At 40.9% G+C, this 72,089-nt stretch overlaps 2 protein-coding genes across 24 annotated transcripts in view; both read right to left on the bottom strand.

Annotated features, from left to right (window-relative positions):
• Positions 1–32,256, bottom strand: part of LSM11 (LSM11, U7 small nuclear RNA associated) — a 110,327-nt gene extending 78,071 nt beyond the window's left edge. For 4 of the 7 annotated variants that reach the window (XR_014056695.1, XR_014056697.1, XM_081500523.1 and 1 more), the window contains exons 1-4: positions 31,797–32,256; positions 26,911–27,050; positions 24,864–24,947; positions 24,195–24,403 (exon numbers count right to left, since the gene is read on the bottom strand). Coding sequence is in view for 5 of the 7 variants with exons in the window: in XM_081500523.1 (XP_081356649.1) it covers positions 24,195–24,403; positions 24,864–24,947; positions 26,911–27,050; positions 31,797–32,241 (878 nt within the window). In the remaining 2 variants the exon portion in view is untranslated. Of the gene's footprint in view, positions 1–7,275; positions 7,923–17,410; positions 17,821–18,303; positions 18,360–19,235; positions 24,404–24,863; positions 24,948–26,910; positions 27,051–31,796 lie in introns of those variants that run through there. The other 3 variants (XM_081500525.1, XM_081500524.1, XM_081500522.1) reach the window with 3 other exon arrangements.
• Positions 32,257–34,365: 2,109 nt separating this feature from the next.
• Positions 34,366–43,869, bottom strand: THG1L (tRNA-histidine guanylyltransferase 1 like). Of its 17 annotated transcripts, none has more exons than XM_081500482.1 (6): positions 43,644–43,869; positions 40,145–40,321; positions 39,063–39,232; positions 38,164–38,252; positions 36,873–36,980; positions 34,366–35,832 (listed from the first exon to the last, which is right to left on the bottom strand). In XM_081500482.1, the coding sequence occupies exons 2-6, from the start codon at positions 40,264–40,266 to the stop codon at positions 35,671–35,673; spliced, it is 651 nt and encodes a 216-aa protein (XP_081356608.1). In that variant the 5' UTR covers positions 40,267–40,321; positions 43,644–43,869; the 3' UTR covers positions 34,366–35,670. The 17 variants fall into 17 exon arrangements, with proteins under 17 accessions (XP_081356608.1, XP_081356612.1, XP_081356606.1 ...); XM_081500486.1 differs by having other exon boundaries at positions 39,063–39,228; XM_081500480.1 differs by lacking the exon at positions 43,644–43,869 and adding an exon at positions 40,848–41,366.
• Between the last annotated feature and the right edge of the window lie 28,220 nt (positions 43,870–72,089).

The raw sequence follows: 72,089 nt of genomic DNA, 5'->3' as shown, positions 1-72,089 counted from the left end.
TCCTCTCTGCTTTGTTTATTTCCATCATTCTATCTTCTACCTCACTTATCCTCTCTTCTGCCTCCGTTATTCTACTGTTGGTTCCCTCCAGAGTGTCTTTTATCTCCTTTATTTCATTATTCATTCTATATTGACTCCTTTTTATTTCTTCTAAGTCCTTGATAAACATTTCTTGCATTTTCTCAATCCTTGTCTCCAGGCTATTTATCTGTAACTCCATTTTGCTTTCAAGATTTTGGATCATTTTTATTATCATTATTCTAAATTCTTTTTCAGATAGACTCCCTATCTCCTCCTCTTTTGTTTGGTTTTGTGGGCATTTCTTATTTTCCTTTACTTGCTGAGTATTTCTCTGCCTTTTCATCTTGTTTAGATTGCTGTGTTAGGCGTGGCCCTTCTGTATTCTGGTAGTATGAAGTTCCTCTTTATTGTGGAGGTTCCTCACTGTGGGTGGGGTTGGACAGGTGGTTTGTCAAGGCTTCCTGGTTGGGGGAGCTTGTGTCGGTGTTCTGGTGGGTGGAGCTGGATTTCTGCTCTCTGGAGTGCAATGGAGTGACCAGTATTAATTTTTGAGATGTCTATGGATTTGGTGTGCCTCTGGGCAGCCTGTATATTGATGCTCAGGGCTATGTTCCTGCGTTGCTGAAGAATTTGCGTGGTATGTCTTGCTCTGGAAGTTATTGGCTCTTGGGTGGAGCTTGGTTTCAGTGTATGTGTGGAGGCTATTGGATGGTCTCTTATTATTTAATGTTTCCCCTGGCTTTCAGTCTTATTCTTGCAGTAGCCTCAAGACTTCTCCATCCATACAGCATCAATAATAAAACTTTTAGGTTAATGGTGAAAAGATTCTCCACAGTGAGGGATACCCAGAAAGGTTCGCTGAGTTACATGGAGAGATGAGGTGAGGGGCGGGGTTGAGGTGACCAGGAGGGGAAGAGGGAAATTCAAATGAGGAGAGAGCAATCTAGCCAGTAAGCACTTCCCTCTGTGCTTTCCACAGTCTGGAACCCTCAGAGTGGTTCACAGAGATACATAGAGAGGGGGGAGGAAGGTAATAGAGGTGAGCATGAGTAGAAAGGGAGGAATCAAGAGGGGAGAGAGAGATCTGGGCAGTATCCTCTTCCTGAAGTGTTCTCCGGTACCCAGAACACCCTCAGAGATTCACAGAATTGGGTTGAGAAGAGAAGGAGGAGGGTGGGAGATAGAGGTTCCCTGGGGGAGAAGAAAGAGCATCAATAGGGGGAGAGAGTAATCAGGCTAGTGATCACACTCCTGAGTAAAAATGGGTCCTAAAGATTGGGTTCTTAAATGTACAAAACTGATATCAAATATGTAAAACAAAGATTAAAAATCAAGAGTAGAGGTTAGACTCTTATAAAACTTACAATATAAAAAAAAGAAGAAAAAAAGGAAACAGTGTAAAAAGAAAAAAAACAGTAAAACAGTAGAAAAAGAAACAGTAAAAAAAGTAAAACAGGAAAAAAACAGTAAAAAAAGAAAACACAAAAGGTATAAGATATATGTATGCAGTTTGCTTCAAAAATGGGGTTTTTTTTTTTTGCAAGTTAATAGTGGGTTATGAAAATGAAAGTTAAAGGTGTAATAGAGGACTTGAAAAAGGAAAGAAGAGAAAAAAAATTTTTTTTAATTAAAAAAAAAAATAGTAAAAAAATATATATCCCAGACTTTCTCTGGCGCTATTGTGAGCAGTGTGGGGACTGCTCAGTTTCAGACAGATCCTTGTTCTTGCTTATACTTTTCAAGATCTATAGGTCCCTTTCAATGCAGTCGGTATTAACTACAGGGATTTTAATCTGTTGGCCTGTCACTTCCAAGACTCTTCCCTCTGTTTATTTGGCTTCTGTTTGGAGGTCTCTTCAGTATCTAATTTCCGCCCTGCAACAAAGGGGTGGAGGTGGTCTCTTTAGGTTCACTTGTTCAATCGTGCTGTGCGGAGGGAGGAACACTGCAAACCTGGCGTGTGTGTGGTGAGCTCGCAGTGTCTCCATGATCTTAGTTTTTTGAATGTTGATTTTAAGCCAGTTTTTCACTCTCCTCTTTCACCTTCATCAAGAGGCTCTTTAGTTCCTCTTTGCTTTCTGTCATAAGGGTGATGTCATCTGCATATCTGAGGTTACTGATATTTCTCCCAGCAACCTTGATTCCAGCTTGTGCTTCATCCAGTCCAGAATTTCGCATGATGTACTCTGCATATAAGTAAAATAAACAGGGTGAAGATATGCAGCTTTGATGTAATTCAGAACTCCTTTCTGAATTTTGAACCAGTCTGTTGTTCCATGTCCGGTTCTAACTGTTGCTTCTTGACCTGCATACAGGTTTCACAGGAGGCAGGTAAGGTGGTCTGGTATTCTCATCTCTTGAAGAATTTTCAACAGTTTGTTGTGATCCACACAGTCAAAGGCTTTGGCATAGTCAATGAAGCAGAAATAGATGTTTTTCTGGAATTCTCTTGCTTTTTCTATGATCTAACAGATGTTGGCAATTTGATCTCTGGTTCCTCTGCCTTTTCTAAATCCAGCTGGAACATCTTGAAGTTCTTGGTTCACATACTGTTGAATCCTTGCTTGGAGAATTTTGAGCATTACTTTACTAGCGTGTGAGATGAGTGCAATTGTGTGGTAGTTTGAGCATTCTTTGGCATTGCCTTTCTTTGGGATTGGGATGAAAACTGACCTTTTCCAGTCCTGTGGCTACTGCTGAGTTTTCCAAATTTGCTGGCATATTGAGTGCAGCACTGCAACAGCATTATCTTTTAAGATTTGAAATAGCTCAACTGGAATTCCATCACCTCCACTAGCTTTGTTCATAGTGATGCTTCCTAAGGCCCACTTGATCAAGGTGTCTGGCTCCAGGTGAGTGATCACACCATTGTGGTTATCTAGGTCTTTAGATCTTTTTTGTATAGTTCTTCTGTGTATTCGTGCCACCTCTTTTCAATATATTCTGCTTCTGTTAGATCCATACCATTTCTGTCCTTTATTGTGCCCATCTTTGCATGAAATGTTCCCTCAGTATCTCTAATTTTCTTGAAGAGATCTCTAGTCTTTCCCACTCTATTGTTTTCCTCTATTTCTTTGCATTGTTCACTTAGGAAAGCTTTCTTATCTCTCCGTGCTATTCTTTGGATCTCTGCATGCAGATGGGTATATCTTTCCTTTTCTCCTCTGCCTTTTGCTTGTCTTCTTTTTTCAGCTATTTGTAAAGCCTCCTCAGCTAACCCATTTTGCCTTTTTTGCATTTCTTTTTCTTAGGGATGGTTTTGGTCATTTCCTCCTGTACAATGTTATGAAATTCTGTCCATAGTTCTTCAGGCACTCTGTACTACCAGGGAAGCCTCAAAGTTAATTTTCAAATAGCTTAGGGCAATACTTCCCAACATGTGGGTATTTTGGATTTTCTGTTTGTTTAGGTTGGCTTGGTGATTTTGGGTAGCACGTGGATATTCTTTCTTCTTTGGGGGGAAGGGACATTTTTAAAGGTTTTTCCCCCAGCTTTATTGAGGTAACAAAAGGTAACAGAGGTTTATTGAGGTATAATTGACAAAACTGTAAGATATTTAACATGTTCATTTTAACGATTTGATTGATACACGTTTACATTGTGAAAGGATTCCCCCACCTACTTCATTAACACATCCATCACCTCATATACTTTTTTTTTTTATGAGATCATGTAAGTTTTACTATCTAAGCAACTTCAGTTATACGATACAATGTTACAAACTGAAGTCACCATGTTTTACTTCAGATCTTCAGAACTTATTCATCTTATAGGCAAAAGTCTGTACTCTTTTACCAATCTCTCCCTATTTCTCTCACCTCTCAACCACTTTTCTACTTTTTGTTTGTATGAGTTTGATTTTTTTATTCCACTACAAGTGATAATGTACAGTATTTGTCTTCCTCTGTCTGACTTATTTCACTTAGCATAATGCCCTTATGCTCCATCCATGCTTTCACAAATGGCAAGATTTCCATCTTTGTTATGGCTGAATAATATTCTGTTGTACATATATTCCATATCTTTATCCACTCATTCATTGATAGACACTTAGGTTGTTTCCATATCTTGGCTATTGTAAATAATATTGCAGTGTACTTGGGAGTGCAGATATCTCTTTTATATCCTGTTTTCATTTCCTTTGGATATAAACCAGAAGTAGAATTCTGTACAGTAGTTCTACTCTTAATTTTCTGAGGAACTCCATACTCCTCCGTAGTCGCTATACCAATTTACATTCCCATCAACAGTGCACGAGGGTTCCCTTTTCTCCATATCCTCAACAACACTTGTTGTCTCATGTCTTTTTGGTAATAGTCATTCTCATAGGTGTGAGGTGATATTTCATTGTGGTTTTGAAAAGTTTAATAATTACCTGCTTTTTTTTTCTTTTTTAATTTCTCACTATTTATGGCAAGCGAAGTTGACTTTCCATTTATGATAGTGATATAAAAAATCTTTTTGAATTTAAGTGAAAATGAGAAAATTTAAACACAACTATTCCTAAAATAACAATACCATGGTACTTTGACAAGGTAAAAATTGTGATGGTGATATGAGTGGGGCAGAACTTGAGGAGACACTGGCATATGAAATAACTGCACATCTCTTTTCAAAGCTTTGATCACTGATCCCAAGAGAAACTCCAGGGAAGGTCAAAGGCCAGAGTGTTCTATTTAATGCATTTTCCATCCAGATTCTTATGCAAGAAATGTCCAAAATGCTCTTAAGTTGCTCCTAGCAGTGGATCTCTTCCCCATCAACATAAGGCACATTTCTTCAAGAACTCTTATTCATTTACCTCAAGTTACCTCAATTGTTCAGAGCAGTGATCTTCAAAGGTAGGTTCACACAGACCCAGGTTAATGCCAGAGGATCCGTGAGGCATGACAAGAATGGAGTATCTATTTGTATTTATGATGTCTAAAATATAGAAAAATACATTTACTAATGACTAATATGTAGACTGACAATAGAGCAGATGTCTATTTTATAATTGTACATATTTTGGGGTAGGACACTAAACACCATTTATGAATAGGATGTTCAACCCAAAAAGTGTGATTACTACCAAATGTGATAAAGAGGTTGTTAAGACTAGGACTTGCACTACTGGTGTGTTTGTGAACTCTTTGCTCTAGGCATGCTTGCTCTCTCCTCTATCTATCCCTGAGTGCAAGAGGGTAGAAAACCCTGAAGACACCACTCTCGAATAAACATGTGTGTCCAAGAGGCAGCCCTCACATGGGAAGGATCATAGGCTGTTTCTTACAGTCCTTGAAAAGTGAAAGTGAAAGTCACTCAGTCATGTCTGGCTTTTTGCCACCCCATGGACTATATACAGTCCATGGAATTCTTCAGGCCAGAATACTGGAGTGGGTAGCCTTTCCCTTCTCCAGGGGATCTTCCCAACCCAGGGATCGAACCCAGGTCTCCCACATTGCAGGCGGATTCTTTACCAGCTGAGCCACAAGGGAAACCCAAGAACTGGAGTGGGTAGCCTATCCCTTCTCCAGGGGATCTTTCCCAACCTAGGAATTGAACTGGGGTCTCCTGCATTGCAGGCAGATTCTTTACAGAGTTATCAGGGAAGCCCTGATACAGTCCTTTGGAGATTTCAAAACCCAACCATCTTGCTTCAGGTCCAAATTTAAAAAAAGAAAGAAGACCTAAGGCACAAATGGACTGGGTTCCCAAATCTTCCTAGTATTCATCAATAACTCGGAGTTAATCTTTCTGTAAAATAGTTTATAGTAATCCATTTTCTTAGAAAAGATCTATTAATAGTCAATGTGGCAGAAATAGACATTTGTGATGACATACAGATTATAGTGCTGTTATAATACTAGTGATTAAATGGAACAAAAATTTTAAAAATTATTTTGAACTGTGTGAGAGGTAGAGAAAGCAATGAGAATATAAAATAGAAACTTTTGTGAAGACTTCTGAAAAGACCTTCTAGTCTCCTTCAAGGACAAGAAAGAGATACAGAACTGGTTTTTTCTTGTCCAAGTTCACTGCAAAATTCACAGCACTTTTCTTCCTTGATACTGAGTATCACTAGTATACTCCTTTCACTTACATTCATGATTAGCATCCATTTTTGGGTTGGAAAAGAGGGAAAGAACAAAGTCTCATTTGACTCCAACAGAACTTCACCCATCAAAGTGATTATTCACTAATATAGGGGTCTGCTTATGTTAAACTTTTCCTTATCTTACTCAAAAATTATGTTCTCAACATACCTCTAAGAGATAAATTGAGCTGGTGCTGGGAGTCAGGTACATATTGGTCCTCATGGATATATATATATTTAAAAAAAGGCCCAGTGGTTCACAAGCTAAGATCCCACTTCGCTAGAACACTGTTTAAGTTTATAATGGACGGAGATTATGGGGGTTCTTTCTGAGGTCTTCCTTTAGGGCCCCAGGCAAGATGATACTTCCTCCATGTATTTAAGCTGCACCCACATCATTGTTTGGGCCATGTTGCTCTTCCCAAAGAATTTAGCATCCATAGAACAATGTGGAAATTTATGAATATTTTAAAGTTTCATCAACATATCATGAAGGTGCTAAAACAGGCTGGAAATACATAAAACATAGCTGTAACCATTTGCAGAGCATGACAGTGTCAGGAAGACATTAGGGAAGAGAAATATCTCTCTCTGTAGTTTTCACCTACCAACATACACACTAACAATAAAATGCACACAAGTTCATATTGGGGTCTGACTGCAAAAAAGAGACTGAACCTGCAAAAAGAATGGCGATGCTAATGACGGCAGCATAATAATGCCATGTCCCATTGTCCTTAACAACTGGTGAAACTGGGAGTGGGAGTTGGTGGGGGAGGGGAGGAAACAAACTCTGAGTTGGCCAAGACCCTCCCGTCCATTTGCCAGAGAGGCCTTCCCTGACGAATTGGTCACAAGAAGCTGCCTCAGTCACTGGCATTACTATCTCCCATCTTCTGGTTGGCCTTTTCCCTAGCACTTTGCATTGGCTAAAGTGGCTGTTTATACTTTGTTTCCTTGTGCTGTATGATATTTGTTTCTCTTCCCTAATAGAATGTGAGTACCATGAGAGCAAGGAACTTGTCTATCTCGTTCATCCCAAGATCTCCAGTGCTGAGAACAGCACCTGGCCCCAGGAGGTGCTCAGCAAATAAATGTTGACTCAACAAACACCCTGAAAGAGCCAACAGATGATACAGGCAATCAACAGTGTTTATAAAGTAGATAGAAAGGACTTAGTACACGATGGTTATTATGGTTTTATTATTATATTGTTGTTAGCCGGAAAAAGACCCTGATGCTGGGAAAGATTGAAGGCAAAAGGAGAAGGAGGGGGCAGAGGATGAGATGGTTAGATGGCATCATCGACTCAGTGGTCATGAATTTGGACAAACTTTGGGAGATAGTGGAGGACAGAGGAGCCTGGCGTGATACAGTCCATGGGGTCACAAACAGTCGGATACAACTTAGTGACTAAACAGCAACAAGCCAAAAAGATCACCTAGTCTCTAGGTGCCAGCATTGTTTCCCAGACCAGTCAAAGGAACTGGTTCCTCTTGCCTCACCCTGATCCTAGAAATAAAACTCAATTCCAAACCTCCAAGCTGCTTCCTACCTATCCTCAGCCATAGCCCCAACATCTCTGTGCCTTTGACAAGCAGGCTTAGTGCTATGATCCATGGTCTCCTTTGAGAATATTGGGTGAAGAACCCCCACAGGCATGGCCTCAACTTTCTTTGTTCACACTGTTTGCTTTGAAGACCTTAACACGGTGCTGAGAAATCAATATCCAAGGACTCCGCCGAAACTGCATGTGTCTCCTGATTCTCCTGGGAGGCTCGGCTCACTCCAAAGCACTGATAAGTCGTGAAGTGCCCAGCTCCATCTGCAAATTAAGCCCTTGTAAGTAATCAAGAAACACCAAGCTTAGGATGCCGTGGATTTTCCATCGTGAGTGTCATTAGATGAAACCAAAGTACACATTACAGGTTTGTGTAATGAACAAGCCTCAAGTCAGGTTTGCCATGATGTGGTTATCAGTCATTGCACATGTTAATTATTTAGGAAGGCACTTTTTACAGTGGGTTTTCATTTAAGTTTAGCCCCTTGATATATGTGGATAAAAATGACTAATCCATTGGACAGTGCTATTGTACTTGTGCTTCTATCACTATCGGGCCTTTTTTCATAATTGGTTTATTAATTATAGCATCTTAATGATCTGTTTAAAATAAATAAACCATTTGCACCATTTCAAAGGTATTTTGTGAGGCTCAGCTGATATTAAAATAGCACAAGCCTTATGTGCTTTTTCTGCAAGTGACCTAATTAGTTAATAAAGTAATTGAATATTAAAAAGGATGTTGCAAGTGATTAAAATTTAAGAGCCTTCAGAATGTTATTAAAGCTATAAATCATACATCACTGTTTTAATTTGCATAGCTACAGAATTACTAATGGTCCCATGTGCACAAGGGGCTTGGCAATTAGTCCTTTAACAAAATGTTGGTGATGCTGAGGTACCAAATTCTTTCAACCTCTTTTGATAGCTAGGTAGAAACCTCTTTTTGCTAGACTAAATATCTAGCTGTTGAAATTGCTTGCTCCTTTTTGACAGGTATAGGCATTCATTCACTGAAGAATGAATTGTCCAAGAATTGCTAGGTGTTGAGTACAAGGGTAAGCAAAACACATCTGGTCCTAATGGCGTTTATATTCTAGAGTTAGTTGGGCAGAGATACTAGTCAAAAACTTCATGTTTAATTACAATAGGTGATAAGGAGTTATGAAGGAAAAGTATAGGATGCTCCAAGGGCATTTTGCTGGTGACATCTGACCTTACCGGCTAGATTAGGGACCAAAGACTTAATTCAGGCAAAGGTCCTGCTGGGAGCTCTTGTTCAAGCAGGAAATCCCTGATGAACCTGCCAGATGCATGTAGGAAGGACTGGCTGAAAATGCTGGTTATTTACTCAACAGCTGTCATTCCTTCCTGGCTATCGGAATCTCAGTTCTGTTTGAGTATAGGGCTAGTACTATGCTCAAGGAAAGCAGGCCAAGGCCTAGGGATAAATGATGAGAAATCTAAACCAATTGCTGTAATCCCATTGCCCTTTGTCTATGATTGGTTTAAGGTAGATGTGTTCTGAGGAACTTGAAGAGACTTTCTGGAAGAAATTTCCACCATGGATAAGGATGTATACAACGAGAACACAACTTTTCCCTATGCTTTTGGATGTTAGCATGAGTAGTGGTGCTACTTGGAGCTATAGCAGCCAAACTGAGACCATGAGGGGAAAAGCAAAACAAACAAAGCCACACACACACATGAACACATTCCCTAAACCTGAGGCCTAATGTTACTGAATTGCTGAACCAACTCTGGAAACTTTGGATGTCTTAATATATGGACGAACACACTTGAGTTGGATATTCTGTTACTTGCTGCTTAAAGTGTCTTAACTGAACCAGAGGGTTCAAAAATGAAGATGATGGAAACTAAAAGACAAGTTAAGAGGCAAATATAACTGTCAGATGAGCAGTGATAAAATGCTGAACATGGTACTGTGCAAAAAGAGAAATGGAAAGTAAAGTCACCCAGGCCAGACATCCTGGAGTGTCAAGTCAAGTGGACCCTAGGAAGCACTACTACAAACAAAGCTAGTGGAGGTGACAGAATTCCAGCTGAGCTATTTCAAATCCTAAAAGATGATGCTATTAAAGTGATGCACTTGATATGCCAGCAAATTTGGAAAACTCAACAACTGGAGTTTTGGAAGTATCGGAAGGTTTTGGAGTATCGGAAATGGTCAGTTTTCATTCCAACCCCCAAAGAATGTTCAAACCACCGTACAATTATTTAGCTCATTTCACATGCTATCAAGGTAATGCTCAAAATCCTTCAAGCTAGGCTTCAACAGTACATGAACCAAGAACTTCCAGATCTACAAGCTGGATTTAGAAAAAGCAGAGGAACCAGAGATCAAATTGCCACATCTGTTGGATCACAGAAAAAGCAAAAGAATTCCAGAAAAACATCTACTTCTGCTTCATTGACTACACTAAAGCCTTCGACTGTGTGGATCACAACAAACTGTGGAAAATTCTTCAAAAGATGGGAATACCAGACCACCTTACCTGCCTCCTGAGGTATGCAGGTCAAGAAGCAACAGTCAGAACTGGACATGGAACAGACTGGTTCAGAATTGGGAAAGGAGTACATCAAGGCTGTATATTGTCACCTTGCTTATTTAACTTAGTTGCAGAATACATCATGAGAAATGGCAGCCTGGATGACTCACAAGCTGGAATCAAGATTGCCATGTGAAATATCAACAACCTCAGATATGCAGGTGATATCACCCTAATGACAGAAAGTGAAGAGGAACTAAAGAACCTCTTGATGAAGGTGAAACAAGAAAGTGAAAAAGCTAACTTAAAACTCAACATTCAAAAAATGAAGATCATGGCGTCTGGTCCCATCACTTCATGGCAAATAGATGGGGAAAAAATGGAAACAGTGACAGATTTTATTTTCTTGGGCTGCAAAATCACTGTGGACAGTGACTGCACCAATGAAATTAAAAGATGCTTGCTCCTTGATAGAAAAACTATCACAAACTATCAAAAACTATGACAAACCTAGACAGTATATTCAAAAGCAGAGACAACACTTTGCCAACAAAGATCCCTCTAGTCAAAGCTTTGGTTTTCCAGTAGCCATGTATGGATGTGACAGTTGGACCATAAGGAAGGCTGAGCACAGAAGAACTGATGCTTTCAAACTGTGGTGCTAGAGAAGACTCCTGAGAGTCCCTTGGATAGCAACGAGATCAAACCAGTCAATCCTAAAGGAAATCAACCTTGAACTGATGCTGAAGCTCCCATACTTTGGCCACCTGATGCGAACAGCTGATTCATTGGAAAAGACCCTGATTATGGGGAAGATTGAGGGCAGGAGGGGAAAGTCAAGACAGAGTATGATATGGTTGGATGGCATCACCGCCTCAATGGACATGAGTTTGAGCAAACTCTGAGAGATAGTGAAAGGCAGGAAAGCTTGGTATGCTGTAGTCCATGAGGTCACAGAGTCAGACATGACTTAGCAACTGTACAATAACAATAAAGAACAGAGCTAAGGCATTGTAGATACAAAATCAACAGAATTTGTCAACTTACTAGTTATCTAAGGTGCCAGGTAACAGTAAATGCCATTCACTGAGTATTTCCTACGTTCCGGGCTCTATTCTTAGCACTTGACATGCAGTGTCTCATGTCTTCATTTCAACAGCTCTATGAATTACTGTTAGTTGTCACTATGCGTGGATCCTGTTTTATGCCTTGACTTTTCAAGTCAATCCCCATAGCCTCTATTACCACCAGTGGGCAAAAGCAAATGACTTGGTTCAGACTCCTTGGGAGAGCTGCTGGCTAGATTGCTCCTTCTCCCATTTTTTGCTTCATAGCACACATAAGGAAATGATAATATTTTAAAGCACACCCTAGGGTAAATGTAGAGGGACTTGGGCATCTCTATGGGGCTTGGCAAAAGCCTTCATTACTCTTTTTATTATATAATTATAAGAAAATAAAATTCAAAATTTAGGGAAGATATTAAATACTGAATTTGTATAAAATTTCTAAAAAATAATCTCTTTAATTTTTAATGAAAATTTTGCATTTGCTTTTTACGAATATAGTTTTTAATATCAGATTTTATGCTTGAAATAGCAATTCCTGATGAAGACTTTAATTCAATCAAGACTTTGTAATCATGGTCTCTTCCAATTCTTGATAGTCATCACTAACAATAAACTTTATTCACACAGGTGATATAGATGAAAGTAAAAAACTTTTTGAAACCCTTCCAAAATTTCTTTACAACACTTGAGTCATATTTAAAGAATCTAACAGTGTTTTTCCTTACATTGACAACCGCACTGTCGAAATTCCCTGAGATTGTGGGAATGAATTTAAAATCTATGGGGACTTTCTCAAAGTATTTTAAAATAATGATAATGCTTTAATTTGTACACCAGTCACGCAAAGTTAGAATGGTTACTAAGCACATCAGTTACCAATAGAAGAAAGAATCCAACATGTGTGAAGACAGAGTCAGCACTGTGCCTGCCAAGAATCCCCTGCCCCCTCCTCACTCCTGTTGAACTTGCAACTGTCTCCACCTTGGCCTGGTGCCGCACTTCCTTCAGGGCCCGCTTCATGTGCAACCTGTGCCCTTGCACGGGGCCCCACACTTAGAAGGACCTTGTGCTTCGTTGAATGCTCTGTGGTCACCATCCTGAAATGAATTTTGAATCTGGAGCCCCACATGTTTATTCATTTTTCACGGAGACCTTCAAGTAATGTAGCTGGTGCTGGCATCTGGGACACCTGGAACACTAAGTCTTTCGGTAGTTAACCTATGCCTTTGTCCTCATGATGGGCAGTAGCAAATGGATACCAATGGCTTTTGAGATGTGAAGTCACTTCCGAGCCGTTGCATTCAGCTCCTTGATGGCGAGCATAACAATCCAGATGTCACTGGGCCTGTCAGATTTGATGTTCACATAGCCATGGGCCACACCTCTGTACCTTTTTCCATTCAGCCACCCTGATGGAGCCGTTGACACTTGTGGCTGGAAGTGACGGCCCACAGGTTCCAAGAACTGAGAAGGCCTCAATTATATGAGTCAAGATGCCATAGCTTACCATTTGGGCAGTCCTGTGCAGAAAGTCCCCAGGCATGTTAATTCCTGGTAAGATCTGTGACCTGACATAGGTCTGCTAGGTCCTTGCTGAAATTTTTTCAAAATGAAGAGTTAGTATTCAGTTTTGAATACTCAGTGCAAGAGAGCCTAGATTTGAAGTGTGATCACTGAGGGTCATATCCTGGAAGGAATAATATGGAAGGTAGATCTGGAAGGAAACATTCAGAATCCTTCTCTGTGCTTCCTCTGCCATGAGAGGGTTTAAAACAGCTTCTCCCAACCATTTTGGAGTTGGAATCTCCATTTGACTCTTGGTTTGGTGTCATAATGTCGGTCTCTATTAAAATGACACATATATATATTAATATTTAAGGGTATATTAATGTGACACACTCTCTCTCTGTCTATATATATATATACATATATATATATATTCATATATAAATATAATTTTCTAAAAATAAATTAAGTTAAAATAGTTGTGAGCCAGTCAGGACAGATGACTCTTAGTCAGCCCAGGGCAGAGCAGCTTCTGCCAAAAAACATTTCATGGAGCAACAGATGTGTTCAGATGAACTCTGGGGATGGGGAGGAGGCGTGAAATGCTTCGCTGAGACAATTGGACTGGGTGAGGGTAGGGAAGAGACCATAAGCCTCAGATGCATCACATGGAATTGCTTTCTGCCCTCAGAAGCAATGAGCACAAAGTAAGCATCAGTCTTAGAACAAGGCCATACAAACGGAATCCTAATAGATCAGTCTTAAGGAAATACTATTTTTACACTATTTCATATAAACATACATACATACAACACTCCCCAGTCACACGATCTTACTGATCCAGCAAAAATCATGCAATGAAAACTTTATAGATGTTTCTGGCATGGAGATGTCTGCTTGCTGTTTACTGAGAGTCTGTGTGTGTGTGTGTACGTGCACATGCAGTCATTCAAAATTGTTCTTGTGGTTAAAGTAGTCAGTGGGTCCACATACAGTGGAGGAAAGCTGATACACTGCATTCCCACTTCTTATATTTTGATTTTCTAATCTAAGTTTTTCCAGTAGTCATGTATGGATGTGCGAGTTGGGCCATTAAGAAGGCTGACTGCAAAAGAATTGATGCTTTTGAACTGTGGTGTCGGAGAAGACTCTTGAGAGTCCCTTGGACTGCAAGATGAAACTAGTCAACCCTAAAGGAAATCAGTCATGAATATTCATTGGAAGGACTGATGCTGAAGCTGAAGCTCCAATACTTTGGCCACCTGATGCGAAGAGCTGACTCATTAAAAAGACCCTGATGCAGGGAAAGATTGAAGGCAGGCGAAGAAGGGAACAACAAGGATGAGATGGTTGGATGGTATCACCAATTCAATGGACATGAGTTTGAGCAAACTCTGGGAGATGGTGAAGGACAGGAAAGCCTGGCGTGCTGCAGTCCACGGGGTCACAAAGAGTCAGACATGACTGAGTGACTGAACAACAACAAATCTAAGTAAGTCTTCTGGCACTTATAAAATGGTCTGGTCCTTTTGCTACTAATTCATGGCTTTCTAAGGATGATGAGAAAGCTACCCTAGTGGGAAGACCCAAATGGCACTGAAGTAACAGGAGTGGTCGCAGCAAGAATCCACAAAGTAATGAAGACACAAGAAAGAAAAAGCTATTCACTTTCCAATCCTTCTATGTCCCTGATAGCTTCATGTTTCCACATGGCTAAAATGTTATGCTCTGCCTTATGGTATATTTGAATTCAGACCTCTATATGAGATAATTTTCCTGGTAGGGCTCATCTCTGGACCTTGGGGCAGGGACTTGGGACTTCACACTCAAAGAACTCACACACAGACTGGGATTCTCTCCCAATGAGGCTATGCTCCCTCTCACAGGTCCAGAGAGGACTGGAAGCTGTCCATCATTCAACCCAAAGTTTACGAATGTACACATTTACAATGCTTTGATATTTCTTCACTTTTTAAATGCACTGGGATCCTCAAATAATAGAAGTGGCCAGGCTCCTTCTCAACCCTGAAGAGGCCCACGTGTGTTGCTGTGTGTCTTTTTATGTGTATTTGTCCTCCAGTGCACATTTTCATAACTGGATTGGATGTAACATGCTCAATTAATTAAGGAATACATTTTTATTATTAGCACCACTACTGGTTACATCTTGATCTCTGTAAGGAACTGGCTGACTGGGGAGATCAGCGTGTACTGGCTCATGACTGGAGGGGAAGAAAGATGTTGTGCAGTCAACACATCTGCTTTGCACATTTGTGCTTTGTTTATCATAAAATGGGTGATAATGATAAGGATGTGTAAGAAGCACAGTGTTAATGATAGTGCCAGTGGAGAGTGTGAACAAAAGCCATGATTTTGAGCAAGAGCTGTATATAAATTAAACCCCAGATTGGTTCAGACTATAGGTTTTATAGTTACACATTTATGGCTATTAGAAAGACTATTAGAAAGACCTTTGGTGCTGAAATTCCTGCAAGAATAATTTCATCACTTCAAGTGTGAAACTCCCTAGTCACTGAGTCCAACTTTTCCCATGGGAGCAATTGCTTTAGAATATTGTTTTTGCTGACATGGCCATTTTATTACAGAACAGTATGTTTATTATGTAAGACATGCAGTTTATATCCATGCATTTACTAACACATGGGAGGATATTGATCATTTGTGGCTCAGGAGGTCTTTGCCTATAATCTGAAGATAAACAGTTTAATTTCAATTACTGCCTATTTATTTTTATGTGTACTTTCAATTTAAGGCAAATTTCCCTAATTTGCATTGATGGTAGTAACACACGGCTTCCTTTTAAGTGTTAGCTAAAAAAGTGAGGCAATGTGTAGAAAAACATCAAATAAATAAAAATACAGTGGTCTGCTTGGGATAATGGAAAAATCATGGAGATGCTCTCAAACGACCCAAGTCTTAGAAACCATGGGCTATGTAATAATAAGGAAGATGTACGTTTTGGGTTAGGATTCTGATAGTGATGATGGCCATACAGTCATCCTGGAGACCAGTGCCACAGTGTAAAGCTGCTGCCTGGGGCCCCAGGAGCGTGCTTTTCCACGTGACACTAATTGACCCACACAGGAGTGAAACCATGACCCTTCCCTCATTAACCACATGCTCAGACCAGCTGAGCTAGCTCCCTCTGGGTCACCGGGGTCGCATGTAGGAAATTACCATTCCAGTGTCCTGTGGTCCTCTGGTAACCCCAACTAATGAATGTCCTGTGGAGCCTAATGTCATTCCTGGGGGAGCACAACACTCTCCTGGGGATGAAGAAGTTGATGATATGCTCAAGTTTTAATCTAGGGAGAAACAACTGAAGAGGTGCTGAGAACTCAGGAAGCCTGGGAACAATCTTTCAAGGTCTGTGTGCTAGAAAAAAAAGGATGACAGCATTGTGCTGCGTCCACTTGTTTGCCTGGTCTCAGGACGTGAAACCCAAGCACAGGGAAGTGAAGAAAGCAGCTAAGCATCACATAGCAAGCTTATCATAGCATAAGTGACATTAAAACTTGCTGTCTGGGCTGAGCACTTTGTCACCAGCTGAACCACCTCCACACTTGGCATTCACAGGGGCACTATAAGATAGGTGGTATTATCCCTATTTTAGAGATGAGGAAACTGAGGTTTAAAAACCACTAGTAAGCATCTATGGAGAAGGCGATGACACCCCACTCCAGTACTCTTGCCTGGAAAATCCCATGGATGGAGGAGCCTGGTAGGCTGCAGTCCATGGGGTCGCGAAGAGTCGGACACGACTGAGAGACTTCACTTTCACTTTTCACTTTCATGCATTGGAGAAGGAAATGGCAACCCACTCCAGTGTTCTTGCCTGGAGAATCCCAGGGACGGGGGAGCCTGGTGGGCTGCCGTCTATGGGGTCGCACAGAGTCGGACACGACTGAAGCGACTTAGCAGCAGCAGCAGCAGTAAGCATCTAAGATAAGGACTCCTTCTAGGATTGTCATATTCTGGAAACTAACACATCATCAAGTTGAAGGGAAATTTTACAAGACAGCTTGCCAATCTTTCTGGGAAGACTATAGGCCTTCAGCTAATCCTTTCCTCATGCTTTAGCACATCCAGAGTGTAGCATTGAGAAAAGTTTTGTTGTTTTGTTTTGTTTTAATAAGATGAATAAGTCAAGACCTGCAGAAAGCATTCTCACCAGGTTTTGGAGAACACTGGAAAGAAAGGGGTGGCAGGCTTTCTACATGCGTTCTGAAGACTTGGGAAAGATCACTAGCTGCCCCACCTGCTTTTTAACAAGACTGTTAGGTTGATACCCCTTCCAGGGCCAAACCAACTGGTGGGTGAAATGAAATACCACATGGCCCTCACTTGGCAGCCACTCTTACCACAGCTGGACTACTGCCCTGGGGGTGCCCACCGCCACAGTCCTTTCTGGGAGCCACAAAGCCCTGTGTACATGTCCACTTTCAGTCAAAGAACTGGGCAAAAGGAACTAGACATGTGAAAAACCAAAAGCTCTAGTTTAACTCAGCTCTCTGGTTTCTGATTAATCTAAGGGGATTAACTCCACTTGTCCTCAAAGCTTCCTTTTCAATGCCTGAGAAATTTGATATGTTTAAGGTACAACTGGCTAGCAACAAACTTAAGAGTCAGAGACACAGACCCCAAATTTGCCATTTATTACCAGGCGAGATGTTGGTAATTTATTTAATATGTTCCAGTTCCCTCACACACATATTGGGAATAAAATCTCCCCCTTGCTGTGGGTTTATCTGAACAAGGTAATGCATATAATAGGTTTGGCACTTGTATATTCCTCTTCACCATAGGCTCCTGGGAAATTATTCCTTGATGGAGAGAGAAGAAGGTCTTTTGAAGGTCTTGATGTGAAGTGCTGGGAGACTTATCAGCACTTTCCACCTATTTATCCTGCTCCCAGTGCCCAGCCTAAACCACCACACTTTTCTGTGTCTATTAGAAATTTTCCTTGCTTGCAGCCTTGGTCTGGAGGTTTTATTCTGGTTGTGGAATCACAAGAGAAATGCAACCTCTGTCATAAAGGAGCATCAGGCATTAACACTGGGAGAAAGTGAATTGTTTCCAAAAGCGAGACAGTAGCTGAAAAATAGGGGAATCAAGTCAGTTTTCCTGAAGTAATCTACCGCCAGCAGGCGGGAAGGGGCCAGGTGGAGTTGACAGCATTCTGAGAAGCAATGAGGAACTCCACCATGTGAGAATATCAACAGACTCCCTAAAATAGTGGACACTCTGCCGTTTCTCTCTTCCTCAGGCACTTTCATTGGCTCATGGCTGCCGTCAGGCTTCCTTAGCTTCACATTATGGAAATTCAGCAGTGGTAAGAGACGGTTATATTGCCACTTGGGTTGATTACAGTTTGCTTTTTCTTGATTATCTCGGTTCAGACTGGTGAGTGTTTAACAATAAATGGCAGCAGTAACTGGAGATCCGGAGCCTCAGGTCCTTCTGGGACTCTACACTTAAGCAGTTCTCTTTAAGCTACTGCCATCTAGTGGTAACTGAGCAGACTGAACTATCCTTCACTTCTATCCAAGGAGAAAACGGGGCTGGACAAAGCACTTGTTTTCTTTTTGCCACTCCTATTCAGAAAGCAAAAGAGTAACAGACGATAAATCTCATTGCACTGGCCTCCACCCCCTGCCAATATTTAACCATCACTGTACATTTTGTATGTCAAGCTAGCAGACTCTTTTGACTTTATTTTGATTAATGAGGACATTTTTATTTAATCACAAGTCTTTGAGATGTAAAACAAACAAGCAAGAGCCAGAACTGGAACACGTGGGTCTTGCCTCTCTTTTCCCCACTGTGATGGCTGCAAACTTCCTGTGTGCCAACTGTGCCCAACTTAAGGTATCCTCTGAAAGTAGGGAATTGGGTCTTGACAGTTAACTTGAGGATCCCCCCTCTAAGAATCAATGTCATTTTTGTTTGTCCATCTTATTCGGGTGATTCAGGGCTAGAAGCACACAGAGGATGTCAAGTAATCAATGTAGCAAATCTCTGGGCAGATCAACTTCCTGTATGTGCACAGAGGAGCCGGTGGCAAATTCAAATATTCCTGGAAGTGAGTCAATCAGCGAGATATGGTAAAATCCTCCAAGGGGAGCCGAGTCAATGGTGATCTCCGCAGGTTGTGAAGAGAGTGGATTAACACCAGTGAGCTATTAGGCAGGATAAATTCACAGGGCAATGACCATTGCTTGGGGCTTAGAGGAGAGAATTCACAAACACAGGCCAAGTTCCTTTTCTAAGTGTGAACTTCAAACAAACTTGGAGGATAATGATCTAGATATGTGTGCTTTACTAAAGAAAAGGCACAAGGTTACAACAATGAGACTGTAGAAGGCTTGTGACGTGTTAACTTTCTAGATGGGTGTCTTCATGGGTAACAGACTCCCCTGCCGCCTCCTCTCCACCCAACCCTCCTCAATTAGCAGAGACAAAGCAGGCAGTTTATTAAGACAATCATATTTATTACAGTTTCCAGACTCCCATCAGACAAATACCGAAAGCAGAACATTGCAAACTGATATTACTAGCAGCAACCCTCCATACACAGGAAGGGTTTAGGTGAATTTAACAATGAGGAGTAATTTCAAGATAAAATTAAAAGTCATGGTTTTTCTTGTAGCAGCTGGTATATGAAGAGTGAAACTATTAATACACAGAGTCATCCAGGTTTAGCCTTGTCTAAAAAACAAGGTAATAAGTCACGGTGCGGAGGGGTTTCCCCAGGGCTGCCAAATAGGAGGCTAATGCCTTTAGATGTCAGGATGGAATAAGCAAATCACTTTTCAAAACATCGCTTACTATCTGCTTTACTGTCAGGACAACAGAAAAAGAACTGGACAGCTGCCCTAGAGCTTAGCTCACACATAATTCAGCCAGTCATTGTTTCAGTAACACCCCTAAATTTTTTAAAAAAACATTTTCCCCCTACAGCTCTAAAAACATAACATCAGACATTTGCTCCAAAGGATTAAAAATCAAAAGCAATTGCAATGTACTGGGAATAGCTTTTATAGCTTTCCTGTGGGACAGTTCCTATCTCTTCAGAGAATGTTTCTAAAGAAGCACAAGCTCTGGTAGGTTATCAAACTACTTTTTATTCTAAATAAATAAAAGACCAACTGAAGGTCTCAGGTGTACTTCTTCTTTTCCTGCTAGATCTCCAAACCATCCAAAGCCATGTCTTGACAGACAGCTTTCATTTTTATTAGAGGAGTGCAAGAGAACTTACAAACATTTGAAACACACTCAAAACACCACGAGTAAGGAGGCCCAACCCTTCCTAAAAGCCCAGGAAATGATGGAGGAACCCCAAAGGCTTATCTTAAATCCATCAACTCAATTTGCCAGGAAGTAATGACAGACCACCCACCTTTGCAACACAGGCCTAGATGAGATTTTCTTTCTTCACAAACACTAAGAAAAGCCTTCTGGGAGTTGTTACCCAGAAACACACAAGCTTATGAACAGAAGCTACTGAAAAGGGGTTGACTGCATTCTATACCTGGCACAGGAAAAGTAAAATTCAAACAACTGCAAACCATTCTGTTTATACAATGACACTCTTAGATGAATCTTGGTCTTCCCACAGCAACCATTTCATTCATAAAAATACATAAAGGGGCAGCACCAGTGATAGCTAGCTGTCTTTGAATAATTTAAATTTGTTCCTAAAGGCAAAAATAAGAGAAAATTTTAAAAAGTAATTTACAGAACAGATTCTATTTCATGATTTTGTCCATGTCTGCTGCTATGAAAATAGTACAAATAGAAATACAAATATCCATTCTGCATCAAGTTAGGTTCTTTCTCAAGGGGTACAAACAGTACACCTAGGTTTGTGTAAGGCTTCTGAGGCTGGGGCTGATAATCTCTAAAGGTACTCCTGGACCTTTTCACCATGAGGATAGGTAACGCCCTTCTTCATTCACTAATGACACTAGCAAGGATTCTTATGCACCTTGACTTTAATGCTAACAGTTTCTAGGTTTTCTGACTTGACACGCACCATGCAGAGGGAGGAATCAACTGGTCCAAGGCCACCTGCCACTGACAACTCTAGCTAACCATCTCACAAACAGCCCACCTCTATCATAACTGTTCTCTGAAAGAAAGCAGAAATAGTTCCTAAATACCAGCACAAACAACCTAAAGTGCAGCCTCTCCTAGTGGTGAAGCGGTAGAACAACCTCTGTGTACAAATACTGGCCCAGGAAATTGTCCTGGGGGTGAAGCCACACCTTTCATCTCTCAGTCCCTAGTTACTTTCTAACAAACCTGGATATCCCTGAGAAGACCTCAACAACTTCATAGGTCTGCCCTGAAAACAGGCTCCCTTGTCTAGAGATTACTCTGAAGAACTTCAGTCCAATGTTAAAAAAAAATAAGAACTAGAGTCGCAATCTCAAATCCCTGGAGAATAGCAGAAGCCAGTTGTGGTGTATTTCGGCTGTTTAGGGCCCCCTTGGCGAGCTGATGGGGGACCTCCAGAAACCTACCGTTCTGGCTGTTACATCCCCTTTTTCTTTCCTTGCCTTCTCCTGAGGAAGACTTCAGTTATTTACATAGCAATTTGTTAAAATGTCCTAGATGATCACATTTTTGAGCAGCATATACATTTTTAGAATATATTTTTCCTTCGTTTTGAAAAATTTCTCCAATAATAAAGAAAAGGCAATAATTTTAAAAATTTACTTCTCTAAAATAATGATTATCATGCTTTGTACAAAACATCACATTTACTAGACAGTACTCATCCCAGAATCACTGTCCAAACCAATAAATGCGGGAATATGGGCACGTAAGACAGATCGCACACAGTTTCGAAACAATTTTTAGAGCCAGAATTGTTAAGTTGGGCAGAAGAGCAGTAAATCAATTGTTATATGGATACATGAAAATCATATGCAAGCAAGGAAATGAGCATGTGTTTAAAATAAGTCAGGTTAATCAGGCACTACAATGAATGGAAATTGACTATATTCCATTTGATTCCAAATTTCTCCTTTATTGTGAAAATCCAGTAACTATTACAGCTTCCAGCTGAGGGACAAGACAGACAGACAGATGGGGACAGCCAAACAGGAGAGACCAGTAAAGGTGGGGTGCCTGATGATTAACAAGATGACTGATTTTAGAATATACTATTTAACAAGACTCAGACTGGCAGTGTCCAAAGATAATTGTTCACTTGCATGTGTAGCCTAGAACCTCTCTAAATGTTTAGTGCATCTCATCTGGTTCTAAAGAGTATATTTAAAACCCATTTTGAAACAAAATCAAATAAAACAACTTCCACAGATTCCCTTTCAGGGATGTGCTGTTTTTAGATTCACATCCTTCCTTCAGTGCTGGCATATAAACCCCCTCAAAAGTGCAGGGGAATTCCCTCTCATCACGATCAGAAAAGGGTGGAGGCTGGGATGTGGGAGAGTAGCACAAAAATTGTTACTTTTCTTTCACTAAAGATATTCTTCTGAGAATTTCCACTGTCCCTTAGGAGAAAGGAATGAAACATGGGAAGTAGTTCCTGAAGATATCACTGCCTTCTGATGACAAGAAGATCATAACTGTTAACACCTACAGAGATTACGTTCTTATATTATATAGCACCTACTTTGCTCATGAGACAGTGAACTTCTAGCAAGCTATGACACAGTGAGTAAAAATTACTCATGGCACTTACATATGTTAAAAGACTTTAAAATGCTTTCCCCAGATTCTTTTCCTCAGTGTCCCTGTGAGGTAGGTGTCTGGTGGGGAAAACCTGAGGCACAGAGGGGTTAGTCTGCTCTCCTCTCACTCCATGAAGAGCCAGAGGCCCAGCCAGACGAAGGACCAGGAGTCTCAGCCCAACTCTCTGAGCGTGACTCACCTGCTTCTCAGAAGGCTCATTTAAGTTACACAACAAATACAGCAGAGGAAGTTTTTCTTTTCAAACATTTTAACTAGTGAGCTATTTCTCATTCTCACTTTGAATGTAAGATATCTAAAATAAAACCTAACATAAACTAACAAAACAAAAGGTCAATATTGCCTAACAGTCTGTGTCGAGATATAGCCTATTTTGCACTGGTGACTGAAAAAGCATATGATTCAAGTAGAAATAGTAGCAGGTGGTCTGGTGTTCGGTTACTCAAGCCAGGCTGAGTAATGCATCCCTTAGAGATGCCACTGTTGTACTTTGTGAGAATCTCTTTGGCCTGACACAAGGGAATAAAACTCCACCCCGGTTTCATTGAAAACCATCCTGAAAAACACTCGAGACAGGGCCAGCCCTGCCCAGAAAGGGTACTCTCAGCCACATGATGTGTGTGCATGCTTGAGTTCATGCAGAACTCTTTGCAGCCAGTCATGAAAGTCACAGCCTCCTGCTATACAGCTCACAGGACAGGTCACACTATACACAGCGGGGCAATACGCAGGTACATGCACTAGCACCATGCCACAAATGAAAGAAGAGAAGGACAAGAGCATCTTACAGTCCCACCTGGTACACCATCTGCAAAAACTCCCTCTGGCAAGAGGAAAACCAATGCAAGGTCCCCTATTTCTTCCCATAACATGAAGAGGGATGAAGACACAGCATTCACTGGAGCATGCCACCCACCTAGATTTCACTCTTACATAAATGCGTAGCCTTCTTGTATCTTACAGATATCAAGAGATAGCAAAGTACATTCCTCCATCAAGAGAGAGTGGTGTAGAGCGAAACTTAAAGGTCAGTTACAAGGTGCGGATGCAGGGCTTAGGGCAATTTATACTGCTACTCTTAGATACAAGTTCATGAGTACTCAGGGCACTAGCTTCTAGAAACGAGATCATTCTTCTTGAGGAGGCTTTTTCCTTCACCATGCTATAGTGTCTGTGGAGTCAATTCAATCCATACTATGCTCCCCAATTCAAGATCTTATATTTGGTTTGAGTGTATGCAGTAGACCATGATACCAAATCAGATGCACACCCCATGCTCTGTACAGCTCTCGCTGTGATATTAATGCAAACACCCGCCACCCTCTCAAGCCCTGTTTTCCCTTCAGGACCTCATCTCCCAGAGGGCCTGAGCCTGGCTCCATGCTCTGCACATGCCGGACCAGAGGGAACACTCCAGCTCAGAGTTACACTGGGATACTAGGATACAGCATAGCAGCAATTCATGCATTGTATTTCTAAAACCAAAGCTCAAGTGAGGTTGAGAAAGTCACTGTGCAAGATGAACCAGCAGGACGTTCTCGCCTCGAATGAAAATCTGATTTATATGTCGAGTGAAAACCTGCTGGTAATCCACTTTGGGCTTTCTTTTTTTCTTACGGGACTGGCCCCTGGAAAGGGTGGTAGCCCTAGAAAAGGTACCCCCCGCACTGGACCCTTCTGTCCGTGTAGTCCTCCCTGACAGCTCTGACCTGGACTCCTCCCTTGCAGACGCCTGCAGGGAAGAAGGGACGGAGCGGGAACGCCTGCGTGAACTCCGGTCGGTGTCTCCTCTTCCCCACACCGAAGCCACCTTCCATGTGGATGTCTGGGAGTATCTGGAGAGAGTGGAGTCTTCAACTGCAGACTTAGAATCTGTTTCCTTCTTGGAGGAATCTTGCAGTTTTAGTCGATCAAAGAGCTGCAAGGAAAGCAATGACAAGTATTAGCCTTCTCTACAGTTTTCAACATCTCTTTTTCTCGATATACAAAAGACTAGATTCCTTAATCATGCTCTGTAGACTATTTGCTTCGCAATTTTAAAAAAGTTAGTAACAAATTTTCTATTTCTAGCCATAACTCAGATAAATCAGTAAGTATGTCAAGAGAAAAGGTACCCACTTTTTCTATGGTATAAAACTGAAAGACATTCAGACCTGACAAGGTAACTTATTGCTCAAACAATATGAGAGTAAGAAATACAGACTCATTTTTCACTCACTGGATGCATGAGAAGAGACTAATGAAGATCTTGGTCCAAGAATGCCTGGTTGACAGCAATAGGGCTTTACTGCTGGGAAACCCTGGTCCCTAGGCTCAGTGATCTTAATTTCTAAGCTTGAAAGCACACTGGGTATTCAAAGTCAGGGGAAACTGCTTACCCTGGTGAGAGTCAATGAAGAATCCCGTTCATATGCTTTGCCTAGAACAGGTTTTCGGTAGGTCTCATCCACATCAGTAAGTGCCTAGAGAAAAAGAGACCAAAGGAAGGGAAAATATGGTATCATTCAAAATATTATTTTTATAGCTTTCAGGAAAAAATTTAAAAGGCAGAATACCATCTAATTATACCAGACTAAACTTAACAGGTGACTCAGCTCTTGGGCAGGAACAAATGGTAATACATGGTCCCCTCTGAATAGGAACGCCAAGCTGTTACAACCATATAAGATGGGGTTCTCCTATGGTAAGGTGCTATTGCAAATGCAGGGTAGAGGCTCTTAAATTTCAGGGAGCATGAATAATCTAGGAAGCTCATTAACATATTAATGACCAGAGATGTATTAACACCACAGGCATTAGTTTCTGCAAAACTCCTCCTGTGAATAATGTGGCAAAATATAAAACTAAGGCTATTCTCCAAGATATTCTGATTCTGTACATCTGGGATGAAGCCCAGGAACTTTCTGTTTTAACCAGAAACCCCATGATTCTGATGCAGGACAGCTTCAGACCACACCTTAAGAAACATTACTGCTGATTTTCCCTTTTCGGTCTCTCTGCCTTATGACAGCAATGAAGAGACTAACTAGGGTAACACACAGAAATGCCGGTGAATTCTTGTTGATGAGACATCAACCTTACAGGACAGCCGTTAGGATCAAATGAGATCATGTATGAGAAATTACTTTGAAAAGTGTGAATCATCTTACAAACATAAGCTGACAGTATTGTTATTGCCACCACTGTCAAATATATTCTCTTAAATCTTTCCCTTCAAAGGCAAACTTACAATTTTTAATAAAACATTTTTTCCCCTACATTTTAGAAATGAGAAAACTGAGGCTCAGAGAAATTACTTTGCCTCAAGTTACACAGCTACCAAATGTTAAGCTAGGATTCGAATCCAAGTATTATGACTCCATACAGTTTAAAATACGGTCTCAGAAGCCAGAAAAGATAAAGTTACAGTCCCTTTCACTTACTAAGAGTGTGATTTGGGACCAACCTTCCAAAATCACTAGCCTCAGTTACTTCATTTGTGAAATAAAACAGTGATAGACTTACAGCTCATTTACTGAGTTGTTATATATAAAGTCCTTTGTACAGGATCTGGCATATAGCAAGTGCTTAATAAGTATTGGCAACTATTACTATAATCAAGGGGAATGCACAGATGAAGATAAAGCACAAAGAGAAGAAAAACTGGCAATGGAAGATCATATGGAAAGAAACACTAGAAAGCCCTGGTGGCTCCTGTTTTAACTGTCTCATATCATGATTGTGCTCTGTGTCCTTTTTCTCTTCCAAATGTCTAGTAAATAGACAGCAAGCCTCCAGAAGACTGCGGGCGCATGGTACACTCCTCCACAAGCAAACACCGTGCAAAGTGTCTGGCTTATTAATGTGTCTGCTTCCCCTCTATCCTCATCTATCTTTCCAAAAGTTACAGTTTAAGTTCCTTCCTGAAATTTCTGTACCTAGCAATGTGCCCAGCCAAAATAGGAAGTCAATAAATACTTTCAAATGAATGAAAAATAACTGGTAAGAAATCAATATAAAATTACTAAAAGATGAAATAAGTAATTATTCCTTAAGGCTAGATTTCCCAACCCTGGCACTAATAACATTCTGGACCAGATAATTCTCTGTTGTTGGCAGGATATTCTGTGGATTGTAGCGTGCGCAGCAGCAGCCCTAGCTTCTACCCACTAGATGCCAGTGGTACTCCGTCCCACAGTGTGACAATCAAAAACTGACATTGCCAAATGTCCCTGGGAAAGAGGCATAGGTAAAATCATCCCAGGTGAAAGCCATTGCCTTTAGGGAAAACAATAAAAAGAACTTTTCTGTTGTTGTCAAGAGAGTTCAAAGATTCTAGAGCTTCCGGGAAGGTATTCTGGAGGTTTCACTGAATAAAGTCCTTGAGATATATAAAAGATTTAATCCTTAGGAGGTGCTCCAGTTCCTTGAGGAAGGCTTAATTACCATATTCCAGAACTTGTCAAATGCAACGAGGAAGCCTGTACAGACGCCCCGAAGTCCCTTGAAAGTGCGGATGTGAACATTCACCTTCACCCCCTCCCGGATACAACGATGGAGTTCACCCAGAGGGCTGCCTTCGTGCACTGAAACAAGAAGAACCGTCAGCACAGAATGAATACCTGCTCTCATTCCCAGAATTAACAACCGACACCACCCAACCATCTCCAGCAACACAAGGCAACATGGTATGGCACTGCAAACCACTGGCACACCACAGGAGAAGCAAGGCCCAGCAGGCAGCATGGCAAGTGTAGGCAATGTACACTGAAATGAGACAAGATTCCCCAGAACATGGATAAACCCCCTGGGTGGCTACCATCCAAATGTTTCACTACCTCCATAACCTATTTCTATGATGTCTCTGATTTAAGAGGCAGCATCATTTAAAAACTTTTGGGGGCAAAAAACACTATACTAAATGTGCACAACAGCAGCTAGGTTCTTCTCAGTTCTCTGCCTTGTATAACAACCTTTTTCAGGATAAATCTCATGAACTGGATATCCAGCTTGAGCCTTTCAAAGAACCAAGAACTTTGGTCACAGGTTTAAAGGAAGTGAACCGTGTGACTCATCCGCCCTGAAACACATGCAATCATCTTAGAGAGAATGGCTTTTTGGCCCCCTCGGTCTGAGCTACATCACACAGGAGCTCGTGCTCTCGGGCCACTAGTGATTCAGTGAACATCATCTTCACATGAGGAGGGAGAGGCTTGGTTGTATTCCAGGCCTCACTGGTGTAAAGGCACCTGCTGAGTAGCTGACTCCTATGAAATTGCTGATAAGCATCATATGAAAAGAGGAGTATGACAATTCATGTGAAGAATGCTGGGACTATAAACTGCAGCCTTTATTATGATGGATTCTTTTTTTTTTTCAGAGCTTGAAAGTAAGGCTGAGTTTTATTTTTATTATTTCATGTTAATTTAGCCATCACAGTACGGTGACTGTACTACATAAAACCTCCCTAAAGAAAACTGCACATGTATGCATACACACACACACACTCACATTTACACAATCTCACTCTTCCCCTCAAGTTTGAAAGGCACAGTTCTTTGGAAGTTATTGTCATTGATAGCAAACAAACAAAAAAATCTGTCTTATTTTTAGTATAAGCATAAAAGAGAACAAGTGTCTTGCACTTCAATTTGGATACCTAAGGTGGTTACTCTTAACCTCCTTACCCCTCACTCATGGACTGGCTTATAAATGATGGCAGGGATAAGTTAATAGAAGAAGATACTGTTGGATTAAGTGACTTTGTAGATGAGAAATAGGAGCTTGTCAGATTGAAGATTCAGCAAGAAGGCAGAGTGACAGAAACAGTGGCCTTGGAAAGGAACGTGAAAACCTTGGCCTGATCTTCACCATCCATCCCTCCTCCAGCCATATTTTAAAATTCTCTGAACCTCTGACATACTAAGGTATGTGTATATACACATATCTGGATATGTGTTATAGATGGTGTCAAATCAAGCACTGTAAACAACATTTAGGTCATTATAACTAGTTGTGTGAACTTGGTGAGTAACTTTTTCTCTACAAGTCCAAGTTTCCCCATTCATAAGATGAGGTTAGACTAGGTAACTTCTAGTTTCATGTAATGAATAAGTTCCTATAATTAAATTTCTTAGAAACTGGTCACAATGCCTAGATTACTCTACTTGCCTTCCACATTCACTCCTTTTTCTCATCTTACACACATATGTTCCACAAAGGCTAGAAAGGCCACTCTTTTTCTAACTTGGAAGAAAACAGGGGCATTACTCCCCACACACCCCCAAATCAGGGAGAAAGGACAAGCATGTACCTTAACAAAAATCTCTTATTCTAATTAACCAAACGGCAAACTCAGGTTTTCAACCTTCATATCTGTACCTTTATTTTGATTTTTTTTTTCTTCCAAAGATTTAACAAGGTATAATTCCAAGGAATATTTCTCTCATGTGATCAAAAATACAACACTGGCACCACCTATCAGAGCAAAATCCCAAGAGATAAAAAAGTTCCACATTCAGAATCACAAGGCACATTCTGAATCTCTTCTCAGCAGTATTTGTGACAAACCCCAAAAGGATATGAGCCAGGCTTCTAAAACCATATCTATGCCTTATCTTTGAAAAAGTTATTCTTCCAAATCCTACTTTCCATTGCCATTACCCTTGGGCCACAGCCTTCCAAATCCAGGTCATTTTTAACCCCACTCTTTTATTTTTCCCTGCTTATAGCCAATACTAAGTCCAGACAAGAGATTCTCAATAACTAAGACCTGACCTTTCTTTTCTGTTTCCACAACCAACAATACAGTCCAGAGCCTCATCATACTATTGGTTCACTTCAAGAGTCTCCAAGCTCCCCTCCTTCACATCAACAACAGCACCATCATCACTGTCACCAATATTATCACCAATTACTGAGCCCTCAGTTATGGGCCAGACCCTGTGGTAAGTTTAATTTTACACGTTATTTTTTTTTTTGCCACGCAGCATGTGGGATCTTAGTTCCCTGATCAGGGTTTGAACCTGCATCCCCTGCATTGGAAGTGCAGCGTCTTAACCACTAGATCACCGGGGAACTCCTTGATTTGTATCTTGATTGTGGTGATGGAATTCACAACCTTTTTACTCACCTGAGGAGTGAATTTTGCTGTATGTAATTTAGCATATATTACATGCTTATTTAGCATATATTACATGCTCAACAGTCTTATTTTTTAATAATTACTGTTATCGTCAAGCGGGAGAAGGCAATGGCACCCCACTCTAGTACTCTTGCCTGGAGAATCCCATGGATGGAGGAGCCTGGTGGGCTGCAGTCCATGGGGTCACTAAGAGTCGGCCACGACTGAGCGACTTCACTTGCACTTTTCCCTTTCATGCCTTGGAGAAGGAAATGGCAACCCACTCCAGTGTTCTTGCCTGGGGAATCCCAGGGACGGGGGAGCCTGGTGGGCTGCCGTCTATGGGGTCGCACAGAGTCGGACACGACTGAAGTGATTTAGCAACAGCAGCAGTTATCGTCAAGCATGCCCTTCCTTAACCTCAAGACCTAAAGCTGACTTCTATATGAATTTTTTTTTGGAAAAAATCTAATCCTCACCCCTGGTTCTATACTTTTTTTTGCTTCCTGAAGTTCATCAATTTTTTGTGATATCTACTCATCCAGTACTCTTGCCTGGAAAATCCCACGGACGGAGGGGCCTGGTGGGCTGCCGTCTATGGGGTCGCACAGAGTCGGACACGACTGAAGCGACTTAGCAGCAGCAACTCATCTCTACCATGTACACCCAACTGTTTCCAGTGGTGGGATTAAAATTTTCAGTGCCTAGAGCACATTTTGAGACTTTGATTCCAGGCATACATTTAATTGTGGGAAGTCGATAAAGCTGGCTTTCACACTCTTTCATCCTAATAATATGGTAAAGTGCTCCACCGGTAAAGCCAAAACCACTCACCACATAGAAATAGTTCTTTTGTGTTGAAAATCTCGACAGCAAAGCAATAATTGGCAAAATGGAAATAAATGTTACAATCTGAGACTTGGAGGGCATTTCAAAGATCTGATGGTGGCAAAAACTATGGGCAAAATAAGCTCCCCCAAACTGCTCTTAATTTAGGCACATGCATAATCTGTGTCACCACTGGGCAAGCAAACTGGAGTAAAGCCTAGCTTAGGCAGTGATGCTCTGGCACTGTATCACAAAGGCACCCCTAACAGCACTCAGCTTTTCAGGATGTTGCTCTCTTAACACACTTCTAGGAAAGAAACAAAATATTCCTTTACTTAGCAAAACCCACCACTCCAATGGCAGTGATTTAATAATGCCACAACTTAGCTATCAGGATACAGATGCTCTGAATGGCTAAGTAGGTCATTGTGTTCATGGGGCAGATGTCAGAACTGCTTGCCAGATGACAAAGATATGACCCTGGGCTGTTTCTATTCCATTTATACAAGACCTAACTCACACGTTAGCAATCTCTGCTATTTACAGCTTTACTCGAAGGAACTATTAGGAGGCTGCAAGAAATCCCCTTGTGACATTTACACCTTTAGAACTCAAAATAACCTGTGCATATGGTAATAGGAGCCTGACAGACAAGAGTCCCTGCACTCAGCCAAGCAGAGAGGCTGTAAAAGTGTCTGCCCTTTAGTGGCCTTCTGCGCCTGCTGCATTCCAGTGAACATATGTATGTCAAGACCCTGCAGCCCTTTCTGCTTACAGCACTGAGAACGAGCTGTCACTTAATGTGCAGAGGTCATGAGATTATGTCCCCTGTGCTATCTGAACAACTTCCTCATACTGCGTCCCATCACCCACAAATCTCACTGACCAAACCACTCTCCCTTCCCTAATATTGGCTGTGCCCTCCCTTCTCTCACCATGCTTGGCCCAAAGACTTCATCACCTCTGCAAACCCTCCCCATGATGTCCCGTTTCCAGGCTCACCACCTCTGCAGAATCCCCCGGCCACCCCCCACCCCCCAATCACTCCTGCAAATCGATTTCAGCAGGCTCCTCATCACCTCTGTGGCCACTTTTGTGGCCCCCATCACCTTTACTTACGCATGTTACCCAAGCAAACCCTACCCGTGGCTACTTTTTACCTCTACAGCCTTGCCACTCTTCCCTCACTGCCCATAGAGACCCTGAATTCCTCAAGCTGACCCTCCCCACGGTCGTTGGTTATCTCTTCAGCCTTCACCAAGACCCTCCCCCTGATACACACAGGTCCGTGCCAAGCGGCTGTCACCCGGCACACGCCCGCAGGGCCGCCGCCTTCCGGACAGCCGGCCCGGCCCCCGCCCCGCCCGCCCGCGGGACTCACAGGGCATTCTCGTGAGCACGTTGCGCGGCGCCTTCCTGCTCCGACCCGGACCCCGCCGCCGCGCCTCAGCGGCCTCGTCCCCTTCCTCTTTGGCCACCATGAGGCGGCGGAGGCGCTGGATGCGCTCGGGGTCCGGGGCGGGGGCGTCCTGGCGGCGGCGGGTCCTGCCCGACGGCCCGGCGGCCGCAGCGGGGCCCCCTGAGCCAGCGGCCGCGCCCCGCGCCCGCCCGCGCCCGCCGCTCCGTAAGCCGGTCCTGAGGAAGCTCTCGTACTCGGCCACGTTGTTGAAGCAGGGCGCGTTGGGGTAGGGAATGGGAGGCAGGCGGGGCGCATACAGGGCCAGCAGCGGGTCGAAGCTGTCAGAGCTGACATCCAGCCGCGGGCTGGGCGGGCGCGCGGGGCTCCCGGCGCGAGCCGACCTCGCCCCCCGCTCCCGCTCCTCCATGTTTGAAAGGCCCGCAAGCCGAGGCCGATGGGAAGAAGGAGCGGGGCCGCCAGAGGGCGTCACTGCGCAGCCGCGGCGCGGGGGTCTCACTGCGCCGGGGCGGCCGCCAGGGGGCAGCGTCTGCCTGCGCTCTACGCCGCCGGGGGCGTGGTGAGCGGCAGCTATTCGCCCGAGCCTCGCAGCGCATCAGCGCTCGGGGGAAGAGGTTCATTTGCGTTAACGCAGCGTTTTCCCGTCAATACCATTATCACTTTAGGTGTTTGCTGATAGTCCAGATTCCCTGGGGATGGAGCCCGGGACCGTCAGCTTAACAAGTTTCCGAGGTGTTTCTCGATTCTCTGGAATTGCGATCGACTAGTAGCTTGAGCTGGCGGGAAGCAGTGGCAAGACGGCAAAGTGAAAGTGAAAGTTGCTGCGTCGCGTCCAACTCTTTGCGACCCCACAGACTATACAGTCCATGGAATTCTCCAGGCCAGAATACTGGAGTGGGTAGCCTCTCCTTTCTCCAGGGGATCTTCCCAACCCAGGAATCCAACGGGGGTCTCCTGCATTGTAAGCGGATTCTTGACCATCTAAGCTATCAGGGGAGCCCAGGAAGAGGGCAAGGAAGGTCCCAATTTGCTCTCATGCTCAGCATCACCGGCGTTCAGACGTCTGGGCTCCATCTATTTAGCTTCTCTGAGCTTTACACTCTCTTTTGAGATATGTTCAGTTCAGTTCAGTCGCTCAGTCGTGTGACTCTTTGCTAGAAACGGTTTCAAGGAACTGTCTGAAGAACGAAAGATATGCATATGGGGCATAATAAATGCTCTATGAATGTTAAGTGTACAATGAAAGTGAAGGATAATGAGTGGACCCTAGTACTGCATTTCTTACACCTAGGCAAAAAGAAATTTACACATACACCAGAAAGATGCTAGTATTAAAGAAAATTCACCATCAGTGATCTTCTAAGTATTGCTAAGCACCTGGAGGAAACGAGGATCCCACAACTGGGATGCCATTATTTATAAAACCTGGCTATACTTGAGAGCCTCTGTTTAGCAGAAACTTTTTTGTTTCTTGATGTTAAAATAATGGTGTAGTCTACATCAAAGGCCCAGATACTACCCCCTCAACCAGTAGAACCAAGATGTTTCCAGTCACCTAGAGGTTACACGAATCACTTTCCTGCCACCACTCTCCCAAACTGCAAGCCACTGGCATTAATTCTATACTAGTGGCTTCTGTGTATATTTTAAAGTTTCCTTAAGCTTTGGAAAGGAAGCCCAAGAAAATAAGTCTCTTAAGAGAGGATGAAAATTAATATACAACTGTGAAGTATACTTTAGAATAAATACATACTGCAAAATAAAGATGAAAAACCAGCCAACAATACTTGCGGTGGGGGCGGGGACGGGGGGGCAGGCCATGTGGCATGCAAGATCAAACACGTGTCCTCTGCACTAGGAACCCAGAGTCTTAACCACTGGACAGCCAGGGAAGTCCCATCCAACAATGCTTCTGACAGCATTACTTAATTCAATAGGTTTGATTACAGCGCAAATATTAAACCCAGGATATTCCTTTGCTCAAAACCACCCTCCCCAAGACAAACCTCACTCCTGCAAACTGCTGGCAATTCAACCAGCAAGCACATATCCTCCTATAACAAAATCAAGTGACACCTTTGTAGTATCACATAACACCCACAGAAAACACAAAATTTTCTTGGGTGGCTATCTTAAAAATTTGTACAAACACCTACTTATCTATACTTGATAGAGAATGCTGTAATTTCTTTACCATTATGTTTGCCAATCAAGAGCTACATTCTTACTGCCTTACTTGGCCGATCACAGTGTATCTAGATGTACAAGTCTAGGTTTTGGTATAGACTAGTTACTCAAAGTGTGGTATATTGACCACATCCATCAAAAGTCTTTGAATCCCAAACTTCATGGGGAGAGAGCTTGGAACTGGCATTTTAAACGAGCATTTCAAGTAAATTTTTGCATCTAGAAGTCTGTGAACCACTACTGTGATCAAAGGATGTGAGCCTGGCTTATTTAAGGATGTTCACACATGAAAGTTGGACTCATATACTGCATTTGTATGAAAAAATATACGAAAAATTAGGCCAAGGAATTTGTGAAACTTTTATTTTTCTTCTCAAAGAAATTTTATCAATTACCAACCGTAAGCCATGTCTCCTATTCCCATGGAGTGAGAACAGGGAGGAAAAAAAGGCATCAACAGATGGGGTGTCAATTAGTAAGATGAGACCAGCCATCGCTCTTTCAAAAATACATTTTCTTGGCTGTAAATTCTACAGTGTAAGAGCAGGCACTGTGATGTGGGCTTTTAATTAATTCTTTATCGAGCCAAATTAATCTTTTTCCTCTAAAATATGAAATGAACATAAAAAGAAATGCGTTCTCTACCACCTATCCCCACTGCCTCCCCACTTCGGAGGCCATGAGCAACATGCAGTTCCTTTGGCTCCTCGCCCAACTCCACATCAGCAGGTAAAACCATTAGGGCTCCTCTACTACCTGTGACCCAAAGATGAGTGTTGCTCCCTCTGCTCTCCAAGTCAAATGTCATTGTTTTATTATACAGATGCTACCTGAGAATCTTTTTCAGGAAGTCCAACAGGAAGGTGACTTTCAAAACTGAAGTGCTAAGAAGACAGAGTATCTTCCTCCTGGCTCATTCTCACATTTTCCTTCTCCCATATAGACAAGTAACTCTCTCCTGAGAAAGAGTAAGCAGCCTTGTGATCACTGCCCCTGTTGAGATGATGACGGTCATGCTGACAACTCCACAAAATCAGTCCACGCAATATTTATGCAAGGACACCCAAGCTACAACTTGTTAGTTCACCCCAGGTTGCCAACTTGGATAATGGCACAAAGCCCTGAGTCTGCCCTGGAATTCCTGCATTCAGAGGCACTGGGAAGGCATCAACCTATACTAGCTCCAAGTCTGCAAAAGATGAATGCAATTAAGTGGGTGGGAAAGGTGAGGTTACCGAGGTCACTGGATTCTGTGGTAAAGAAGAAGCGGGCAACAGTAAAGTTTGGGCTCATCTTCTAGCAGAGGTGAAAAAAGTTTGACAGGTTTTTATAAGACCCATGCCACAATCTAAAAATGATTCATCTACAAGGCATAACAGAGTTCTTGCTTTATAAAAATAGTACTGCAATTTTTTTTTTTAAAACGCACTTGTACCAAAGGAACCACGTTTCAACACTGCAAAAAAGGTGTTCCACTTAAAGCAGAACAAGATACACCACCCACATCCACCCATTTTCTCTCCGCTCCCCTCCCAACCAGAGTCATGTCACTCCTGGGACACTTCTGCATGGCACAGATGCTAGGGCCACCAAAGGCCAGGAGACTTGGGGGCCGAGATGGTTAAGCACGCCAGTACTGAAAAGCAAAGGGTCAGCTGTCTTCATGTAGGATCTCTGGATGTTCCTTCCAGAAAGCATCCCCAATGATATCGCAGTGTAAGGGCACCACCACAGTCCTGGCCCGGGTCACCACCATCTTTTTTCCTTCCATTTCTGCTGGCAGCTTAACTTCTTTTGTTGTGATTTCCTCCACCTATAGGTAAAGTTAAAACATTGACACTGTTAACTAGAGAGTGGCTTTGGGAGAGAAGACGGAGAAGTGGGCTATATATTTGGTTGGCCAGAACATCCATTTGGGTTTTTCTATCTTACAGAAAAACCCAAATAAACTTTTAGCCAACCCAATACCTCTGACATATATATATTTTCAGGCAGATACATATCTTACCATACCTGAATTTCTTTACAACTAAAAATACTTTTTAAACAGTTATGCTGCTCTATTTTTAGAAGAGATCTTAGGAACACAGAAGGGACTCTATGCTCCTCGTTAGCAATAACCATAGAATTAAAGATATTTCTGCTTTCCCACCTGCAGGTCCAAAGAACAAATACTTTAAAAATACTAATAAAAGAGCTGAAGTTGCCAGTGAGATCCTGAGCTCTTAGGATACTTACTCCCTTAATACTTAAAAACATTCATTTTAGAAAAAATACTTTAGACAGAAGGAAATGAATTTAGAGACATCATTATGCCCAGGAGCTGGAGCAGAGAGAAAATACTGGTAGAATTAAGCATTTAGATGAAAGGAGACAGAATATTAAGTTAACTATGACTGTCTAGAGAATCTCTCAAACATTCTGTAAGGGACAGAACCTTCACATACAACATCAGTTCCTCAAATTACAGTTCTCATGGGATGGGTGGGCCATTTAACGGTCCAGCGTGGGATTTTTAAAAATGTTCTCTGAATGAAAAAATTCTCTTATCAGCACTGTACCTGTTAAAGGGGTTTGACTTGATTTGGGGAGAGCTTATGACACAAAAAAATAAATTCTAAAATTCTGCAATTCTACTTATAGAAGAGGGGAGTCCAGATCACAAACTTGACTAACGAACTGACAAAGCAAGCATCCATAATAATCATCTATAGCATCTCGTTTTGGAAAGGGTCTAATCTGTGCTAACGACTGGAGTCACATCAGCACGCAGGCAGCAGTCAAGACCAAGCGTGGGCTGGGCACAGGCTTTTCTTTCTGACTTTTGTTTTCCCTTAGATATAACAGCATTACCTTCTGCCATATCAACACAGTCCCCTTCCTATACATCAGTGGCTCATTATTGTAGTTGATGTTGAATTCAGAAAATAAAATCTCATTCTTGTCTGCTGCAAGAGTTCCCTGAAGAAATAAAAACAAATATAAAAAGCTTTGTAGGTCTCTTCTCTCCCCTAGCCCCACCTATCCATTCCACTCTCTATCTAAACTTCTGGCAACAAATCAAGAAGTGGAAGCATTTCATCAAACATCATTTAGGTATTAATGAATTTTAAGAACAGTCCAAATCTTATTTAAATACAAAAATCCATAAAGTTCTCTTCTGTAGCAAGTAACTGGCTTCACCAATCACTATTGTGATGGAGTGAGAGGCACTAATAGTTCAGAGTACTGATTCTGTATTGGATACTTCATATATTTTATTTGACCCTCATAACCATCTCCATTTTAGAGATGAGAGCTCAGAAGCTTAGAAAGATTATATAAATTTTCCAAGGCCAATGGTGCTCTTATACTTAAGAATCAAAATCTAAATTCAGCGCTTCCAAACTCTGGCTACATCAACCAGTCTTCCTATTATTGCTACACATCTTTATCACTGTTGTTAATAATGACAACCATTTACTGAGTCATTATAATGTACCAGGCATTGTATTAGGAGTTATTACAACACATCATCTCATTTCACAGTTTACCTGCAAGTAGTATCTAATAATAAAAGTATTTATTAGTTACTTACAGTGTGCTTTGTACTAGTCTATGTGTGTTTTATATGCATCATGCCACTTAAAATTCTCACTATAAACCTGTAAGGTAGGAACTATTATTTTCCACATTTTACCTATGAAAAACTAAGGTAGAGAGGTAAAATTAAACACAAACATCTGAGTACAATTATTTGACTCCCCAGAGTCTGAAGTCTTAATGATACACGAGAGTCCTAACCCCAAACTCCATGTCCCCAGCAGGGAATGACAATGATGAAGCAGCCAGGTGGGGCTGACAGAAAAGACGAGCATGTGCCCTGTATAGAGGGCAGCCAATATGCAGCTCCAGCCAAGCATTACCATATGGGAGTGTAGAGCCATTAATTCCATTTTCCAGCAGGGGACACTGAGGCTCAGGGAGTGGTTAACAACTTACCCACAGTCACAAAGCAAGCAAGCAGCAGACCTGCTACTAGTGTGATCTTTGCATCTTTTCAAAACAAAGCTGTAAAAACTTAAGAGCTTAAAAAGAAGGCAAAATGTCACAAGAGATCATAAACTGTCCCCCCTGAAGTCTTAATGCAGTAAGATCTCTATACCTGTAATCTCTCTTGGGCTTGTAATGGTGTCAAGCCAGACTGCTGTACAAGTGCCCAGAACACCGTATTATAAAGATTATTGATGTGACCTGTAAGGAAAACAGAGTAACACTGTGTAGGGATATAGAATCTTTTTTTAATATTCACCCTTCAAAGAGTACTGGAGCCCAATTTCTCTCCTCTTTAAAGTAGAAAGACCTGAGAAACATTTAGTTACCTGCCGAAAGTCACACACAGGGAACATACAGGGAAGCAGTGAAGCAGAAAAAAAAACTTATTTCCTAACAGTTTTATCCTGTCGTTTCAGCTGTGCTTCACACAAGTCTGTTAACTTGTGCATTAAGCTAAGGAATACTTTCAAAGTTATTTGATTTGTATTATTCCCACCTCTTTTCCAGTTCTTCTGGAAAAACCAAGACACATCAAACGAGTAAAAGTCTCACAAACATTTCATCATGTAAGGCAGGGTCACAACTCAAATACCCATTAAAGCCAGCATGAACCTAAGTGTGGAAAGCAGAGTAGGTGACCCAGGGGAACAACAGAGAAGTAGAGGCTGAGGCACACTGGCTCCTGTGTGCATGCAAATGTGTGTGCATGTATGTGTGTATGTGTCTGTGTATATAAAGGCAGCAGTCACTATACAGGGTCTGACCAATACTAAGTGGAAACACAGACTTGGTATTGCCACTTCTGATTTAAAAAAAAAAAAAGCTAAAAATAAGGAATATTTACATAAAAATTCCCAATTTTCAAGTATTTTCAACTAATTTAAAAAACCTGAAATACTGCTTTCCAAACAAAATACACATGAGCCAAAACTATTTCAGAGCATCACCTCTAATATAACAAATTAGTGGTGTAACTATAAATACATCTGTTAATTTGGTTTCACTTACAATCTGCTTGCCGCCAGCTGAGATAGTCCTTTAGGGTCTGGTTGCTAGGATACACCACGACTCTTCCATCAAAGCCTGGGGGATACAGAAGGGGCTGGTCCTCAAAGTAATCCCGCCAATAAAACACATAGCTGGAGGCGAACTGGGAAACCACGTGAGTCATAAACTTACTTGCAGAAGGCAGGTTGGGTGGAGCAAGAAAAGAGAAAATACATGATATTAATTCAACACCATGACAGAGTCTGTGGGTGCAACACAGTGATAACACAAACTGTCTGGAGAGCCAAGAGATAATATAAATTGAGTCAAGAAAAACTATTTTAATATTTCAGTTATATATTTAAAATGCAGCCTGCCTCTCTTTCTAGTCCTATAAAGTAGTTTACTATTATTAAAAGTTTTTCTATAGGATGTGATGTGAATTGATGGTTCAAGAGGATTTTCTTCAAGTCTTGGGAGGAGGGGGACCACTGTTTTAAAAACACACCAATTCATTACATGATCTGTTTTCTGTGAGTTTCAACATACTGCCAAATTAAATATGAGCTCTGTCTAATTTGTACTGAGATCCTCCTTACCTAAAAGTTTAGTTTCTGTTTTCTAGTTTTAATGTTCAGTTTAGAAGCTAAGGTGATGTGAAATGGAAGAGAAAGAATAAAGAAGCATACAGAATGCCCAGATAACAGATGGAAGTACAACAGTCTAAACTTCTATACATATATCAGTGTATCAATGTGTGTGCGTGTGTATATATACATATATAGATATACATACACACACACATTCTGCAGTTGCAAATACTACAGTCTGCAAGTTTATGATTAAGATAGTGAAAGTGAAAGTCATTCAGTCCTGTCTGACTCTTTGCAACCTCATGGACTATACAGTCCAAGGAATTCTCCAGGCCAGAATACTGGAGTGGTAGCCTTTCCCTTCTCCAGGGGATCTTCCCAACCCAGGGATCAAACCCAGGTCTCCCACACTGCAGGCAGATTCTTTACCAGATGAGCCACCAGGGAAGCCCAAGCAGAAGCCAGATGGCTGGTAGGAAATTTTCTGAAGGAGCTAGGCCACAGAATTACCTGGCTCTTCTTTTAAACCAATTGCTTTTTCGCTTGAACACAAAGCTGTACTCATCACTCTGTCCATATGCAATCACAATATCCTCCAGTTCGTTCATTACAGTTTGGGCACATTTGGTCATTAGATGAAGAGCACGGCTGTCATTAGGTTTTATAAAGCTATGTTTCTCAGCAAACCTTCATATGGGAAAAAAAAAAAGGGAAAAGGGCGTGGCTGCAAGAGACCTTGTCATTAATACCACAGATTAAACAGGCTGTTCATAGAGGAAGACACTGTAATAGTGCTGTGAGTTCAAACATTCCAGGAGCCACAACCCAATCCATTTCGTTAGGAACTCGTTTTTTTTTTTTAGCTCTGACCAACTGAGAAAAAGGAACATATATACTAATCCTCCATTCCCTTTTCTGTGAAATGAGGATAAATTTACTTCATAGGATTGTCCTGAAGGTTAGAGGAAGGTAACAAACATAACTATGCCTGGCTCCTTGGACTGCTCAATAAATTTTAACTACAGTAATCATTACCAAAGTAGCATTTTTAAAGAAATTCCCATCTTTCTGTTACTTTGTTTTTTCTGACTTTTCCCCTCCTGAATCCAGACCATGTGCCCTGTTACTTATAATGAAACAAGAATACACTCTGCAGAGCGTTGCCCACAGCAAGCCCTAAACAGGCCGCTGAACGGTAAGCCCTCAAAGATACCTAACAACCAGATTGGCCATCGGTTGAAGAGCTGAAATAATGCGCCCAAGAGTGACTTCTTCCACCACAGCCTTGCCAATGGACACCTCAGGCCAGCTCCTCACCAGGGAAGCACCCTGTCTCATTTTTAACTATCCGGACTACTCGCGTTCAAGCCAGTTGTAGCCAGCACAAAGCGTGATGCTTAAAGCCGCGCAGTCATTCATTGGCTGCCGCGTTACCACGGTAACCACGAGCTGGGGGCTGCTACGGAGGGGCCGGGTTCACCGGAAACGCCTGCGAAGCACGGAGCCCCGGGCCGAGCTCGCTCACCGATGGAAATTCCTGCCGTCCAGCCGTACCACCACCCAGCAGTGGGGCAGGCATGTATCGTCAGCCTCGAAGTCCCGCACGTACTCGAATTTGCTCTTTGCCATGGTCGCTCCCAATTTCAAGCACCGTCTCAGAGTGACGGAAGTAGCAGCCAAGCAATCGCGAACTTTCAATGTGCCAGCAGCCCACATTTCCCCCAAGGAAGGGAAAGAAACAGAGAGCTCCGCCCCGGAAATTCCTGTGTCTTTTCGTGGTCGATCTAGCCGTGGTGGAGGCCAGCATCTCGCTTGCCTCTCCTTGTAGTTCGTAATGGACTTCCGGGCCTGGAAGGAGGGTTCCAGTCTTCCCTTAGCTCTATTCTTGATTGCTGCCGTATGTCCTCCCGGTCTGCAACAAGTCATTCTCACGAAATTTAGAAAAAATTCATTTCTGGCCAAGTTTTAATTGTGATTTTTTTTCTTTCCAAATAGCATTTGTTAATTTGCTGTAAAAAATGTGGTATATATCGTAAAATATAATTAAGAAAATTAACACAATGTCTCCCTTCTCCCCGCCAAAGCATTGTGGATGGTTCTTTCCGATCTCTTTTTATATATTATGTTTACACAGGGAACACACGAAATTGGTATCAAACACTTGTACAATTTTTGTATTTTTCACCTTGAGTATTTTTCCAACGTCATTAAATATTCCAAAGGGTGACTTTAAAAAGAAAAAAGTCCTCATATTCTAACATATATAGTACTAAGTTAACTCATTCAAATTTTCACAAAGACTAGATTTTCGAGATGTTGCTGGTGCTTGCCAGCATGCCAAGTTGCTTCAGTTCTGTCCAGCTCCTTGTGACCCTATGGACTATAGTCTCCCAGGCTTCTCTGTCCATGGGATGCTCCAGGCAAGAATACTGGAGTAGGTTGCCATGCCCTCCTTCCGGGGGAATCTTCACAACCCAGGGATGGAATGAACCCTTGTGTCTCTTATGTCTCCTGCATTGGCAGGCGGGTTCTTTACCACTAGTGTCACCTGGGAAGGCTTAGTAAATACTAGTAACAATAAAACCCTAATAATTGTAGAATGCTGTATGATTTATAAAGCGTTTTGGAATTCACTGCATATATATCCCCTAAGAAAATACTATTCAGACAATATAAAAAGATAAATAGTGAAAAGTAAATCTCTCACTGACCCCTAACTCTGTACTTTAAGCAATTACTGTTACCAATTTCTTGTGTACCCATTCAGGAAGAGATAGTGAGATAGAGATGGACACAGAGATAGAGATGTCTTTTGAGGCAGATTATGCTCAAGACTGAAGTGGTTGTTGCTAATTTTTATCTACTATAGGTTCACTGAGCATTATAATTTCACAAGCCAGTAGCATACAGGATGTGTCTCTCTTAATAAGCCAATAAAGAAATAACCTACTGTAAATGATATAATAATTACACTGTTGTTCCAGGCAAGGGGAGATAGGAGAAATAAAGTCCAAATTCAGTTGAGGTGTATCTTTTCTATGAGGTTGGTTCTTAGGAGAGTTGACTTAGCCAACCACAAGCTGATGTCTAGCTGGTAGCTAAAGGAAAGTAAGAAGTCCCCTGATGATAGAGTATGTTGTTAGGGAATAAAGCCCAGTGTTGAAGGGCAAAGTGATCTTTGTGAGGTTGCTGCACAGCTTTCACCACTGTGGTAAAAGAGTCACTTTTACCCCAGCAGGAGCATAATTCCCCAGGGTCGTCAGAGAGTTATTTAGGTCAGTAAAGAGTCATCATGCCCAGGTGGAAACTCTTGGACAATCCTCACAAACTCTATGTACTTACTGTCTATATTTTTCCTCATCATAGTTGCTTTTTAGTCTATTTTTATTAATAAGTCCCAAGTGGGGCCCCTCAGGAGCTGAGCTATTGACTGCTTCTTGATCACAACAGATGACATAATAACATCCTGACACAACTTTACTTCATTCTTATAGAAAAACTGATTTCTTAAAAAAAAGACTTTGTTTTTTGTCTTTGCCATAAAGAAGTGGATTTGAACAACTCCACTTTAGTGATAAACAAGTGGATCTGAAATCATATCAAACCACTTGGAGGTTTCTGGAGCAGCCTAGCCCGCAAGATGATAAGGAGCGGTAATGTGGGTTACCTGAGGAAAGGATGGGGATACTTCACTATGGTCCCTTCAGGCTTTGGGGCCTGGAAAAGGTCATTCATTATCAGTCCCATGAGAAGGCTCTTACAGGTTTATGGGAGGCAGGAGCCAGCAATTGCCTCTGAGGCCACTGGGCAAGTAAAGTCACCCCTCCTGGAGAAGACTTGGAGATAGAGCGAGAAGGGCCAAAGGGAGCTATGGTAGCTCCTCTTCAAGGAATGCTTGGAGGATCTGGCTGGTGCAAAAATGGCCCCAGGCACCATTTTAGCCAACCCGGGAAGAGAGGACTTTCCACCACCAGGCCAATTACATAGAATGTACCTGCTGTGTCCATACCTCAGTCCAGCCCTCGATGGGAATCAAACCTTGAAAACAAGGGAGTGATGCAGAGAATCTCACAACCAGGCTGTGTCTCCCACCTCGACTTCAGATTGTTGGAGAGTGAGCAGAGTGAAAGAGCAGACCCTGGGCCTCCCACTCCAAGCCCTTTCAACTAAGACGCCTGGCCTGCGATGGGGCTTCGAGGAAGGGGACACTTTTCACAAAAAGACAATTACTGTATGATTCTGGAAGCTCAATGAAGTACTTAGAGAAGGCAAATTCATAGAGACAGAATACAGAATGATTGTTGCTAGGGGACAGGGGCAGCGGGGGAAGGGAGTTATTGTTTACTGGGTATAGAATTTCTGTTTTGTAAGATGCAGAGTTCTGGGGATTGGGTGCACATCAATGTGAATGTACTTAACACTACTGAATTGTACACTTACAAATGTTGAAAATGGTAAATTTTAATGTGTATTTTACAAAATTAAAAGTTAAAAAAATTCTGCACACAACAGATTATGACCTAACTGGACACTGATACCTATTTTTTAAAACATTCTACTACTTCAGTTCAGTTCAGTTCAGTCACTCAGTCGTGTCCGACTCTTTGCGACCCCATGAACTGCAGCACGCCAGGCCTCTCTGTCCATCATCAACTCCTGGAGTCTACCCAAACCCATGTCCATCGAGTCGGTGATGCCATCCAACCATCTCATCCTCTGTCGTCCCCTTCTCCTCCCGCCACCAATCCTACCCAGCATCAGGATCTTTTCCAATGAGTCAACCCTTCGCATGAGGTGGCCAAAGTATTGGAGCTTCAGCTTCAACATCAGTCCTTCCAATGAACACCCAGGACTGATCTCCTTTAGGATGGACTGGTTGGATCTCCTTGCAGTCCAAGGGACTCTCAAGAGTCTTCTCCAACACCACAGTTCAAAAGCATCAATTCTGCAGCGCTCAGCTTTCTTCACCGTCCAACTCTCACATTCATACATGACCACTGGAAAAACCATAGCCTGACTAGACGGACTTTTGTTGGCAAAGTAATGTCTCTGCTTTTAAATATGCTATCTAGGTTGGCCATAACCTTCCTTCCAAGGAGTAAGCGTCTTTTAATTTCATGGCTGCAATCACAATCAGCAGTGATTCTGGAGCCCCCAAAAATAAAGTCTGACACTGTTTCCACTGTTTCCCCAACTATTTCCCATGAAGTGATGGGACCAGATGCCATGATCTTAGTTTTCTGAACGTTGAGCTTTAAGCCAACTTTTTCACTCTCCTCTTTCACCTTCATCAAGAGGCTCTTTAGTTCTTCTTCACTTTCTGCCATAAGGGTGGTGTCATTTGCGTATCTGAGGTTATTGATATTTCTCCCGGCAATCTTGATTCCAGCTTGTGCTTCTTCCAGCCCAGCGTTTCTCATGATGTACTCTGCATATAAGTTAAATAAGCAGGGTGACAATATACAGCCTTGACGTACTCCTTTTCTTATTTGGAACCAGTCTGTTGTTCCATGTCCAGTTCTAACTGTTGCTTCCTGACCTGCATACAGGTTTCTCAAGAGGCAGGTCAGATGGTCTGGTATTCCCATCTCTTTCAGAATTTTCCACAGTTTATTGTGATCCACACAGTCAAAGGCTTTGGCATAGTCAATAAAGCAGAAATAGATGTTTTTCTGGAACTCTCTTGCTTTTTCGATGATCCAGAGGATATTGGCAATTTGTTCTCTGGTTCCTCTGCCTTTTCTAAAACCAGCTTGAACATCTGGAAGTGCACGGTTCACGTATTGCTGAAGCCTGGCTTGGAGAATTTTGAGCATTACTTTACTAGCATGTGAGATGAGTGCAATTGTGTGGTAGTTAGAGCATTCTTTGGCATTGCCTTTCTTTGGGATTGGAACGAAAACTGACCTTTTCCAGTCCTGTGGCCACTGCTGAGTTTTCCAAATTTGCTGGCATATCGAGTGCAGCACTCTCACAACATCACCTTTGAGGATTTGAAATAGCTCAACTGGAATTCCATCACCTTCACTAGCTTTGTTCATAGTGATGCTTTCTAAGGCCCACTTGACTTCACATTCCAGGATGTGTGGCTCTAGGTGAGTGATCACATCATCGTGATTATATGGGTCGTGAAGATCTTTTTTGTACAGTTCTTCTGTGTATTCTTGCCACCTCTTCTTAATATCTTCTGCTTCTGTTAGGTCCATACCATTTCTGTCCTTTATCAAGCCTATCTTTGCATGAAATGTTCCTTTAGTATCTCTAATTTTCTTGAAGAGATCTCTAATCTTTCCCAATCTGTTGTTTTCCTCTATTTCTTTGCATTGATCACTGAGGAAGGCTTTCTTATCTCTCCTTGCTATTCTTTGGAACTCTGCCTTCAGATGGGAATATCTTTCCTTTTCTCCTGTGCTTTTCGCTTCTCTTCTCTTCCCAGCTATCTGTAAGGCCTCCTCAGACAGCCATTTTGCTTTTTTGCATTTCTTTTCCATGGGGATTTTCTTGATCCCTGTCTCCTGTACAATGTCACGAACCTCTGTCCATAGTTCATCAGGCACTCTGTCTATCAGATCTAGTCCCTTAAATCTATTTGTCACTTCCACTGTATACTCATAAGGGATTTGATCTAGGTCATAGAAGATCACTTACTCACTGAGACTGACAGAAGAAAAGTTGCCTTTGGTATGGAAGCCATATTTCAGTTTGTCTTCCCCGATGCTGACTTATTTCATTTGTACTAAGAGCTGTATTATGTAAATGAAATTTAGGGTGGAGCTGGCTAAGAAGGAATAATTTGGCTCTAAAGTCTCCTTCCCTGCTCTGAACCACTCTAATCAAATTTCTGGCTGGGAGTTATGTATATTCTTCCAGGAATGAGCTGCTTGGTTCTGACAGAGTTTGGATGCAGAGAGAAGCATTAGGACATATCAGGACATACACAGTGTAAGATTTGGAACAATCACTCTAGAGTAAATTAATGATTTCTGATTACATGGACCACAGCCTTGTCTAACTCAATGAAACTAAGCCATGCCATGTGGGGCTACACAAGATGGACGGGTCATGGTGGAGAGGTCTGACAGAATGTGGTCCACTGGAGAAGGGAATGGCAAAACACTTCAGTATTCTTGCCTTGAGAACCCAATGAACAGTATGAAAAGGCAAAAAGATAGGACACTAAAGATGAACTCCCCAGGTTGATAGGTGCCCAATATGCTACTGGAGATCAGTGGAGAAATAACTACAGAAAAAAGGAAGGGATAGACCCCCCAAAAAAACAACACCAAGTTGTGGATGGAACTGGTGATAGAAGCAAGGTTCGATGCTGTAAAGAGCAATATTACATAGGAACCTGGAGTGTTAGGTCCATGAATCATGGCAAATTGGAAGTGGTCAAACAGGAGATGACAAGAGTGAACGTCGACATACTAGGAATGAGAGAATGAAGATGGACTGGAATGGGTGCATTTAACTCAGATGACCATTATATCTACTACTATTGGCAGGAATCCCTTAGAAGAAATGGAGTAGCCATCATGGTCAACAAAAGAGTCCAAAATGCAATACTTAGATGCCATCTCAAAAATGACAGAATGATCTCTGTTTGTTTCCAAGGCAAACCATTCAATATCATGGTAATCCAAGTCTATGCACCAACCAGTAATGCTGAAGAAAGTGAGGTTGAACGGTTCTATGAAGACCTACAAGACTTTCTAGAACTAACACCCAAAAAAGATGTCCTTTTCATTCTAGGGGACTGGAATGCCAAAGTAGGAAGTCAAGAAACACCTGGAGTAACAGGCGAATTTGGCCTTGGAGTACAGAATGAAGCAGGGCAAAGGCTAATAGAGTTCTGTCAAGATAATGCACTGGTCATAGCAAACAACCTCTTCCAACAACACAAGAGAAGACCCTACACATGGACATCACCAGATGGTCAGCACCATAATCAGATTGATTATATTCTTTGCAGCCAAAGATGGAGAAACTCTATACAGTCAGCAAAAACAAGACCAGGAGCTGACTGTGGCTCAGATCATGAACTCCTTATTGCCAAATTCACACTTAAATTGAAGAAAGTAGGGAAAACCACTAGACCATTCAGATATGACCTAAATCAAATCCCTTATGATTATACAATGGAAGTGTGAAATAGATTTAAGGGACTAGATCTGATAGACAGAGTGCCTGATGAACTATGGACGGAGGTTCGTGACATTGTACAGGAGACAGGGATCAAGACCATCTCCATGGAAAAGAAATGCAAAAAAGCAAAATTGCTGTCTGAGGAGGCCTTACAAATAGCTGTGAAAAGAAGAAAAGTGAAAAGCAAAGGAGAAAAGGAAAGATATTCCCATTTGAAGGCAGAGTTCCAAAGAATAGCAAGGAGAGATAAGAAAGCCTTCCTCAGTGATCAATGCAAAGAAATAGAGGAAAACAACAGAATGGGAAAACTTGAGATCTCTTCAAGAAAATTAGAGATACCAAAGGAACATTTCATGCAAAGATGGGCTCGATAAAGGACAGAAATGGTATGGACCTAACAGAAGCAGAAGGTATTAAGAAGAGGTGGCAAGAATACACAGAAGAACTGTACAAAAAAGATCTTCACGACCCAGATAATCACGATGGTGTGATCACTCACCTAGAGCCACACATCCTGGAATGTGAAGTCAAGTGGGCCTTAGAAAGCATCACTATGAACAAAGCTAGTGAAGGTGATGGAATTCCAGTTGAGCTATTTCAAATCCTCAAAGGTGATGTTGTGAAAGTGCTGCACTCGATATGCCAGCAAATTTGGAAAACTCAGCAGTGGCCACAGGACTGGAGAAGGTCAGTTTTCGTTCCAATCCCAAAGAAAGGCAATGTCAAAGAATGCTCTAACTACCACACAATTGCACTCATCTCACATGCTAGTAAAGTAATGCTCAAAATTCTCCAAGCCAGGCTTCAGCAATACATGAACTGTGAACTCCTAGATATTCAAGCCGGTTTTAGAAAAGGTAGAGGAACCAGGAATCAAATTGCCAACATCCACTGGATCATTGAAAAAGCAGAAGAGTTGCAGAAAAACATCTATTTCTGCTTTATTGACTATGCCAAAGCCTTTGACTGTGTGGATCACAATAAACTGTGGAAAATTCTGAAAGAGATGGGAATACCAGACCACCTGACCTGCCTCTTGAGAAACCTGTATGCAGGTCAGGAAGCAACAGTTAGAACTGGACATGGAACAACAGACTGGTTCCAAATAAGAAAAGGAGTACGTCGAGGCTGTATATTGTCACCCTGCTTATTTAACTTATATGCAGAGTACATCATGAGAAACACTGGACTGTAAGAAGCACAAGCTGGAATCAAGATTGCCGGGAGAAATATCAATAACCTCACATATGCAGATGACACCACCCTTATGGCAGAAAGTGAAGAGGAACTAAAAAGCTTCTTGATGAAAGTGAGAGACGAGAGTGAAAAAGTTGGCTTAAAGCTCAATATTCAGAAAACTAAGATCATGGCATCTGGTCCCATCACTTCGTGGGAAATAGATGGGGAAACAGTGGAAACAGTGTCAGACTTTATTTTTCTGGGCTTCAAAATCACTGCAGATGGTGGTGCAGCCATGAAATTAAAAGACACTTACTCCCTGGAAGGAAAATTATGACCAACCTAGATAGCGTATTAAAAAGCAGTGACGTTACTTTGCCAACAAATGTCCATCTAGTCAAGGCTATGGTTTTTCCAGTGGTCATGTATGGATGTGAGAGTTGGACTGTGAAGAAAGCTGACTGCTGAAGAATTGATGCTTTTGAACTGTGGTGTTGGAGAAGACTCTTGAGAGTCCCTTGGACTGCAAGGAGATCCAACTAATCCATTCTAAAGGAGATCAGTCCTGGGTGTTCATTGGAAGGACTGATGTTGAAGCTGAAACTCCAATACTCTGGCCACCTCGTGCAAAGAGTTGACTCACTGGAAAAGACTCTGATGCTGGTAACGATTGGGGGCAGGAGGAAAAGGGGACAACAGAGGATGAAATGGTTGGATGGCATCACCGACTTGGTGGACATGGGTTTGGGTAAACTCCAGGAGTTGATGATGGACAGGGAGGCCTGGCGTGCTGCGATTCATGGGGTCGCAAAGAGTCGGACACGACTGAGGGACTGAACGGAACTGAACTGAACTGAAATTAATGATTACAGGCCTTATAATTGCTGTAATACATTTTTTCTGAATTTTTGAGATGTAGCTTGCATAAGTCAGAATGAATGGATTTCATTTCTGAATAGTCGTTGACTCCGTGTCCTCAAAGAGATAAGTTTAGTCAACTACTCATTCTTTCTCTTCTTAGTAGAGGTTCCACAATGTGGTCACTGGAGGGCTTGAAAAAATATCAGAACAGAAAGGGGAAATTAGATGTATGTTTCATAGTCCACTTGATCTTGTTCCACTCACTCTCACAAATTTACTCATTCATTGAGCAAATATTTTTTAATTTCCTACTATGTACCATGCACAACAGGATGCAACAACAAACAATATAGCCATGTTACCTGCGCAATGGAGGCTTCCCTGGTTAGCTCAGTGGTAAAGACTCTGCCTGCCAATGCAAAAGACATGGGTTCGATCTCTGGGTTGGAAAGTTCCCCTGGAGAAGGAAATGGCAACCCACTCCACTATTCTTGCCTGGGTAATCCCATGGACAAAGGAGCTTGGCAGGCTACAGTCCTTGGGGTTACAAAATAGTTGGACACGACTTAGTGACTAAACAACACAACAACAACCTGCATGATGGAGTTCACAGCCAATGATGGAGACAGATATTAAACATGAGTTTCACAAGTAACTGTTAAACTAGAATTGTATTAAGTGTTATGAAACAAGTTGGGGGCCTTGCCCTGATTGGGGGACTGGGGATGAACCATGAAGTTTTCCCTGAGGAAGTAGCACTTAAACTGAGGTCTGAAAAATGAGATCAAAAGATTGCTTGCCCTGTATGCTTTTAGAGTTGTTGAATGAATGGTTCACCAAAACATTTTGCTTGTGTAAAGTTTTAGAAAAGTACGTGGAGTGATGTGAGTTTCCATATCATGGATCAGCCAATTAATAAATACTTAATGGGAACCTTCAATGTGTTAAGGGCACCGTGCAAGGTACTGACTGGGAAAATATAAAAAATAATAATACCTTCCAGGTGTAAAAAACTTAGAATTTCCAAACCATACTCTCATTTATTATCTCATTTTCCCTTTTAATGAGTCTGAGGGGGAGGAAGAAAAATAATCCTCTCCATTTCATAAGGGCTTCCCTGGTAGCTCAGTTGGTAAAGAATCCACTTGCAACACAGAGACCCTGGTTCGATTCCTGGGTTGGGAAGATCTGCTGGGGAATGGATAGGCTACCCACTCCAGTATTCTTGGGCTTCCTTGGTGGCTCAGCTGGTAAAGAATCTGCCTGCAATGCAGGAGGCCTGGGTTCGATCCCTGGGTTGGGAAGATCCCCTGGCGAAGGGAAAGGCTACCCACTCCAGTATTCTGGCCTGGAGAATTCCATGGACTGTATAGTTTATGGGATTCCAAACAGCTGGACACGACTGAGTGACTTTCACTTCACTTCACCATTTCATAAGAAAGGAAACAAACTCTACGGGAACTGGTTAAGTGATATGCCCAATATCTCATGGCTTCCAAAGCCAGAATTAGAACCCAGTCCTTCTGATGCCAAGTCCAGGTCTTCTCCACTCTACCACTCTGCCTTTCTATGTTTTAAAGGAATGAAGTGGATAGCTGCTGTTTTTGCATACTCAGCATCCCTTTTACTCTCTTTTGGCAAAGGCACCCCAACTCTCCTTTCCCCACCCTCAGACCATTTGGCTTGCACGGGGATAACCCTATTCCACTTTTGCTCCTGGGTGAGCACTTGACTAAAACCACTGTAGTGTCACAGTGTGAATTAGAAAAATTCACTCTTTTCCAGGAGATATAGTTGTGTACCAGGCAAAACTGTGGTAAGTATGCCCTGCACTGAGCCTCAGCTTCTGCTTGTTTTATTTGCAATGAACAACAACCAGCACAGACACTTGTGGTGGCCTGACTAATAACTGAGATCTGGCTAATCAGGCTCAGAGATATGCACCTAGACCAAGTCAGGTCAATGAGACAGACTGGCACTGTGTTAGAATGACAGTGAAAATGAGACTCTCTTCCTATTAGAGTTGCTACACTGGTGGCCATGTAGCTTCAAGTAGGAAGAGCCCCTCCTCCCTCCAGATTAGCCAACACAAAGTGAAAAAATCCAAGAGATGGAGACAAAAAAGTTTCTGATGACATTGAGAACCATGCCTGGAGATAGTGATACTCCTAGACTCTTTTAAGTTCCAGAAAATCATCAACCTTGTTTAATATTTTTCAAAGCTATATCCCCCTTGCCTAGAACAGTGTCTGGCACATGGGAAGCAATCAATAAATATTTGTTGAGAGATTAAGCCAATAAGTTCCTTTTTTATTTATGAAATTGGGTTTCTAGATATCTTAATTCATTAAGGGTATACTCATTTTGCCCAATTCTCTGTTTATTTCCATGTATTAGATAAGCTGGTTATGTTTCCCGATCTTCAAAAAGTGACCCTATGTAATAGACGTCCTGGAGGGCCCAACAGTACATTCCCCTCTGATCATCAAAGCTATATGCTCTGGGGGTGCCCCCTATGTGGGCTGCATGGGCCCTTTTTGTAGAGGGAATGGCCCCCATCCTGGCTAGCTCTCAGGTCCTGCTTCATGAAGTGGCTGCTGATTTATTGGTGGTCAGGGTCAGGCCCCAAAGTGGTCAGCTGCGGAACCCTGGGGCACCGAGCTGGTGCTGGCCTGCTTGTGGGCAGGTAATTCCTGGTGCTAATAGACTAGCATGAAGTTCCAAAATGGTGCTTTCCAGCACCAGTGTCCTTGTGGCAGAACAAATCCCAAAATTGGTTGCCACCAATAACTATGTCTGCAGGGAGAGTCCTAGCTGCCTCTTGCCCCTTTGCGAGATTTACCAAGATCAACAACTGGGTCTGACCAAAGCTCCTTTTAAAACTGCTGTCTCTTATCCTCAATGGTGAAAAATTGAAAGCATTTCCCCTGAAGTCAGGAACAAGGCAAGGATGCCCACTTTCACCACTACTATTCAACATAGTTTTGGAAGTTTTGGCCACAGCAATCAGAGCTGAAAAAGAAATAAAAGGAATACAGATAGGAAAAGAAGAAGTAAAACTCTCACTGTTTGCAGATGACATGATCCTCTACATAGAAAACCCTAAAGACTCTACTAGAAAATTACTAGAGTTAATCAATGAATATAGTAAAGTTGCAGGATATAAAATTAACACACAGAAATCCCTTGCATTCCTATACTCCAATAATGAGAAAACAGAAAGAGAAATTAAGGAAACAATACCATTCACCATTGCAACAAAAAGAATAAAATACTTAGGAATATATCTACCTAAAGAAACAAAAGACTTATATATAGAAAACTATAAAACACTGATGAAAGAAATCAAAGAGGACACAAACAGATGGAGAAATATACCGTGTTCATGGATCGGAAGAATTAATATAGTGAAAATGAGTATACTACCCAAAGCAATCTATAGATTCAATGCAATCCCTATCAAGCTACCAATGGTATTTTTCGCAGAATTAGAACAAATCATCTCACAATTTGTATGGAAATATAAGAAACCTCGAATAGCCAAAGCAATCTTGAGGAAGAAGAATGGAACTGGAGGAATCAACCTGCCTGACTTCAGGCTCTACTACAAAGCCACAGTCATCAGGACAATATGGTACTGGCACAAAGATAGAAATATAGATCAATGGAACAAAATAGAAAGCCCAGAGATAAACCCAAGCACATATGGACACCTTATCTTCGACAAAGGAGGCAAGAATATACAATGGACAAAAGACAATCTCTTTAACAAGTGGTGCTGGGAAAACTGGTCAACCACTTGTAAAAGAATGAAACTAGAACACTTCCTAACACCATACACAAAAATAAACTCAAAATGGATTAAAGATCTAAACGTAAGACCAGAAACTATAAAACTCCTAGAGGAAAACATAGGCAAAACATTCTCCGACATAAATCACAGCAGGATCCTCCATGACCCACCTCCCAGAATATTGGAAATAAAAGCAAAAATAAACAAATGGGACCTAATTAAAATTAAAAGCTTTTGCACAACAAAGGAAACTATAAGCAAGGTGAAAAGACAGCCTTCAGAATGGGAGAAAATAATAGCAAACGAAGCCACAGACAAACAATTAATCTCAAAAATATACAAGCAACTTCTGCAGCTGAATTCCAGAAAAATAAACGACCCAATCAAAAAATGGGCCAAAGAACTAAACAGACATTTCTCCAAAGAAGACATACAGATGGCTAACAAACACATGAAAAGATGCTCAACATCACTCATTATTAGAGAAATGCAAATCAAAACCACAATGAGGTATCATTTCACACCAGTCAGAATGGCTGCTATCCAAAAGTCTACAAGCAATAAATGCTGGAGAGGGTGTGGAGAAAAGGGAACCCTCTTACACTGTTGGTGGGAATGCAAACTAGTACAGCCACTATGGAGAACAGTGTGGAGATTCCTTAAAAAACTGGGAATAGAACTGCCATATGACCCAGCAATCCCACTGCTGGGCATATACACCGAGGAAACCAGAATTGAAAGAGACGCGTGTACCCCAATGTTCATCGCAGCACTGTTTACAATAGCCAGGACATGGAAGCAACCTAGAGGTCCATCAGCAGACGAATGGATAAGGAAGCTGTGGTACATATATACAATGGAATATTACTCAGCCATTAAAAAAATACATTTGAATCGGTTCTACTGAGATGGATGAAACTGGAGCCCATTATACAGAGTGAAGTAAGCCAGAAAGAAAAACAACAATACAGTATACTAATGCATATATATGGAATTTGAAAGATGGTAACGATAACCCTATATGCGAGACAGAATAAGAGACACAGATGCATAGAACAATTTTATGGACTCTGAGGGAGAAGGTGAGGGTGGGACGTTCTGGGAGAATAGCGTTGAAACATGTATATTATCATATGTGAAAGAGAACACCATTCCATGTTCGATGCATGAGACAAGGGCTCAGGGCCGGGGCAATGGGAAGACCCAGAGGGATGGGATGGGGAGGGAGGTGGGTGGGGGGTCCAGGAAGGGGAACACATGTAAACCCATGGCTGATTCATGTCAATGTATGGCAAAAACTATTACAATATTGCAAAGTAATTAGCCCCCAACTAAAATAAATAAATTTATAAAAAACAAAAAAACAAAACTGCTGTCTCTGTAATGGGATTCTGAACATGAGAAATTTTGTGTGCACTCTTTAAGAGCAGAGTATCTATTTCCTACAGCCATCTGGCTCTCCTGCACGCAAGCCCTTCAGTTCAGTTCAGTTCAGTTCAGTTCAGTCACTCAGTTGTGTCCGACTCTTTGTGATCTCATGGACGGTAGCACGCCAGGCCTCCCTCTCCATCACCAACTCCCGGAGTTTATTCAAACTCGTGTCTATTGAGTCAGTGATTCCATCCAACCATCTCATCCTCTGTCGTCCCCTTCTCCTCCAGCCTTCAATCTTTCCCAGCATCAGGGTCTTTTCATTAACTCAGGTTAATGAGTCAGTTCTCATCAGGTGGCCAAAGTATTGGAGTTTCAGCTTCAGCATCAGTCCTTCCAATGAATATTCAGGACTGATTTCCTTTAGGATGGACTGGTTGGATCTCCTAACTGTCCAAGGGACTCTCAACAGTCTTCTCCAACACCACAGTTCAAAAGCATCAATTCTTCGGCGCTCAGCTTTCTTTATAGTCCAACTCTCACATCCACACATGACTACTGAGAAAACCATAGCCTTTACTAGACGGACCTTTGTTGGCAAAGTAATGTCTCTGCTTTTTAACATGCTTTAATATGCAAGCCCTGCTGCTGCTAAGTCGCTTCAGTCGTGTCGGACTCTGTACGACCCCATAGACGGCAGCCCACCAGGCTCCCCCATCCTTGGGATTCTCCAGGCAAGAACACTGGAGTGGGTTGCCATTTCCTTCTCCAAAGCCTGAAAGTGAAAGTGAAGTCGCTCAGATGTGTCCGACTCTCCGAGACCCCATGGACTACTGGCCTTCAAAGTGAGACACTCTGGGTTCTCATCTTCCAGGTGCAAAACACCTGTGTTGGAGAGACTGATGTGGGCCTCAGATTCCTTGCTCCTTGGGGAGAATCCTGTAATAGTTATTTCCTCCCATTTGTGGATCGCCCATCCCAGGGTTATGGGTTTTCACTGTACTGCAACTCTACCCCTCCTACCCATCTCATTGTGGTTCCTTCTTCATATTTTTAGTTGTGGCAAACATTTTCTGCTAGCTTTCATGTCATTCTCATAGATATTTGCTCTCATAGATAGTTGCAATTTTAGTGTGTTCATAGCAGGAGGAGAGCTCAGGGTCTTCTTACTTTGATTTTAGCCATACACTACCCCCATGCTTAACTTTCATTACTGGTTCTGACTAGTTGGGGAACAAAAGTGGTTGAACACTAAGACACATAATTTTCCCTCTAAATATTTCCAGCATAGTTTTCTTCTGTTTCTGTGAAGAAATAATCAACTTGGGAAGAGAATTCAAGGGATTTTAGAGACTGAACCACATCACATACTGACACTGCATGAATTTACACCATTTAAGGAAATCTTTTCTCTCCGTAATATTGTGTTTTTGAAGATAATAATTGAGAACACATTTTCAGGCAGAATCTCAGGAATTACTACCTCCTTAGATTTGACTCATCATTGATGCAATCTGGTAGATATCCTCTTTATATTACTATATTTAAAAGTACAATTCTGTGATTATAGAATTTCAGGATGAGTAACTGCAATTAAATCAGAGTCTAAACAGAGTAACTCTCTCTATATCCAAAATACCTTTACTCTCTAAATATATTTAGGCTTTGTTTTACCCATGTCTGAAGATGAACATCATCTTTTCCATTTTCACAGTGAATTTTGGCTCAATTTATCTTTATTTTCCCAGTTAACCAGGCTTAAAAATTTGGAATCATTGCTGGCTCTTTCCTATTTTTCTCTAATAATAATGACTAACATCTTAGTATTTGTTAGCTGTGAAATTATATATTGAGCTCTTTTTACAGAATATTTAATATTCTCACAACAGTTCTTTTAGGTATATACTGTTATGATACACATTTCATAGCTGAGGAAACAGCCTTAAAGAGATTAAGTGACTTGCCCAAGGTCACATAGCTAATAAGTGGTACAGCTAGGATTGGAAGCCAGAAATGTAATACCTGGCATTATGCTCTTCACGGTTTTCTACACTGTCTCCTAATAACATCATCGCATTGATTTACAGATTTATCCATTCATTTATTTAGCATTTGTTCACTGGTACTTCTTAAGCAACCATTCTAAATCAGAGATTATAGAAGGTGCTAGGAACTGATTAAGACAAAGTCCTTACCCTAACAATTAGGGTTAGCGTCTCTATCATATGGAGCCCTGCAGTTTCTGTTTCATTGCTGTCAGAAGAATCAAAGTAAGTGATGGATTTTCAGTTTTGATGTTCCTAAAATAAAAAAGGAAAGGAAAAGGAAATTTTGGTGTTCCTTTAACAAAAAAGTAAAACATACTGCCAAGTGTTTAATAAATATTATTTTTACTTCCATTTCGGTCAACACGTGCATTTCCTTCACAGTATTTTCCAAACCTGCTTCATTCCTTTTTGTGACCTACGGCTTCAGCCAAGTGAAAACCAACAGTGTTCTGGTCTCCTCGTTTTGGCCAACAGCGAGTATATGTGGTAGGAGGTTGAAGATAATATAAATGCAACAACCACATTTTTGCCAGCTGACTAAATGCTCTTTTGATTAAAACAAGAAAATAAAGGACACAGTAGGCACTGTAAGGGGTCCTAAATATTTGTTCCTTCCTCAGCATCTTTCTCTCTTTTTCCATCTTTTCCATTTATTAACTATCTTACATTTTTATTTTAGGAACATTGAAACTGAAAAGCCATCACTTACTTTGATTCTTCTGATAGCAATGAAACAAAAACTGCAGGGCACCATATGATAGAGACCAAAGAGCTCTACTTACTCTTTATTCAGTATTAAAACTGTATTAGTTATTCTTTGCTGTGTTACAAACTATCCCAAAACTTAGTGGCCTAAAACTATAATATATATTTATTATCTCAAATAGTTTCTGTAAGTCAGGAATTCAGTAGATTTGCTGGGTTCTTTCAGCTCACAGTCTTTCATGAGGTTGTAATCAAGATGAGAGCAGGGTGTCTAGTCATCTGAAGGATTGTTTGGAGCTAGAGGAGCTGCTTCAAGTATGATTCACTTACATGACTGTTGGCAAGAAGCTTTAGCCCTCTCCATGTGATCTCTTCATAGGGCTACTTGATACAGGGTAAAGTAGCAGAGAAAACATGAACCAACAGATGGTGTTAGTATAACTAGATTACTATATGAAATTAACTTGGATACCTATTTTTATATCACATAAAATGCCAATAAGATTATAGGCTTAAACATAAAAGGTAAAATTCTATAACTATTGGAAGAAAATATAAGAGAATTTCTTTGAGAAATTTGAGCTGGAAAAGTATTTCTTAAACAAGACCTAAAAGCATAAAATATAAGGTAAAAAATAATGGATGCAACTGTGTTAAATTAAGGATTTCTGTTCAACAGAGGATGTCAGAGACAGATGAACAGATGAGATGAGTCACAGATAAGAAGAAGGTATTTGCAACGTTTGAATATTTGTAATAAATAAGGGACTCCTGCAGATCAACAAGGAAAAAGTGGAAAACACAATAATAAAGTGGCAGAGGGTTTTAACTGCACGTCTTTAATGGGGAAAGTTGAAAGACTAAGAAGTTTATGAAGAGATGCTCAACCTATCTAAAGATCAGAGAAGTGCAGATTAAAAGAACAGTTGGATGTTTCTATACACCGATAAGATGGGTAAAATTTATTGAACAAAACCAAGTGTTGATAAGGAAGTTGTAAAAAGGAAATCCTTATGTACTCCTGTCGGGAGTCTGAAGTGGAATGAAATAGCCACCTTGGAAAGCAATGGTTACTTAGTGAAGAGTTGTATGTGCATACCTAGAATACAGCAATGCCACTTCTGGGTATATCTGCACAGACTCTGCTGTACAGGTTTATGGGGGCATATCCACAACAATGCTGCTTGTGGAGGGAGCTCAGTGGAGGCATCCTAGGAGTCCATCATTAGAGGAATGGAGAAGTAAAAAAGTGCTTGATTCACAGTATGCAGAACTCAGGAGTTCAGAACCAGACCAGGCTTACCTACAATGACAAGGGTAAGATCTTTTAAAAATTGTACTTCATAAGGTCAGAAAGTAGATCAGTGGTTTTTAGGGCCTGGGAAAAAGGGAATGGGGAGTAACTACTAATGGATTTGAGGTTTACTTTTGAGATGATGAAAATATTCTGGAGAAGATAATGGTGATTGATTTGCTGCAACAGCAATAGGAAACTAATACAGGGTCTTGAACAAACCAAAAATAATAATCTGCTGGATCTGTGGAAAATAATTAACTCAATTTTCTGCACTGAATGAAAGCTTCCACCCCCCAAAAGTCTATCTTCCCCCATAAACAGTTAGCACTTGGTTCATTCTCTTTGTTCTAAGAATTAGCATGTAGTGGCACCTATAATTTAAAATTTCTAAAAGATAAGTTTAATCAAACTCATTTCATAATTTTTTAAGGATAAAAATACCTCATACCACTAATTACCATGGATATTTGATTCCTGTTTGTATTAATCTGCTTGGGCTGCGCTAACAAAATACCACCAGCTGGGTTGCTTAAACAACAGACGTTTATTTTCTCACAGTTATGGAGGCTGAAAGTCCCAGATTAAGGTCCACTAGAGTTGGTTCCTGGTGAGAGCTCTCTTCCTGCCTTGCAGATGGTCACCTCACTATGTCTACATAAGATCTTTCCTCAGGGTGTTCTTGAGGTGAGTAGGGGAGTGGAGAGAGCTCTCAGTACCTCTTCTCATAAAGATACTGATCCTATCAGTTTAGCACCCCACCATTATGACCTTATTAAACCTTAATTACTTCCTTAGAGATCCCACCTTAAACACAGGCACACTAAGGGGTAGGGCTCCAGTAGAGAAATTTTGGGAGCCGCAAACATTCAGCCCATAACATTGTTTTATTGGTTTCATTTTAAGTAACCTTCTTTGGGTTCACTTTTGTGACATTGGACAGTTTTAGTATGAATTTAAAATTTCTTTTGAAAAGGTAAATTGTGTAAGGAAAGAGGAATCGCTTGTCTTATTCCCTGTTGTATTCCTAGTGCCTAGCACAGAACTTAGCACATTCTAGGGGGTTCAGCAAGTATTTGTTGAATGAATAAATCAATCAGTGAACCGAATTTCTCCTCTAGGCCTTAATCAATGGATGTTAGCAGTCGTAGAAAAGAAATAATCCCAGAACTCCCTGTTACAAATCCTCTACTAAGAAAAGGGAATGTATTAGTTTCCAAGGACTGTTGTAACAAAGTATCACAAACTAAGTGGCTTAAAAACAACAGATATTTATTCTTTCACAGTTCTGGAGACCAGCACTTTAAAATCAGGACGATTCCTTCTGAAAGCTCTAAAGGAAAATCTGTTCAATGCCTCTTCCTAGCTACTGACGGCTCTCAACAATCCTTGGCATTTCTTGGCTTGTAAATGCATCCCTCCAATCTCTGCCTCCATCTTTATATCATCTTCTCTGTATCCTCTCCTCTTCTTAAACACTAGTCATTGGATTTAAGGTTCGCACAAATTCAATATGATTTAATCTCATTTCTTATGTAATTACATCTCCAAAGACCCTGTTTCCAAAAAAGGTCACATTGTGAAGTTCTGCACACTACAAGCAATCTGATGGAAATTACTACTGGCAGATAGATTTACATCATTAAGTAAATAAGTAAACAACACTTTCTACTATGCCTTATATAAACTGTCAAGGAACAAACTACTGAAATTAATATCTTATGTTATTTGACAATTATTATTGATACCCTTGCGTGAGAGATGAGAGAAGAGAACAAGAGTCTATTGGGCCCATTAGCAAATCAAAAGATAGCTTTCTGTGAATAGAGATTTACTGTAAATGGGTTCAGATATTGGATTTAGCAGGAAAAACTGCAAAGAAGCTATTAAGCATATGTTCAAAAAATTAAAGAAAATATGATAACAAGCAAGTAGGAAATCTTAATAAGCAGAAGTTATTAAAATGTGAAATTCTAGAGTTAAAATGTACTTTAGTTAAAATGAAAATTTCACTACATAGCTCAATAGTAGAATTGAGATGTCAAAGAAAGAATCAGCGAAGTTGAAGATGATACTGGATCAACAGAAATGATCCAATCCAAAGATTACAGATAACAGGTACTGAAGAAAAATGAACAGAGTATCAGAGATTTATAGGATAACAATAAGGGTCCCAACACATGTTAATGGGAGTCCCCAAAGGAGAAGAGAAAGTGAATGGGTAGAAAAATCAGTTCAGTTCAGTTCAGTCGCTCAGTCGTGTCCGACTCTCTGCGACCCCATGAATTGCAGCACGCCAGTCCTCTCTGTCCATCACCAACTCCCGGAGTCTACCCAAACCCATGTTCATCGAGTTGATGATGCCATCCAACCATCTCATCCTCTGTCGTCCCCTTCTCCTCCCGCCCCCAATCCTACCCAGCATTAGGGTCTTTTCCAATGAGTCAACTCTTCGCATGAGGTGGCCAAAGTATTGGAGCTTCAGCTTCAACATCAGACCTTCCAATGAACACCCAGGATTGATCTCTTTTAGGATGGATTGATTGGATCTCCTTGCAGTCCAAGGGACTCTCAAGAGTCTTCTCCAACACCACAGTTCAAAAGCATCAATTCTGCGGCGCTCAGCTTTCTTCACCGTCCAACTCTCACATCCATACATGACTACTGGAAAAACCATAGCCTTGACTAGACGGACTTTTGTTGGCAAAGTAATGTCTCTGCTTTTAAACATGCTATCTAGGTTGGCCATAACCTTCCTTCCAAGGAGTAAGCGTCTTTTAATTTCATGGCTGCAGTCACCATCAGCAGTGATTCTGGAGCCCAAAAAAGTAAAGTCTGACACTGTTTCCACTGTTTCCCCATCTATTTCCCATGGAGTAATGGGACCAGATGCCATGATCTTAGTTTTCTGAACGTTGAGCTTTAAGCCAACTTTTTCACTCTCCTCCTTCACCTTCACCAAGAGGCTCTTTAGTTCTTCTTCACTTTCTGCCATAAGGGTGGTGTCATCTGCATATCTGAGGTTATTGATATTTCTCCCGGCAATCTTGATTCCAGCTTGTGTTTCTTCCAGCCCAGCGTTTCTCATGATGTACTCTGCATATAAGTTAAATAAGCAGGGTGACAATATACAGCCTTGACGTACTCCTTTTCTTATTTGGAACCAGTCTGTTGTTCTATGTCCAGTTCTAACTGTTGCTTCCTGACCTGCATACAGGTTTCTCAAGAGACAGGTCAGATGGTCTGGTATTCCCATCTCTTTCAGAATTTTCCACAGTTTATTGTGATCCACACAGTCAAAGGCTTTGGCATAGTCAATAAAGCAGAAATAGATGTTTTTCTGGAACTCTCTTGCTTTTTCGATGATCCAGCGGATATTGGCAATTTGATCTCTGGTTCCTCTGCCGTTTCTAAAACCAGCTTGAACATCTGGAAGTTCACGGTTCACGTATTGCTGAAGCCTGGCTTGGAGAATTTTGAGCATTACTTTACTAGCATGTGAGATGAGTGCAGTTGTGCGGTAGTTTGAGCATTCTTTGGCATTGCCTTTCTTTGGGATCGGAACAAAAACTGACCTTTTCCAGTCCTGTGGCCACTGCTGAGTTTTCCAAATTTGCTGGCATATTGAGTGCAGCACTTTCACAGCATCACCTTTGAGGATTTGAAATAGCGGGTAGAAAAATACACATGAAGAAATAATGGCTAAAATTTTTCCAAATATGATTTAAGAGAAAACAAAACAGATGATCCAAGAATCTCAACAAATTCCAAGGAGGATAAAAATAAAGAGAACCACATCTATGTTTATTATAGTCAAACTTATGAAATCCAAAAACAAAGGGAAAATTGTGACAGCTACAGAAGAATAATGACTCATTATGTAAAGAGAAAACAAAAGTTTAATTACTGGCTGACTTCTCAGAAACAAAAAGGTACTGGAATGACATACTCAAAGTGATGAAAGAAAAAAGAAAACTTAGCCATGAGTTTTACATCCAATTAAACTAGCCTTCAAAGATAAAGGTGAAATAAAGATATTTGCAGATAAACAAAAATGATAGAAGTTGTTGCAAGCAGATCTGTCTTCTAAAAAATACTAAAAGAAAGGATGCTTGACAATAACTTGTGCCTGTGGGAAGGAAAGAAGAACATGGGAAATAGTAAATGTGTGGGTAAATATAAAATACTACATAATTTTTCTCTTATTTTCTTTGAAAAATACAAGCTTGTTTAAGGCAATAAATATATTACTCTATCATTTGGTTTATAATATATATAGCCTTAATATATATATAGTAATAATATCATAAAGGAAGGAGGAGATGGAGTTCTACTAGTGAAATGTGATATTTTATCAGAATTAAGTCAGTATAGGAAGACTCTAGAAGACTGTGATAGGTTAAAGGTGAATACTGTAATCCAAAGAGCATGCATGTGTGTATGCACACATATACTCTTATAGAAACACACTAAACCTCAGAGTTGTTAAAATGGTAAACTAAAAAATATTTGTATAACCAAAGGAAAGCAGTGTAGGAGAAACCAAATAACAAAAGCACTTAAAAAACAAATTCCAAAATGACAAACACAACTCTAAGCATATCAATAATTACATTAAATTGTACTGGACTAAAATAATAGGCAGAACAATCAGATGGGATTAAAAAGCATATTTTGTTTACAGGAGAAATACTTTGCTTAGAATACAATACATCAAATGTAGTAGGATGGGAAAAGGTATACCAAGCAAACAGAAAGCTGGAGAGTTTATATTAAAATGGATTTTAATTCCAAAAATATCACTAGAGACAGAGAAGGACATTTCATAATGACAAAAGTGTCAATTCATCAAAAAGATACAATTACAAATATACTGGAAACTAACAAGAGGGCCCTAAAATATGTGAAGCAAAATTTGACAAAATTAAAGGAGAGAAAGGTCATTCAGTAACTAAAGTTGAATATTTCAGTATTTCTCAATAATTGATAGTACTAATAGGTATGACAAGAAGCAAACCAGAAACATATAGAATACATGAATACTATTAAACAGCTAGAATGCTCCACTTAACAACAGTAGAATATACATTCTTGTCAAGCACACATGAAACATTCTATATAATAGATCATATGCAAGGTGATAGAACAAGTCACAATATAAAGACTGAAATCATAATTTGAGGATCAAAACCATATAAAGAATGTTCTTTGACCACAGTAGAATTAATTAGAAATAATAGCAGAAGGAAATCAGGAACATCTGCATGTATTTGGAAATTAAACATTATGCTTCTAAATCAATCATAAGGCAAAGAAGAAATCATATTAGAAAATATCTTTACCTGGAAAGCAGGTAGAGCAGTGCATAGAGGGAAACTTATAGCTTTAACGCTTCTATTAAAAAGGAAATAAGATTTAAAATCAACAACTTTAAAAAATCAATTAGCTAAGCTTTCACCTTAAGAAATTAGAAAAATAAGAGCAAATCAAACCCAAAGTAAGTAGAGTGAAGTAATAGAGACTATAGCAGAAATTAAAAGGAAAAAAAGAAAAAAAACAACAACTCAGCAAAACAATAGAGAAAATCAATGAAACTGATGGTTAGTTCTTCAAAAAGATCTATGGAACTGACAAAATTTTAGAAAAATGATCAATAAAAAAGAGGAAAGATATACAGGTTATCAAAATTAGGAATGAAAAAGGAAATATCCTGAACCCTACAGAAATTTAAAAGATTATAAAGAAATATTATGCCAGTGATTTGACAATTGAGCTGAAATGGACAAATTCACAAACAGAAATTATCAAATTGACTCAAGAAAAAATACAAAATCTGAAAAGACCTAAGTCAAGAAAGGACATTAAATTATTTAATTGGCTTACTAAAATATCTTCTTACAAAGAAAAATCCATGCCCAAATGGCTTCACTGATGAATTCTATCAACATTTAAGGAAATGACAATACCATTCCAACACCACCTCTTTCAAAACTAGAAGTGATTGGAACACTTTCCAGCTCATTTTACCCAGATACCAAAACTTCAAAGTTATCACAAGAAAATTATGAACCAATGCATTATGAATATGAATGCTAAAATTTACATTACGAATATGATTGCTAAAATTTTTAGTTCAGTTCAGTTCAGTCGCTCAATCGTGTCTGACTCTTTGCAACCCCATGGATTGCAGCATGCCAGGCCTCCCTGTCCATCACCAACTCCTGGAGTTTACTCAAACTCATGTCCATTGAGTCAGTGATGCCATCCAACCATCTCATCCTCTGTCACACCCTTCTCCTTCTGCCTTCAATCTTTCCCAGCATCAGAGTCTTTTCAAATGAGTCAGTTCTTCACATCAGGTGGCCAAAGTATTGGAGTTTCAGCTTCAGCATCAGTCCTTCCCATGAATATTCAGGACTGATTTCCTTTAGGATGGACTGGTTGGATCTCCTTGCAGTCCAAGGGACTCTCAAGAGTCTTCTCCAACACCACAGTTCAAAAGCATCAATTCTTTGGCACTCAGCTTTCTTTATAGTCCAACTCTCACATCCATACATGACTACTGGAAAAACCATAGCTTTGACTAGAGGGACCTTTGTTGGCAAAGTAATGAAGAATAGCAATTGTATCCAATAATGTATAAAAAAAGATTATACATTATGACCAAGTAAGGGTATCAGTAATGCAGGCTAGTTTAACGTCTGAATATCAACTAATATAATAAATATAGTAGTAACAGAATAAAGCAGAAGTCTGCATACCACAACTCATAGACCAAATCCGGCATGGCTTTTGTTTTTGTTAATAAAGTTTTACTGGAAAACAATAAATGCCCACTCATCTACATGTGGTCTATAATTACTTTCATTCTACAACAGCAGAGTTGATTGGCTGCAATAAAGATCATATTGGTCACAAAACCAAAAATATTCACTATATAGGCCTTTCTGGAAAATGTTGCTGAGTCTTGGATTAAAGGGGAATAGGATAATCTCAAAAGATGTAGAAATAGCTGTTGATAAAGTGTCAATATTTATAATACACCAGAAATCAAATCATTTTTAGATGTGATTATAATAAGAAAAAGCATTTGATAAAATGCAGAAAATAAGCATGAAAAAGCTCTCAACAAACTAGGGAGAGAAAGAAACTTCCTTAATTTGATAACAGCTACATAAAATCTACAACTAACATCACGCTTAAAGATAAAAGACACTGCTTTCCCCCTGACACTGGGTACAAAGCAAGGAAGTCCACTTGTATTCCATACTGCATCAGAGCATCTAGCCAATGCAATAACGCAACGAATATACAATCAGTATATAAGCAACTAGAAATGAAATTAAGAAAACAATTACATTCATAAAAGCATCAAAATTAAAGTATTTAATACTTTGGCCACTTAATGCAAAGAACTGACTCATTGGAAAAGACCCTGATGCTGGGAAAGATTGAAGGTGGGAGGAGAAGGGGACGACAGAGGATGAGATGGTTGGATGGCATCACCAATGTGAAGGACATGAGTTTGATTAGGCTCCAGGAGTTGGTGATGGACTGGGAAGCCTGGCATGCTACAGTCCATGGGGTCATAAAGAGTTAGATACAACTGAGTGACTGAACTGAACTGAACTGAACTGAAGAACGAATTTAACAAAATAAGGGCAGAACTGTACACTGAATATTATACAACACTGTCAAGAAAAATTAAAGACTGAAACAAATGGACATATACCCCACATCTGCAAATTGAAGACTCAATATTGCTTTGTTGTTGTTCAGTCACCAAGTCATGTCCAACTCTCTGAGACCCCATGCCAGAATTCCCTGACCTTCACTATCTCCCTATATTGCTTAGATGTCCTTTTTTCCAAAATTCATCTATAGATCCAGTGCAGGCTACATGCATCACCATGCTTGTTTTTGGTAAAAATTGATAAGCTGATTCTAAAATTTATATGAAAACCCAAAGAACCAAGACTGCTGCTGCTAAGTCACTTCAGTCATGTCCAACTCTGTGCGACCCCATAGACAGCAGCCCACCAGGCTCTGCCGTCCCTGGGATTCTCCAGGCAAGAACAATGGAGTGGGTTGCCGTTTCCTTCTCCAATGCGTGAAAGTGAAAAGTGAAGTTGCTCAGTCATGTCCAACTCCTAGCGACCCCATGGACTGCAGCCTACCAGGCTCCTCCGTCCATGGGATTTTCCAGGCCAGAGTACTGGAGTGGGTTGCCATTGCCTTCTCCGAAGAACCAAGACTAGCCAATATGATTTTGAAAAAGAACTGAGTTTGAGAACTTATATGGTCTAATCCCCACAGTTACCATAAAGATTTGTAATCAGGATAATGTAACATTAGCCTAAAGACAGACATTGGTCAGAGGAATAAAACAGAGTTCAGAGATAAAGCCATGCATATACTGTCAATTAAATTTCAACAAAAGTACTAAGTAATTCAATGGGAAAAGGATAGACTTTTCAACAAATGGTACTGAAACAACCGTATGGTGTTAGATAAGGATCTAGATTCTTCCTTCACAGAAAAATTAATCTGAAATAGATCACAGTGCTAAATGTAAGAGCTAAAACTTAAACTCTTCTAGAGAAAATCACAAGAGAAAAATTTTGTAACCTTAGGCTAGGCAAAGATTTCTTAAATATGAATAATGGCATATTGATAAACTGAACTTCATTAAAGGTAAAAATATTGCTCTTGGAAAGATTACTAAGAATGAAAAGACAAGCTACAGACTGGAAGTAAATATTTGCAAAACCCATATCTAATAAAGAACTTATATTCAGAATATATTAAGACTCCTTAAAAATAAAAAAGAAAACCAACACAATCTAAATAACGAGCAAAAGAAACTCTTAACAGAACTAGGTAATGAAAATACACATGAACAGCAACTAAGGCTATTGGAGAAGGCAATGGCACCCCACTCCAGTACTCTTGCCTGGAAAATCCCATGGATGGAGGAGCCTGGTAGGCTACAGTCCATGGGGTCGCTAAGAGTCGGACACAACTGAGCGACTTCACTTTCACTTTTCCCTTTCATGCATTGGCAAAGGAAATGGCAACCCACTCCAGTATTCTTGCCTGGAGAATCCTAGAGACGGCGGAGCCTGGTGAGCTGCCGTCCATGGGGTCGCACAGAGTCGGACACGAATGAAGCGACTTAGCAGCAGCAGCAGCAGCAGCAACTAAGGATATAAAGAGATGCTCAACAGTATTATTCAGTGTGGAAATACAGTTTTAAAATACAATTATTTACTATTATATTCTACTACTATAATATATTCTGTATATACTATATAGAATGGATAAAATTTAAAAGGCTTTTGATACTGATAGCTTATGGTGAACGGTGTGGATTTATGATCTCTGAAGAAGATTCAGCTTTGGGATCAGGGACCAGGCTTGATCACTCGAGAGCTTTTGTGTAGCAGAGTTGTATTAAAGTGGAGAAGGGACAGAAAAAGCTTCTGACACAGACATCAGAAGGAGGATGGAGAGTGCCCCCCACCCCTGCTAGTTTTAGCAAGCTGTTTTATGTCTGTTACAAAATTATTAATCAGATAAGAGAGACACCTCAAGGCTGAGGGAAGTTTCACCAGGCCCCTCTCCCACAATATGCATTTTTGAGATAGGATGGCACGAGGTGTTGTCATCCCCCAGCCATAAAACAATTGATATGAATACTGGTTTGTTGAGCTATTATCAGCCCAAGGTTTCAGAAAAGGAAAAAAGTTAGGCTTAGGTGAAACCCTTTTGAAGAAAGGCAAATTCCAAAGCAAATACATAGTTTCATTACCATAGCTTAAGAAAAATATTTCCATAAGAAAAATGCATTGGTAAGCTCAAAGTTTGAGAAAAGTTAAGTTCAGGTGGAACCAGGTGTCTTCATAGCAAAATAGAATTTTAAGAGACACTTGCAGCCTATTTCCTCCATTTGGAGACCCCTGGCCTTCCTGCCTCTCAATACCAAATATTGGAGACAAGGTAAAGAAACTGGGACCCTCATATGTTATGGGTGGGAATTTAAAATGATACATTTTGCAAAGCAGTTTGGAAGTTTTGTAAAATATTATGCCTAAACTTACCACATAAACTGGCAATTCTGCTTCTAGGTGCCTACCTAAGTGAGATGCAAACCTATGTCCCCACAAATATTTGTACATGAATGGACATCATATTCATAGCAGCCAAAATCTAGACATAATCCAAATGCTCATCAACCAGTCAATGGATAAACAAAATGAATGGGAAACATCTTAAACAAAACATCCCTATATAATTTGGTATTTTCATACTATGGAATACCATGCTGTAATAAAATAAAGAACTATTGATACATTATATTTGGATGAACCTCAAAAACATTATGCTAAATTAAAGAAGCCAGACACATATGCCTACATATTATGTGATTCCATTTATATGAAATTTCTAGAAAACGCAAAATTATAGAGACAGAAAGTGTATATGTTGTTGTCTGGGGTTGAAGATGGGAGCAGATACTGTTTCCACTGCTGTCACAGAGGATTGTCAGATCACTTGCTTTAAATTACTAATTCAGACTGGAATATATGAACTAGTCTTGCATAAAATCTAACATGATTTATTTCTCTGCCTCTTTCATTAGCCTTTGTTTTGTCAGTGGTTCTCAAAGTGCAAAGCTGCCCTAGAGACTCAGTTGGTAAAGAGTCTGCCTGCAATGCAGGAGATGTGGGTTCAGTCTCTGGGTTGGCAAGATATCCCGTAGAAGGAAATAGCAACCCACTCCAGTATTCTTGCCTGGAAAATCCCATGGACAGAGGAGCTGGACAGGCAACAGTCCGTGGGATCATAAAGAGCCTGACACGACTGTGCAACTAGCTTGGTCAAAGTGTGGTTCAGGGACTGACTCTTTCAGAGTTCCTGCTAGATTAACACTACTTTCATAATAATTCTTAGACAATATTTGCCTTTTTTACTTCATACACTCATGAGTGTCTAGTGAAGCTATCTAGAGCCTGTATGACCTGAATCACAACAAACTGAATGAAGAAGCAGCCATGAGAATCTAACTTTTTAAAAAAATCTAAGTTAGACATTAGATTCACAATTTCACTCTTCTAATTTGGGGGGAACATAGTTTTATCATGAAAATGTGTTATGTTAATATGTAATGGGTTTATTATTGATACTTGAATTGATAACTATTTTTAAGTCCTTCAATTTTTATTTATAATATGGCAAATATTGATAATTAAAACCACATAAATAAAAGCTCTTTGGAATCTTCATTTTTGTGGATATAAAGGATTCCTGAGATAAAAGTTTGAGAACCACTGCTCTTATCTACCTTCCAATTGTAAGAACTCCTATTTGCCACATTTGATGACAGGGTATTAGAAAGAGAGCTGGGTTCAGGTCTTCTTTGACAGCTAACTTGTCCTGGTGGCAAAATAATTATCTGCTTCAAGATAAATCTATACCTTTTAGTCAGGACATCACTTAGAAATGTAACAAATGTTAATACAAGATTTCTTTCTTTTTCTTGGTGATATTTAATGGAAACAAACACAATTCTAGTTACAGGAGAGGCATAAGAATGCAAAGAACTTGAACCATGCCTGGATAAAAGTAAGCCCTTCATATAGATAGTGATTATTATATTATTAGACTATGGCAGTCCTTATTCATTCAGCAAGCATTTATTGAATGTCTACTATACACCAGGCTCCATAACTGGCGTTGGCGATTCAGAAATGAACAAAAAACAGTCTGTCCTCAAGGAGAATACAAGTCCCTTACACACCAACCCTCAAGTTGCAAAATTTGAAAGATGCAAACGTGTTTTTGCATGTCCAATCACGGACGGCACAAGTGAAACTGCAGCTTACCCTTTGTCTCCTATTGCTGACAATACTGCAGTTCTACAATTTCCCACCTTTCTTGTTTATTCACTTGATGCCAGCCCCTGTATGCCCATCTTTACACTGTTCTACCATACTTTTCAAGGTACACTACTATAAGATTTAAAATGTTTTATTTTTGTTTTATGTATAGTTGGGTACCTAGGGTACCTCTGCTGGACTTACAAATTCAATTTATAAAGGTGCTCTGGGAACATTCCTATGCACGGGGCTTGCTGTAAAGCAAAGTGGGGGAGGCAGGAGAAGAATGACAAAGAGATACATAATTACAAATTGTGGTAAGAGCTTTAAAAGAAGTGATAGAGATACGAGGCCATAAAGGAGATTTGACCTGATTTTCCGAGTCAGAGAACATGTCTTTGAGGAAGTGCTGCTGCTGCTGCTGCTGCTAAGTCACGTCAGTCGTGTCCGACTCTGTGCGACCCCATAGACGGCAGCCTACCAGGCTCCTCCGTCCCTGGGATTCTCCAGGCAAGAATACTGGAGTGGGTTGCCATTTCCTCCTCCAGTGCATGAAAATGAAAAGTGAAAGTGAAGTCGCTCAGTCATGTCCGACTCTTCGCGACCCCATGGGCTGCAGCCTACCAGGCTCCTCCGTCCATGGGGTTTCCCAGGCAAGAGTACTGGAGTGGGGTGCCATTGCCTTCTCTGAAGGAAGTGCTAGTTGAACTATTTGAAATGCCAGAAGGAGATATTAAGGAGACACAAGGGAAAAATGCAACTGAGGGCATATTCAAACATCTCTTAAGTAGGAGAAATGATAAGAGGTAGCAGTAGCTGAAGCTGGGGCTCGAGTGGTTAAGTAGGAAAACTAGAGCCCAAGCCATTTGAGGCCTTATGGATTCTGCCAAGAATATTAAACCCCTTATTGTCTGACCTGTGGAGAGTCTCGAGAAGATTTTTCGGGGTGGGGGCGGGGAAGGTTATGAGAGGACTGCTGCTGCTGCTGCTGCTAAGTCGCGTCAGTCGTGTCCGACTCTGTGCGACCCCATAAACGGCAGCCCACCAGGCTCTGCCGTCCCTGGGATTCTCCAGGCAAGAACACAGGAGTGGGTTGCCATTGCCTTCTGTAATGTACGAAAGGGAAAAGTGAAAGTGAAGTCGTTCAGTTGTGTCCAACTCTTAGCGACCCCATGGACTG

The sequence above is a fragment of the Giraffa tippelskirchi genome, chromosome 6 (genome assembly GCF_054371585.1).
Source record: "Giraffa tippelskirchi isolate mGirTip1 chromosome 6, T2T-mGirTip1v1.2.pri, whole genome shotgun sequence".
Classification (NCBI taxonomy): Eukaryota; Metazoa; Chordata; class Mammalia; order Artiodactyla; family Giraffidae; genus Giraffa; species Giraffa tippelskirchi.
This window is presented reverse-complemented; position numbering and strand designations above follow the sequence as displayed.

What these genes read in the sequence shown, in the direction of transcription:
- THG1L (XM_081500477.1), bottom strand. Translation starts at nt 41,350, where the DNA reads ATGTGGGCTGCTGGCACATTGAAAGTTCGCGATTGCTTGGCTGCTACT. An exon ending in TGGTTTAAAAGAAGAGCCAG is followed by an intron (nt 39,233 to 40,144) that starts GTAATTCTGTGG and finishes GCCTTCTGCAAG; the next exon opens with TAAGTTTATGACTCACGTGG. An exon ending in AAGCCCAAGAGAGATTACAG is followed by an intron (nt 36,981 to 38,163) that starts GTATAGAGATCT and finishes TTATTTCTTCAG; the next exon opens with GGAACTCTTGCAGCAGACAA.